The sequence below is a fragment of the Oxyura jamaicensis genome, chromosome 23 (assembly GCF_011077185.1).
Source record: "Oxyura jamaicensis isolate SHBP4307 breed ruddy duck chromosome 23, BPBGC_Ojam_1.0, whole genome shotgun sequence".
NCBI classification, from domain to species: Eukaryota; Metazoa; Chordata; class Aves; order Anseriformes; family Anatidae; genus Oxyura; species Oxyura jamaicensis.
This window is the reverse complement of record NC_048915.1, coordinates 6612531-6682939: the sequence shown is the minus strand read 5'-3', so window position 1 is coordinate 6682939 and position 70409 is coordinate 6612531. Positions and strand designations below refer to the sequence as shown.

Sequence of the window (70409 nt, the reverse complement as noted above, 5' to 3'; positions counted from 1 at the left end):
CCTTCTGCTCTTTTGAGCACTAGGCAGAAGCCTGCATAGTAAGTTTCCCATTTAAAGATCTAACACACACAATCCTGACCTATTCTGAACTAACTTCTTGGCTATGACAATAAATCAGCTTAGATGAGCTTTCTGACAGTACAATCAGTACATTTCACAAACTACATTTGATAAGAAAAATTTAACCAGAAGTGGTTAAATTCAAAAGTGGTTCCAATGTGATATCTAATTATCTTAGTATTGTTAGAGCAAAAGAGCTAGCACATCTCCCTAGATGCACCTCATATGCCCCGACATACTGAGAGAGTACCTCCACAGAAAGAGCAAATGTGCATATGAAAATGACAAATCACTGGTAGACGTCAAAAATAATTTATCAGGGCAACACTTCTACACCAAACACACAGTGAGTTATGGGACACCACTGTTTCACAAGTGTGAAACACTTCACAAGTATTTCTGTAAACTGAAAAAGCTGCAAAACAAAGCTTTCGTATTGGCCCCTACTATTTTTCCTCCACAGCTCACATACTCCTCATAATTACTCCTGATGCTCTTGGAAGCAAAGGGCAAGTACAGATTTGACTGAATACAGATGTTAGCAGGCCTGAGATGATTTAGTTTATTATAAGGTCTTAAGCCACTTTTAAGGTGTTTTTTGTTTTTTTTTCTTTTTTTAAAAAAAACTCAAATCAGACCATGTATCCTAAAAATGTGTAATGCCTTTTTTTTTTTTTTTTTTTTTAAACAGCATCTTTGCCTTAAAAGAATTAATAACTTAAGTTTACCTTCAAATTTTATTTATTTCCTCCCTTAGACTTGGTACCATGGTTAAATAGAAAAAACAGAACAGTTTGTTTTTTGTGGAAGAAGCACAGCATATCTATTAGCAACTTCAACTACCGTAAAACTGTAGCATTACCTGCTCCTTGGCAACTGCTCTCATTCTGATCTGAGCTTACTGGTAAATAATTCATGTGGTTTGTTCTTCCACCTCTCCCACACAAAATATGCAACAATACAGTGGAAATCCAGACAAAAGCTTTCTCTAGCTGTATCCATACTTACAATACTGTACCCCAAATACACCCCTCTCCACCTTACCTTTTCTTCCTGTACCTCAAACACAGCTTCATGAACACTGCAAGCAAACAGGGAGGTAGGCAAGTCACTTAAATCCATCATTTCTTCCAAATCATCTTCATTTTCTCCAAAAATCATCTGTTCTTCCTCTTCTTGGTCGCTGCTGTAGAGGTCTGACTGGCTGTCGCTCCAAGACTTCATAGTATCTCTGAGCATCATCCACCCAAAGCAACTCTTTTATGTTCCACAGTTTCTAGTAAGGGCCTGTCGTTTAAAATGAAACAAAAAAACAGTGTCAAGGTGCCACATCTTGTTTTTTCTGATCCCTAAAGGAAATCATTTTACAAAAGAGAACAAAAATCAACATGAAACTCGCTCTCTCATCCACACAAGAGAAGATTGTATCCCCTTTCTGTAAAGCTGTGAAAAGGACATAAAGTCAATCCGTCAGGTAAATGACATTTCTCCTCTTTTTACTCTGACATAAAACAAGAACTAGTGTACTGTTCTACAAACTTTTCTCTGTGACATTTTTCAGTCAATAGCAATTTCTTAAAGCACTTTCCAAATAATCAGAATAGTCTTCTGACACTTGAAGAAACATCAGAATTTCATCAGTGGGAACAGATGTACAGAAGAGCTGAATCATCTGTCCAAAGCTTCTCCATGCAAGTGGCAGATACAGGAACAAAACCAGGCATCACCCAGAGTGAGGACGCTGCCTTGTCCCAAGCACTGGGAACACCTTCCCCATGCGCAGGAGACTTAAGGCTGTAAATACTGTATGTATGTCAGGGGAGAACAGTGAAAACAAGCAAGAGGCTAAACAAAAGATTTTAGGTAAAAATAAAAAAATAAAAAAAAAATAGTTTGTACTGTTACAAAACAAAAGCACGGAACACTTGAAAATACCTTGCCACCTCCCACTGCAAAAATCACTGGTTTATTGAACTACCAGATATTCTAATGTAAATGACAGAAAACACGCAAGTATGTACCATATTTACGTTCAGCAGGAGGGGTGTTTGTTTGTGATAAAGCACTGAAACAAAAGGGTAAACAAATGTATTATGTTTCATTGACAACCTCATTGGAGTGTTTGCCTAACTAGTTTATTCCTTCGAAGCAGGATCATGACAAACACCATCAACTGAGACCAATATGCACAAAAAAATCCATAAACAATCCATGCTCACACAAGGGAAAAGGTATAAGACCAGTATTTTAATTAGCAACAGCCAAACACTCTCAGCACTTCACATTTAAAGAAAAATAACACGTGAAAATGGGAAAAAATAATTTGGTACCTGTTTTAGGTATTTACAAACTGCTTAGTCACAGTATCAGGCAGGGTGCATGGCTACATCTGTAGACACACAGATTTTTTCAAGGCAAACTCATTGGTCATTGAGCAGAAAGAGCAGTGGTGGGAAGGAGATTGCCCCCCCAAGGTATGATTTGGTCAAATCAATGTGACCTTTGGGACACCAAGCAGTCTGAAGCAGCACGTGCACGTAACGGCACGTGTTTGGCATCTCGCCTTCGCCAAGCTGTGACCAAGGCACAGCAAACTCCCAGGGCGCACCAGAAGCGCTCTGCAGCATCGCACAATGGATGTAAATGCGAGGCAATACGGAGCTGCTGAAACACTCGTTTTTGTGCTTGCTGATTCATTCAAAAAGGAAAGAGAAAAGAAAACACGCCAACCCGGTGAAAACAAAAGGCACCATCTGGCCTGGAGGCACAGGCCCGGCCCTGCATGGCACCCAGCACAGAGCGGGGAGACCTGCACCCAGGGCAAGGGAGAGCTTGGCAATGCCACCATCAAAACTCAAAGATCCAAATTAACAATGAGTAAGACGGGAAATAAGGTAAACTACAGACCAATGTTAAACACAGCCGAGTTGGCCAAACTGTGAAGAGCTGTAAGAAGTCCGAGCTGGGCCTCGCAGGCTATGAGGTGATACCAACACAGCACGCTGGAGCGAGGTGAAGGCATCACAGAAACAGGATTAACTGAGTGCCCTGCAGCACTCCTCCTGCTCTGTGCTGTTAGTGCTGCGGAGCCTGAAATTGCAGTTGAAATGAGTGAGAATTTAATCCACTGATTATTAGCTGAATCCATTGCCCTTCTCTGAAGTCATTATCAGCTTTCACATTCTTTAAGGAGCTTCCATCTGCAGGTTGCTAGCACCAAATACGGCAGTCAGGGCCCATGGAGATGCTCCCTTGGTCGGTATGGAAGCACAAGAGAATGCACCTCAGAAAAAAAAGAGCAAAGAGATGGACAAAATGACCTGGGGCACATAAAATGCCCAAACTCTGTACCAAGTATTAGCCAGAGATGCAATGAGGCTTTGTACAGACTCCTTGAACAGATGCAATCTTTTACCCAGCAGTGAGGCAAGTGTGCAAATATCTACTTGAAAACAAAACAAGATGTATATTTTTAAGAAGAACAATGTAAGGGACTAAAACACTAAGCTAAAGCCATAAGGAATGTGTTGTGGGAAAAAAATGCCAGTTTTTACTTCTTTTACCAAATTTGGTTAAAATAACTTAGAGAATTCAAATTGCGTTCAAAGCTCCAGCATGAGGAGGGTCTAAAACTCTGAAAATTATTTGGTATTTTGAAAAAAAGACATGCATGTTTTTTCCATGTCTGCTTGGCATCACAGAATAAGCCAATTTTGTAAATGAAATGGTGACAACACATCCAGTAAGGAGCAGTAAAAGGCAAGAATGAAAGCTATGTGAACAATACACCTAAAGAAAAAAACTTTGCCAAATCAACTTAGGAATTTGAGAAGGATCAATTACAAACTGAAATGTTTGCAAACAAATGCCAGGACCTTGGAGGTCTCAGAACCACACAGACCATTAGAAAGCAAGGAAAAAAATAAAGAAAAGCAAGAAAAAGGTCCCAAGATCTAACTTCTTTCAATTTTACATATCATTAAACAATTGAACTAGCCAATGAAGCAGACAGAGATAAAGTGATGGCCACAAGATTTTTACCAAAGACAGATTGGCCAGACTTGAGCAAAACAGCCCAGCTAGCATTATGGAAGTTAACTTGGAGACCTGCAGACACCGTTAGTCTGCTGTGTGCTGACACGTTTCATCCACAGTCCCATTACACAGGCAATCAGCGACTACTGCTACCTACCCGTGTATTCCCACCTTCAGAACACACAGATTAAGACAAATGACCACGGCGTGGTTGCTCAGACACAGCTGAGCTGATGGCACTGCAGGCCTGCTCTCTGCTCAGCAGGAAAGATGACTCCAGAAAACCTACAGCACAAATACCCTTGTTACTAGGTAAGCACTGCTTTTGCTCAAGAACAATTTGTGGTATTATGACCCATGTCAAATACCACATAGGCATGCGTTACAGTCCGTGAGAGATGCTCTGCAGCTTTGCAAAGAAGTTTCAGACCCTCGAGATGACACACACCTGCTGGGCACGCTACATCCAGCTTTTACATACTGTGAATATCCTCACTGCCTTCAAGTTTCATCATATATGAATTTGTCGTGCTGCACCATTTAATTACAGCAACAAAACACATTACTGCGAGATGTTTTCTGCTCTGTAAAATGACAGCAAGCCTCCAATAACAGTAAGCCTCTAATAACCTGTCTGAATAATACTGGACAGCTGGGGCAGCTTAACCATCCCCACTGTCATGAAGCAGAGTATTGCTTTTCTATAGCAAAAATTGAATTACCAGAGAAATCACCGTGTTCCTTTAGAAAACCAGAGTAGAAACTTGCACACTATTAAGCCATGAGAATGCAGTTATTCCCTTGAACTCCTACAAGCAGCCTGCAGGGAACGGCATTCAACAGAAACAATCTTCATCAAAGGTGATTAAACATTTCAGCAACAAGTTCAACAGTTCTGCTGAATTTACAGTACAGCGTTTCTTGCATGTATAAAAGCAAAACCTGAAAAGTTTCTATAGAGACCACAGACCTATAAAAAGAACTACTTCAATTATATATATACACATACATATATATTTATTTAAATGAGAATGCACCAGTGTTTTTTTTTTTTGTTTTGTTTTGTTTGTTTGTTTTTAAATCAGAATCCTACAAAGCTAATGCTAGTTTTTCCTCAGATTACCTATTTTTCTTGACTTCACTCACATCAGTATTAAAACACAATGGTTACTGAGCACTGGAGGAATACTGCATCGCTTCCCTGAAAAAGGGATAGGGAAGATTTATGAACGCTAATTAAGAAGTACTGTCAAAAGCAATAGCTCGAGAGGCTGTGCTTTAACAGATTAGGTGGAATTATTTTACCGTGCAATTATCAGAAAGGAAGAAGATCAGGAGAAACGCTCCAAGCCTGGCAGACGCACTGACGCGGCGGTCAGCGTTAATACCCGAGCAGCCCCACTCCGGCTTCCCCTACACCCACGGGGAACGGCTTCGCTCCCCTTCCCGCACACGAGCGCTGTCCGTGTGCTACAGCCCGATAAACTTCGCGGCAGCAGCGGCTGCGACCGATGACTCCGAAGGGCGAGCACACCGACACCCGGCCTCTCGCCCCGTCCCAGCCCCACGAGCGGGGGCTTCCGAAACTTACAGGGAAAATTCGGCGATCGCCGCCGGTGCCCCGCCGCCCGCCGCCGCTGCCCTTCCGCGGCGCCGCCCTTGTCAGACCCTCAGCTCCCCCCCGGGTCGCAGGCAGCGGCGGCTTTCGGCCAGGCGGCTCCGGGCTGCGAGGCGGCGGTGGCGGCGGCTCGGGGCCCCACGGGGAGCGGCACCGGGGTTGCCCCACGGCCCCCGCCTCGCAGAGCCGGGCAGCGGCGTGCGGCCCCGCCCGCGCTCAGCACGGGGCTCCCCGCGGTGCGGCGCTCACCGTCTCCACGGCGCGGATCCCCTCAGAGGCACCGGGGAAGGGAGGAGCGGGCGGAGGGATGGCGCCGCGAGGCGCGGTGTCGGCAGCGCGCGCTGCCCGCCGGCGCCGAGGAAAGCCTGCGGCCGCGGGAGGGCAGCGGCGCAGGGCGGGAGCTCGCCTGCGTGCGCATCCCCGCGTCTCCTCAGGGAGCTGCGGGGGGGGGGGGGGGGGGCGGTGACCCGGAGGGGGGCGGATCTGCGCATGCGGCAGGCGCCGAGGGGCAGCGGCCACCGCCTCAGCGCGCTTCCGGGGACGGGGGGGCGCGCTCGCTCCCCGGCCCGCGCCGGGGGCGGCCGGGCGGGAGCTCGCATCTCCATCGGAAATAAGCAAAAGCGCCATCCTGGTGTGGTTGTGCGCACCTGTTGAATTCCCCTGACACGCTTAGGGAATAGCTTTGTCCGCCCTTGTGGAGCCAGGAGACAGCTAGAATTTTGACATTAAAGCTGAAATTTCTGTGGTTAAACGCTCTCTCCTAGTTTCGATACACAAAAAGGCAGCAAGTAATGATTGTCATGAACCTGACAGCCGGGCTGATTGCCACCTCTTTACGTTGGCACTTAACACGGTTGTCTCTGTTGTAACACAGTCACTCTTAAACAAGGCGTGTTAAAGTATTGCCGTGTTTGTCAGGATCTGTGTCAGCTGCTGCTTCCACCAGCACTCAGGGAAGCAGGAGCCAGCGTTACAACGCTGATACCCAGGGACTGCATTGTGGTGCAGCTTTAACACCAAAGTGGACGAGGCTTTGGTGTTAAACCACACGTGTGGTTTGGGACCCTAGGAGATAGATTTAATTAGAAGTATGCTGAGGGTTAGCTTCTGCATATGCCCCTGGACTAAAACCCATATGGTGAGTGTTAATTAGGTTGGCAAGCATTCAATTAAGCTACAATGCCAGTATTCTAAATTTATGACCATCTATTTCACTTAATGGCATTGTTAGGAAACAGCCTTGTGCGTCTAGTACTGCAATCAAAGACACGATATCCTGTACTTGAGGGACGGCATCTCCTGCAGCATGGCATTCCCAACAAGCATCAGAGGTCCTTGCTGTCTCAGAGAAATACGCTCTTGTCTCAGTTTCAGTATTGAGTTGACAGGCATGCAAAAATCCTGAGTCAGGCCAATAATGATGATTTTGTTATTGTGATTTGTCTCATCTTGTCTCCTCAATCCCCAAACTCCTTTAGGTTATGAACAGTAAGATTTCTAGAAAGCCCTCTAAAACCAAAATTTCTAAGTAAATACTTGGAGAGTCATGTAAATTTGCAAGCCTTAGTAGTGCCACAGCCCCAAAAAATCAGTTGCAGTAGTCTGCTTTTCATTTACAGTTTGCTTTTTAAAAATAATTATTTGGATGAACATAGTACCTAGGGTTATAAGTTATTACTGTCTTAACCTTCCTTAAGATACTTACAGCTCATGAAAGCTATAGCAAGAATACCTAGCAGGCCAGAATTCTATACATTGTATCAGGCTCTTTTATTAATTTTAATTTCCAAAGTTCTCACCAAAAAGACAAAATAAAATAGACATGCAACATCGCTTATGAAAAATTAAGCGGTCATCCTAGCTTTACAGTGTTGGACCATAAGGTTTATATGCACATTTTAATGTGAACAAGAGAACATTGTAAGCAGATCATTTTGTACATTCAGCCAACATTGGAGTCGTATTCCATAGCATAAAGTTATATGCAAGATATACAGTGAGAACAAAGTAAGTGCTCTGATGCATTCAAAAGCCACACAGTGTAAAGGCAATAGATGTCAGTTCACATTTGATAAGGAAAGTAGGATATATTCTCTTCCAGATTAGTAAAGGAGATAGTAATCTGATTTCTGTGCTCACTTTTTCAGCTTTTGATTTTGAAAAAATTGCTGCATATTTGGAAATCCCTCCACTGTTCACAGTGCCATGCCTTTCTCAGGATGAGTTCTTGATAAACTGAAGCTTTGACATACACATGTTCAAGCATGCTTTACACCAACTGATCACTTTTCATGCTGCAAGAAAAATTAGCATGTGGCATGGGGCTCCTCTCCTTTAAATCTTCACACGTAGTTTTGCTGTGTTTGCTGCAATCCTGGGCACCTTTTTCACCTCAGCCCTACAAATGTTTTGTTAGAAGTATAGATCTGGGGGTATAAATGGCATCCTATTTTCAGCATGCAGACTCTTTATTAAAAGAGAGGTAAGGAGTTTATCATAATCCTGAGCTATCCCCCCAGTGTTAGACTGGAGAAGACCAACACTCAGTTTAAACAGATGTTTAGTTTCTAGGAGCCCCTACTCATGCCTTCTCAGCAGAGATGGCAGCTGTAAAACTGTGCTGGAGAGCAGAAAGTAAATTATTCTGAAAGCCTGGGAGAGTGAGCAAGAAAGGGGGAAAAATACATAAACAATAAAAACCACAAAATCTAAAATTCAAGTATTAAACATAGGCAGCAAGCAGGGCCAAGGTACGCCCTGGCAGTCCTAGCACCACAATTACAGTGGCTAACAGACTGGCAAGAACACAACTCTTGCAACATCAGTGCACCACTTGAGGCCTATAACCCAAGGAACACCTCAGGCTCTGCTGATGTGGCACAACTGAATAATCTAAAATTATGACTTATGTGCTCTAGAAATAAACATCACCTCCTTTGAAATCCTTTGTCAGAAAGCTTCCAAAAACAAGTCTCACTGAATGTAAAGGTAACTGTCACTATCAGGTAGAACTACCGAAATATGCACAGACTAAGCAAATGAGATGTGACTATGTAAAACGCAGTAGCAGGACTCTTGCCTGTAAAGACTGTGAAAGAAAAAAAACAAAATACCGCAACAGTGTAAAAGTTAAGGTTCTGCTCTGTCACCCAGAGCAGACAACAGCCATATGCTAACAACTAAGGACTCTGTGGAAGAGAAGAACATCAGGCCAGTCAGCCAGTGCCTAGGCTGCAGTGCTGCGGGTAATCAGGTAGCTTCCTTTTTTTAAATAAAATAAAATAAAATCATTGAATCAGGCCAGAGAAAGGCCCACACAAGAGAAGTATAAGTGGATGCTCAGCATCACTCATTCTCTCCCTCCCCCAGCAAAGCACTGTCCGTCTCTCATGAAAAGATAACCCTATAATAAGGAGAATCTCCCATCAGCTCACCAGAAAAGACAACTGGCCACAAAGTCTGTGCATCAGTCAGCTGCGGTTTTGAAATACTTCTGAGAAACTAACAACTGGGAAAGCTGTGTTCAGTTATGCATAGGATCATCCTATGGATAAGAGTCAACAGCAGTGATTAACGGTTTTACAGTATAAATATTTTATACCTCTGTAGTAATTAAACAAAGAATATTACTATGTAAAATGTAGAGTGTATAGGTACGCATGATTTAGCACAGCTTGTTTTAAATGCAGAAAAAAATGTAGAAAGCCACTGTTGCAAGCCCAAGATCCTTCCAAGCCCCTTCGAACCAGAGTAAGCACTTAAAAATGCACAAAACACGTTCACTATTCATTTCAAATTAAGCCTTTTAAGGTATTTTGGAGACGCTCTTATATGCGTACAGTCCAGGATACACCAAGCAGACTTAAAATTCTGTTTCCAAGTAAAGCAACTGCTTCAGAGAAATGAGGATATCAAAACAAAGTAACTTGCATATGCCAGTAAACCTATGTACTTTGTCCCCTTCACTTGACATGATTCTATGATTCTAAGTTTCCTCTACCTTGTGTCTATTCTCCCTTTGTATCAGCTTACAGCCTTCTCTTGGCAGTTGGAAAGTTAAATATTATGAGTACACAATGCGTCATTATTCTTCCAGGACTGAGTGTTGGACTGTGTATGCTTCTTCCTTCCTCCTAGGTAACTCACAGTATTAGGCCAGTACCTTTTTTAATTTTTAGAAAAAAAGGGGTACAAAAGGGCAACCCAACCTACAACACCTAAACTTAGCTTTTTAACACTGCCAAAGGAATGTTGGCTCTTTTAAGCATTTAAGATCACTAAAAACTGTAAATCCTGCCTCAACCACAGAAAAAAATAAAAATAAAGAATTAGGACCTCTTCAAGAACTACAAAAACATCCCCTTTAGTCATGCAACTATTCTCATTTCCTCCTTGTACTTCACAATGTTCCCTCTGTACCATTTGATTCAACTTGAAGCTTTTGTTATGAAACCAGAAAACTGGCAAACAATCTTTGTTCTAAACTGCCATATAATCCAGTGGTGCTATAAAAATAATTCATGTGCTCAGTGCATACGTTTAATGCTAGCTGGAGAACAGTTATACCAGAAGTGCCCAAGAAGACACAGTAAGTTCAACTATTCATGCTTGAAAATGATTACATTTTATTGCCATGTTAAGGTAGCTTGGTGGTTATGTTAGAGACATGAGGATTTACAACTTTTCCAGAAAACCATCAGTTTCTGTAAGAGATTAAATCCTTCCCTCCTCTCACTGTGAGCAACCCCTGAAAACTTTTATTTGGAGATAAACTCACTGCCAGCAGGGCTAAAAATTGCATGATCACTTCTCTTCCCACAGCTCTGCATTTCTACAGTGTCTGTCATCCCGTAGGTTTCATAAAGCCACGACACTGCATTCTGCATTTCACACTCCCAGATAGCAGCCTTCAATGGAGAACTGTCACTTGCTTCTTGCTAAGATGAACACTTTCAAATTCACAACTATAGAGAGCTGTTTATTTTAATAAGCAGCCTTGAAAGTTAAGTTTGAGACAAGCTTTAAACTATATCAAGGTTGGTTTTACACTTGCTTATATTTTAACAGGTAAATAAATAAAGGTCATACTTCTGAAGATTCAAATCAGTTCCTTAAAGATCAGTCACTCACTCCTTTTTGCTGTGCTCCAGCACCCGGTAGGGTGGAGCAGAAACTCCTCTGGAACCATGTTGCTCCTGCACTATTGGCAATGTAGCTGGAGTATAAATTTCTGGCATGTTGTCATTGTTCTCTAGGGCGCCATAGGAAAAGGAAGCTTTGAGGTCAGGCTGAACTGCAATCCCTTTATCGTGCATGTTTTGCATGCCTGAAAAGTACAAAGTCAGAGATTAAATGCTTAGGAACAGAAGTGCATTCAATTTACACTCTATTAAATCAGCAAATCATATGGTCTTGGAGTTAGCAATGTGTGGCTCATCAGTTCCTTGAGTGTTAAATGAAAGACAATGTTTTTCTGCTTAGCTCTAAAGCAACTAATGGAGAAATAATGCTCAAGTGAATGAGAGATGGCAATCATTTATCAAATGATGCATGTATCTTCTACACAGATCACCAGAAAGACATTTAGACATTTAGCTGTACTTCCTAAAATACGTTTCTGATCCTTCTGGCCTCTACCTCTTGCCATGTACCTCAGTCATCCCCAGTAATTGGTTCCTCCTACTTGATGATCAATCCCAAGAAAATGCTCAAAATCAGTTATCTTCCCGGACAGCAGCCACCTAGACGAGGCTGTTCTGACACTACCCCTGGTGACAGAGGACCCAGAATAAGAGTACTGAAGTGGAACATCATCTTTTCTCTGCTTCATGCAAAACATGGATGTATCCCTCACATGGCACAACCAAAGAGAATGAAAAAAAAGAAAACAATGTATCAGGCAGCTCTTTTGAGATGCTTAAGAGAGACTGAATCTTGAATTTCCATTGTGAAGCCCAAGACTTAAGAAACAATGCAATAAACCACTGTTACCTGGCATAGCATCCATTGATATGTAAGGTTCAAAGGGAATAGATTTCTTCCTATTTCTTGTGATCAGGAAGACACCTAGAAATGCTATGAGGCACCTGAGAAAGAAGACAAGTTCTAGTGAGACAACTATGAAAAGGGAGAGGAGATAATGTTGCATGTTGATTTTTTTCTAAGGGCCGATCATATAGCACAATAACGAATTCAGAACTGGAAGAGAAAGGTTTATGAAGTCAGAATTACAGGGAACTCCCAGCAGAGTAACTTTTCTGACAGTATTGAAATTCACCTAGCAATCACAATTTTACCTCTATCAAAATGCTGAAAAAAGTTCATATTAATTAATTGATCTTGACTAACTAAAAGCAGAAAGCAAGCACATAAAATTTGATTTGCTTTCATGAAATTCCAGGATTTAACAGCCTGAACTTTCCAAGATTTCCCATCGGTAAGCACATGAACAACTGCTGATCTTGATTTTTACTGTACGTTGACAGAGAATGGTACAGTTCATAATACTAAACTCCCAGATATTGTTTTCTTCCTGCATTAAATGGAAAGGCATTTCAGAATGCCCCCTGCTTATGGAAAGTTAATCACATCAAATGCTGTATACTAGGACTAAATGCTGAGTTACATAGTGAGTTTTACTGATATCTGCATTGTGTGAATGGCCACACCCTAAGAAACAGGACTCCTGAAGTCCCATAATAATTCAGTGAAGGCTCAGTGCAAAACCTGAAATAGATCCCTTACAGATGGCTGCTCCTAGTTATTTTGCAGTTCTTCTAGATTCATAAGCTGCTTGACAGCATTCCAGCTCACCATTGACGGAATGGCTACATTTGGAGAAACAACCCATATGCCTCAACATCCAGGCTGATCACCATTCAGTCAGTAAAAAGATTTAATGTGGGGCACAAACATTTTACAATTATGTATAACGTAGCATGACAAAATTCTTCCATGGCATCCACCATTACTTAGACAAGGCACTGACTCTATGGGCCACTGTCTGCTCTTAACAGAGAAAATGTATTCAGTTCATCCTCCTCTCCAGCAGGATATGCATCTCATACACAATTACATAAACATGTATGTAACTTTACATATAGTTTTGGAATTTATACATATGAAGAAATACTTTTCAGTTTTCCATCAAGGAACCTTAAAACTTACCCAAGTGCAAACATGCATATATGGAGAACATCTTCGCCAGTGAAGTCCAAGTAGAAAGTTGCCCCTTGAAAAAGAAGTAATTAATGATGCCTTTCTTCCCAGCTAACATGAGTTAGTGCTGCATCACAAGCACTGATCCCTCCAGAAATCAAGTCATTAAGATTACTACTTCTATTATCAGCACCTTATTTGTTTATAGTCTTAATATAGATTAATATGGCCTATTAATATTTCCACTTTAACAGAAACTGTGTATTTACAAATCTTCGCACAGCAACTAGTACAAGTTTTTTGATATTGGGGTAGGAAATAGCACTAGAACTACTGCAGGTCACTGTGCAAATCAGCCTCAGTTCTCACCATCTAGCAGTGGTTACCATATAAACATATTTCTGAAGTCTGAACAACAGTCTGGATCTCTAACTACAACAGGATCCCTTGGCCCCAGTCAAGTATGCACAGCTTAAAATCATAAGATGGCAAGCATCCTTGGCACCCTGGATGTCAACAGGACAAGAAGCCCAGTACACGCATTCTAGCTCCTACTCTTTACAATTCTAATTGACGTGAAGTAAATAAGCTGATGAATCTGAGAGCAGCATATGGCTTGGAACACACCAGGAAATAAACATTAGCTGAAGAGCAGGCCACAGTCTCTCATGACATTGAAGAAGAGCATTAAAAGGCAATGTGTAACTTAAGGGGGGATCTATTGCCCCTATATACCTGGAAGAGAATTACTAGTTTACATGGATGGTCCATCTGCTTGACTGCAATTAATAATTTCTACGGTGTTTTTTTTTTTTTTCTTTCTAGCTTTGCTCATACGTCTAGCTACTGAGACCAAGATATTTAAAAGGGTATCTTCAGGTTTGAAGCCTAGGGAGGTTTAAAATGCTTATCTTTGTTCATATAGATGATTTTTTTCCTGTGTGGGCAAGGGCTGAAATTGGAGTAATCTGTACAGAAAGAAAAGTACCAACACAACTGTGAGCAGTTGTATCCTAGATACAATACAAACAAGAAAAATCAGGAAGAGAACTGAACACCTTTTTTCCAGAGAAAACAAATACATTAAACAAAAAGACAGAACTTAACACAATCTAAATGGGTAATTCACATCTTGGGAGAGAAAAGAGAAATAAAGCCAGCTCCAGAAGAGAGATGACAAGAAAATACAAGTCATCTTCTTGTGAGTATTCACCTTCCTCAGCTGTGAGAATTATTTTCATAAAATCTCTTGCCCATCTTGTAGCAAGGACCAACACACTGTTTTGTGCAGTTACCTGCTGTGATAGCTATTGTTGTGGACAGGATATAGCCGATGCTAGCAATCTGAGACGAGTCATACAGCTGTGAGGCTTGAGCTAAAAATCTGCAATACAATGACAGGTTGACTTGGGACAGATACTCAAACTGTATAGCAGTTATCACAGACTCGTATAGTTCTCCTTTCTGGAGGCACCTTTCAAATCAATGGTAAATGCCACCCAAATTTTGAATAGCTCCTTATCCTTGCTACTACTGGTGTTTTTAATGTTATCACTAGAACAGAGAGGAAAAAAAACACCAGAGCACTGATTTTGGCCAGTGCAAAGACACTATATTTGATTTGCCACCGTTTCAATCATACCATTGTTTTGCAAATACTTTTCTGATGTATAAATTCAGGATCAAAACTACTTGGCAATGTCACTACAAGGAAAAGCAAAGAAAAATGCTATCCCAGGCTCTTGTGGAATGGGTTTGAGTACAGGTCATAGAAGAGACCAGGAATTCTTCCTGCTAAAACTTGATCAGCATTTTTTAAAGGGATAACAAACATTTCATTAATTACTGACCCACTAAATCCAGCATTTATAGACAAAGAGAGGGTGAGCATCTTACGTTGCTTGAAAGACTGCTGTAGCAATCATGCACACCAACATAATATAAAATATTGGGTAGTCGAGTTGTAGGTTTCCTTGTATTGAGACAACAATCATGCCTGCCACAGCTTTCACTGTCACAACAGTCATGGAACCTGTGGATGTTTACAAAGAGAGCAGTGACAATTCAACGATCATTTACAAAGATCCTAATAAAATATCTTTACCTAATTTGTAGTCAAATTTCTGGAATAGAGTGATATATTTTATGACATTAATTAGGCCAATAAAATTCCCTATATGCTACAGATGCATCACTTTACTGTAGTTTGCTGTTTTAAGCCACAGCTGGAAGATAATGTAAGTCCATATCAACTTACCCAGCAAAGCCACCAGCAGGAGAATAACTACAATGTAGTTTGCATTTTTCTCCTTGTAAAAATACAGTAGCAGGCAGAATACGATGATCTCCAAAAGCTACAAAAAACAGAAGAGAACATTAGATGTTGAGTACATGGCATTGTCGGTAGATGGGATTCTGAGCCAGTCAAAAATCAGAATCATACAACAGGACATATCAAAGGAAAATGAAAACCCAACACAGTTACATATCAAATTTAACATGATCATAAAATCTAATTAGACAAGATATTCAATAGGTTTTTGCAATATAGGAAACATGGGACATCTTTGACATTACATTCTAGGTAAAGAAGCAGATCAAATAATCCCAACTAAATATTCACATCACAGATGTCAGCCTACTTTCTATTTTCCTACTTTCTTTAAATGACCCCTGCAGCACTTGTTTTATTTAACGGCCAAACTTCTCTTTATCAAGGAGCAACAGATTGCACAATATTATCAATGAGACAATGACGACTCCAGAGAAAGTCAGCAGGAAAAGAACAGATGCAAGCACAATATTTGGGCACCTCTAGAATAACTGTTCTCAGCTGCCCCCAACACTACTGCCACAGGCTGAGGCTGAGAGGTCAGGGAAAGAGCAGGCAATTTAAAAATTTTAAGTTAAAGATATTTAAATTCTAAGTTGTGCATGCAGGTGTCCACATGCACTGTAGAACCAACACTAGCAAAAGCTGAAAAAGGTCCATTAGCAAATAAGAAATGTTGCTAGTACCCATAAATAAAAAAAAAACAAAAACACACACTTGAAACAAAACTCCCGCATCAGGCATACAGCAGAAAACTTTCCCACGTTTTATGGGCCATCTTACCATATACAACAGAAATGGCCAGCTCACTAAATGCCTAGTGATATTTTCTCCCGTCATCTTCTCGTGACTATTAGGTCCAAATGTTATCAGTAGATAAGTTCCAATAATTGCCAAACCACAGCCTACAAAGGATAAAACATAACGCCCTTTGGCAACCAAAGGACCGAAAAAAAAGGACAGTTAGTGGGTTAGTATGGATGCATGGAATTAATATTGCACATGCGCAGCGGCCATGACATCATGCATATTCCTCCAAATGACTCATTCGTCTGCAATTCATGCCCCACTTTCAAAACATTAGAAGTAAAAATAACCCTAAGCAGTATATGTGTGGTGTGAGTTGAGAAAAGAACTCATACCAGGTAGCATCTGTTAAACCAACATAAGTCGTAAGATCTATATCTGGGGCTTGTCATGCCTGCCTACAGCCCATTTTTCAGGAAATGGAAGAACGAATGCCCCAGTTCTGCAAACACCTGCACACATGAAATTCATCTGATTCAGTTGTGCATAAGCTATTACAGAGTTGAAGCCCCTGGCTCCGGCTTCAGCTCGGAACTGTGATTCTCAAATCTGCAAACAAACATGATTTCTGTGTATTCCAAAAAACTATGAAACAGTAAGGTGAGATTCTGATAACTTGGCACCAGACAGAGAAACAAAACACAAAAAATCCATTTTTAACAAACAGTGGATGAGATGACTTTTTTTTGAAGAGGTACTATAGTTAATGCAGACTTCTCCATCTCTCTACCTGTGACTCTTAGGAGGCCATGTTGTGTGCAGGATAGCTCATAAACGGAAGGGAAAAATGAAAAGGAACTGTGGAACTTACTCAAGAAATCCTTGGGCTTCCATTTTTCTTTAATAAATATAATTCCTATGATCGCACTAGCTATAGGAAAAAAAAGAAATGGGATGATGTACGTATTGACCCGGTCACCAGCAGTATCACAGTGCAACGCACTCAGACATCAGTCATCTTTCTTCCTTACCTATAACAGACACTGCACTGAGAGGCACGATCAGTGAAAGAGGAGCAAAAGCATAAGAGGAAAACACTCCCAGCTCTCCCAGCACCAGCAGAAACAGTCCACACCACCATGTCTTGGTTTTGAAGTAAGCTCGAGGGTCTTTGGAACCTGCCAACCGGATGTGGCTGTATTTCTAGAAAAGAGAATAAAGGTACAGAAGCTTTGATGCTTTTTAATGCAGGATGCTTGAGGCAGGATCAATATTTGTTTCATGATACCCACCTGAAGGTTGAGTGCAATACTGATAACAAGATGCCCAAAAATAGCTAGTAATGCACCAATCAAGTTCTCCTGTAAAAACAAAGTAAATACACAGACATTAAATTTACCCACTGGACCTTGAAGAGAGTTCAGGCTTTTTACACAATCTGGAAGAGAAAACACCTTTAAAACTGTTCCTAGATCACCTGTCAATAAAATCATTGTTTATCTTCTCTACGTGATCTAAGATAATTCAAGTAACTTCCTTATGGCTTCGTTCCAAATCTGTGAAACTCAAGTGAAAAATAACCCTTCCTTAATTAATACTTTGTATGAGAGACTTACATTAGTGTGCATGTATTCACATTTTTGCGGTTTCTTAGAGGGAAAGGTCAGAGTGCTAAACACAACCTCTTCATTCCTTCTTCCCTTCCAAAAATCTGTTTTTAATATCTTTAACAATACCCTTATGAAATCTGTTTTCATAAGGTTGGCCTGGCATTCAGCAGCATATGGATCAGGAACCTCTGCATTCTGTGGGTCACCTTTTAATAACTATTTTGCTCTTCTCCACCTATACCATCTGCTGGTTCAGTGAGCAATTTGGCTCATTTAATGGAGCAGCCAATTATCACAGATTTTATGCTGCTTTTTATATGAACCAGACACTCCAAATTAAAAGGTAACTAGTAGCAACTCCTAACAAGTTCTTAGCACATTCATTCCACATAAGTGTTACTAGCTCAGCAATAATTCTCATGGTCCCGAGACAGATCTCGAAATAAAAAAAAAAAATGCAAGCTGAGTCACAAAGGAAATGTACATTAGTAGCAAACAGAAGAGCCTGAAGTCAAGACAGGCCGTTTAGCACTTGTGCTCCTCCAACAACTGTCATGACATCTAATCTCATTAGATGTCAATAGCACTTTTCATCTCAGTGCAGGTCACCAAGATACAGTGAAGTACTACCTTTGATTGATTTGGGATAATTGAGCTCACATTTGTATTCCTCCCTTAACTGTAAATTTATAGTTCTTGATTTTAACAATGACTTTAGAGTTTCAAGTTTATATCAGTGAAACAAAAATCTTTGTCAGGTGGTGAGAAAGTAAGATTTAGCCAAGCAGTTTCATTCAAAAACATGAGATGCTTTCCCCACAAGACAGTAAAGTTGGCACAAAAACATCACTGTGTGATCACAGAGAAAGCCAGAGAAAATTCAGCATGGTTTCCGGGTTCAGCACCGGGTTCAGTTTGGAAGACCGGGAGGAAGAAGCCCTTTCAGCTGAGGCAATGTAAGTAGAGTAGAGTGACTGGCTTCTGGACTGAGAGCTTGCAAGCCTGCGAAAGGCTTGTTCCAGTCTGACCAATTTTTACAACGCATCTTGGACTGAGTTCTCAAAGTACTTTTTATAATGGAAGGGAAAAAAAAAAAGAAGGGGAGGGAGGGAAAGCCCTTCTTGCAGGGATTTTCCAAGCACCTTCAGAATGATGGATTCGTAGGAAAGTGATTTGGGAACAGTTCAATTTCCAGTTGGAAAATAAGAAGGAATTATCGCAACAAGTCCTATCTTGGCTACAGGCTCTGAGTGATCATGGGCTGAAATGTAAGCACTTGAAGATACTGCAGATGAGAACATCTGGTCTCAATCACTGATGTACAGAATAGTCTGAAAAGTTACCTAGCAAAATTTATTGCTCCTAGCCTGCTTTAGACAGCTATGTGATCTTTTATCTGCCAATCATTCTTTCTTCACTTTGTCTTGCTCTTTGAGACACAGAATTTCTCTTTCTCTCACTGCTTATATACACATCATATAATACACTCAAGCCTACAGGCATGGCTAAATACAAAGACAGTGCACTTTCTGCAAAAAAAAAATAGAAATCAAAATAAGTGGCATTATCAGCTTACTTGAATAGTTAAGGCCTTCTAGGGGTAGTCTGGGGTAGAAACCTGACCTTGTAAGAAAAGGAGTCTGTGTGTGGCTGCACAGAAACCGCTGCTGTGGCCAGTGGGAGTTGCTGAAGTTGCAGATTTGGACTGTTGCCTCCTTCCATTTTTGTTTACTCAAGTGTTTGGTTTTCAGCCTCCGAGATGCCAGAACTTCTCTTTAAAGAAAAGACTTGGACTCTGCTAGAACCATGTTATCTGGAACTTAGTACCAGTTCTTCCCATCCATCCTGTTTAGCTTGGACAAACAATTACATCCATGAAGCACAAACAAGTTCTCTGTAATCTATCTGCTGCTCTTCTTCCTCCACTGGGCTACACTGAGATCGGATAGGCACTGCAGGCAGAGACGAACCAATATTTCCAGTGAGTTAGTGGGGCAGTAAAAATGTTACATTCCTCCAACATGACACTAATAAAAAAAAGAAGAAAAAAAAGAATCAGGTCAAATGAATTTAATTGTCCAAAAGCTGCAATGACATGATGCTGAAGGTTAGCCCACAGAAAACTCACTGGAATCAAACTAACAGCTGCACGTATCAGCAGAGAAAGAGTTTAAATGCCTTCTCAGAAAGTCTCAAGCACAGAAACTTGAAGAGAATTTTGCTTAGTAGAGCTCACAAACTGCCTCTGCCCCAGAGGTGACATACTCCTCTGGCATTTTAAAACGAGCCTTGCCATTTGGAAAGCTGTTATCAGAAAGCCCCTGAAATACTCCGAGCCCTGTTTTTCATTTCTCCACTCCCTGTAGACCTCTGTTATTTGTTCAGCATTTCGTTAGCAGCGTGCCGGGGCTGACAGCGCTCCTCCTCAGTGAGGAGAGATCCCCCCAGGTCGGGCGGCTGGACACCGGGCCGAGGGCCCTGCCCGCCGCCGCAGCCCCTCTCCTCGAAGGCCCCGAGAGGCACCGGCAGCCCCGAGGAACGGGCGGCGGGGAGGAGGCCACCCCTCGCGCGGGGCGAGGCGCCGAGGCAGGGCCGCGGCAGGGCGGCAGCACGCACGGCTCAGGACCCCGGCCGGCGGGAGCGGAGCGGGCCGCGCACCCCGCGGCCACCTGCCCGGGCCCCTTGATCAGCGCCGGGTGCCGGGACCGCGCCGGGCCCTGACAGGGAGGCGCCCGCACTCCGCGGAGCCCCGGAACGGGCCGGGCCCGCCCGCGCACTCACCTGCTGCCTCAGCGGCCCCATGGCCCAGTCGCCTCGCCCCCGCCTCCTGCCCGCGGCCGAGCGCAACGCTCGGCCCCGCTCAGGCCCCGGGGCAGCGGCGGGGGGGGGGGGGCGGGGGGGGGGGAGGGGGGGGGGGCACTCCCGGTCCCCGCGGCGCTCCCGGCCCCAACGCCGGCCCCGCACCCCCAGTGGCCGCCAAAGCCACCTTAATGCGCGTGCGCGAGGAGCCAGCCCCGAGCCACATTAAGCAGCCGCGCGGAGGGCGGTTCTGAGAACTCGCCTGCGATTGGGTGCCTGCCGGAGGGCTCGGAGAAACATGCTCGACGATTGGAGGAGAGCTGGGCGGGCCGTTGTACGGGCGAGGAGGCGGGGGCTTCCCCTGCACGGTGCCGGTTGCCGCGGGGCGGGGCGGGGCGGGGCGGGGCGGGCCCGGCCCGGCCCGGCCCGGCCCAGCCCTGTGGGGCCTGGCGGCGCGGAGTCGCGACGGGTGCGCGGCAGCCCTGTGCCATGGGCGGCCGCGCCGGCGGAGCTCGAGGTACAGTGAGGAAGGGGCCCGCCCACGGGCACGGGGTTCTCCCTAAGCACTGCGGGGGGCTGCTGACGGAACCGACCGACGCGAGGGGAGCTACGGGAGCGCGGAGGGCCCAGCCGCCGGGAGGCTTCAGGCCCCCGTTTGCCCTCCTGGGGACGTCCGGCCCGGCACAAGGGCACGGAGCGCGGCCGAGCCCCGGCCCTCCGGCGCTGCGTGCTTTCCGGGCCGCGGGAGGTCCGCGCTTGGCTCCCTTGTCACCGTAACCGCCTCCCGTCCCCTCACGAGCCGCCTCCTGTCCCGCACCAACAGACTTGTCACGCCAACCGCCTCCTGTCCCCACTCCACCTGCCTCCAAGCCCAGAGCTCGTCCTGCGGCCTCGCCTCCCCTGCTCAGAAGCACACGCACATTTTCACCGAGGTTGAAGTTCAGTATTGCACACACATATTTTCACGGAGCTCACGGTACTGTTCAGCACTGCAGCGCTGTTGCAGTGCAGCTCTGCGTCTGGCAGTAACCACACCGATCCCAACTCGATGAAGTATCGGTGGTTTTGTCACCATAAGGTGGTGACACTGTGCAGTTGGAGAACCTGCCTGCCTTCACTCCCTGCCTCGTGGCAGCTGCAGCACGGCCAGGACAAGGCCTGTGAGCGCAGGCCTGCAGAACGTGGCACGTTTCAGGTGGCACTAGGCCTGAGTTTGGCTGGACCCAGCGTCCTTGGCCTCTGCCTTCAGGTTCTGATTTTGGAGACGGTCAGTGCCCTGAGGGGAGATGTTGAGTTGCTTAACTCAGTAAATAAGGAAAATCTGCAAAAGTGATTAAACAGCACTGAGTCACCCATCAAGCCAATTTATTAACACTAGTGCTTCAGTGTTTGTTTTTCCCTTTGCTTTTTAAATAAATGCAGAAATGACTGCTGGTTTCTTGTATAAACCATTAATGTTAGATGTGCCCTTAACTTGTACATCCTATTTCTTTTTAAACTTTTAAACTAAACTTTTGTTGTAGTTACATTCTTCCTGTATCTTCATATTCAGAATTTTGTTATTATTGGCTCTTCCTTCTAGGTTTCCAGATTTCCTCCAGTCCTTATAAGCACCATTGTAAGGTAATCTCAAACTCAGAAAAAAAAAGGGATTTAATTCTCAATCAAAGCGATTTCAGTATAACCAGGTGAATAATAAAAATGTTTGAAGTTCATGTCCTCATAATAAAAAACTAAAACCTAAACACTAAACCGCAACTAAAAATATATTATGGCAAATAAGCAACTAAGTCTAGATTACAGTTGTTAAATTTGCTTTGTAATCACAACTCTTAGCAGTATGAAGTAAATGGTAAAGCAGTGTTACTAATTTAAACCTTGAAATTACTCCACATATATTACCCTTGTCTTTACTGTCTCCCTACCTCTCACCCACCCAGCTTTGTCCCTGGTCCCTTTTCCAATCTTGAACCTTCATAGACACAAACATATACCTTGCATGTATTATAGCAAATTCAAAGAAATCAGTAGAGTTAACACTTGTATAATGATAGGAGAATATGACCCCTTCTACCTTTTGATACTCTTCACCCTGATCCTTCCCTGATTTGTAGGAATTACATTGGTATACGTTATCTGGCCAGCAGAGGGAAGCAGAAAGATATGTTAAAACCATATTGTTTTCGCAGCCTGTACTATGAAGGGTTTCTTTTCAAATCCAGCCAACACTCAGAGAGGTGCCATGGGCCTCCTGGGCTTTCTGGATGCAGCTTTCAAGCTACAACTTCTGCTGGTGGAAAGAGGATGCCCATGGCCCCCGCTGACTGTTTCCTGTGGTCTGGTGACTATTTGGTAACATCAGAACTAAAAAAACTGAAGAGAATTTAAAACTAAGTATATTCAGAATTTATAAAGCTTTGGGTCCCAGGTATGTAAAGTAGGTAAATCTCGGAAGTATTTGGCTTCTTCCCTCTTTCTTCTTTTGCCTTTGGCATCCTCTCTTTCTTCTCCTTCCTTTGATCTCTTCCTTCTTGCTTGTCTCTCCCATCTTAGTGATATCAGGAGCATATTATCTCGGGACTAGATAACAACAATCAAGGACGTAAAGGACAAAAGATGAGGGAAAATGATCAAGGTAGAGAAGTTGCTTAAAAGCCTTCTGTAGGCGCCATCAGTCTGTCTGGTCAGCTTCCAGGAGTTCCAGATGACCTGATGCTAAGTTCTGAGTAAAAGAGAAGAGGCAGAGTCTTAAGGTAGCTTCACAAAGCACTCCCTTCCCTTTGAGAATTTCCTGCTTGAAGGGCAGAGCAGGCAGGAAGCCAAACCACAAGCTGTACAAGGGCTTGGTTGATTTTTTCTTAAGCTTTACCCTAGAGAAAAGTTACTGTGCTAGGTAGGGGAGGGGAAGCATTAGGTCGCTTAATACTAGACCTTTTTGCAGCTACTGACTTATTTTCCTCCATCAGTGCTTGTGTTCTCTTCAGCACAAGCCATTTTGGGGCACATTCCTTTAGCAGGGTAGTCAGGGATAAATGAAGTTTACCAGTACACGAAGTTTACCCACCTGTAATGTAGGCAATGTAGAGAGCTTATTTGCTTCTTACTAACTGACCTGGAATAATTAACAAGTGAGTTGACCCACTTTTGTAACTGTGCCAGTTTACCACTGTATTCACACAGCCGCACAGGTACCTGAACACTGGAGTTTGGAAGGCATTTCTGGTGGATCTACCACACAGCTAAATCCTCCCTTATATTTACCAGAATATAGTTTAAAGTATCCAAAGGACACAGAGGTGTGCAGTCACTGTAGCAGGAGGTAAATTTCCAAGGGTGTGTAGATGTCTAATCTCCAACTACATTCAACAACACTGACGTGATGATGTGCATGCCAAACCAGAGCTAGATGCAGTGGATGGGAGAAGGGCTCTGTAGTTGTTTCCCTGACACGTGCTGTCCTGGAAGGTACTAATCAAGAATGTGCTGTCAGAGTAGTAACTCCCCTTTATGGGACAGGGTTGAGCATGGGATTCCATCCAAGCCACAGCAGGCTGGTCAGCAGGAGCAGCCAAGCCTGGGCAACACCAGGTAATTGAGCTTGCAGATGCAGGTTTTTTTTGTTTTTTTTTTGTGTGTGTGTGTGTGTGTGTGTGTGTGTGTGTGTGTGTGTTGTTTTTGTTGTTGTTTTTGTTTTTTCATCTGCTCTGGAAACCCTCTGGAAACCCATTTAATAGCTGGTTTTAGCAAATTGGACCAAACTTGCTTAGCTCAGCACAACCATCTTGTCCATGGAGCACATGTTGGAGAGCCTCAAGTATGTGGCAGAACTTCCACACAGCAGGGCCACGTGGAGATGCAAGCCAAAGACCAGAGCAGTGCAGTGACTGTTCTGCTTCTACTTTTGGGGTTGATAAAAAACAGGTAGCTCAGGATCTCTGCCTCCTCCATGTGGACAAGCCCTCAGATCACATCTTCAGAAATCTCCTCATGTAAGTTTGATATTGTAGAAGTACCACATGGGCTAATCTGAAACACAGCATAAATCAGAGCATAAGGTTGTAATTTTGAAATGATAAAGACATCTCAATGCACAATTATGATCTAAGCATAAAATTAAGGGGTGCAAGAGATAGCTTGGAAAATGGCAAAGGAAATATGATACTACCATCATCTATCCTGCTAGAATGTTATGTTCAGTTCTGGATATTCTAACTCTAAAAAAGGCTATGGCAGAAATAGACTCAGTTTACAAATAAGAGATAAAACCATTAAGGTCCCAGCAAAGACTGACTTAGAGAGAAGGTAAATGAGATGGCTTGAAATGTATGAGATTATTAAGAAAAAAAAAGTAGCTCTCTCATATCATATGAAACATTATATCGGCATAAAATAAAAATAGAACCTGAAAGAAGAAAGTAAATATAAAAACAGTGTTCATTTTCCATTTGTAGACCGGGATGGTAGTTTACGATTGAAGCTGTTTGGAGCAACAGATACACAAACTTAAAAAAAAAGAATAGTAGTTCATTTATAGAAGTCATAACCATATGGGCCAGTAAGACCAATTGTAAGCAAGGTTTAAAAGTTGTTAGATACATACAGATATATATGGACTGTATGGACTATTGCCCTGTTCCAGCATCACTGTTCTCAGAGTGATTTCTAAAATAATTGGTGTGTTTTGGTCTGTGTTTAGAAAGATTAAGAGCATTGAGGTACTGGGGAAAGGAGCTGTCCCATTAGCATCAGTATGAGCCTATGCCTGTATTTCATTGCCTTTGCCCCAAGAGAGAGGTGATCAATACAGCTTGCTCAACATGTGTGATACTTCTCTTGCTAGAGTGAAAGTCCAGGTCCAGGTATAATGTCACTCATCAGTCTCCAGAGATCAACAGCACGCCTTCTTTGCCTCAGTCTATAGGAACAAAACCAGTTGTTCTCTGGACTCCCAGTACCCTGAGTTGGTGGAAGGGGATGGGGAGCAGAATGTGGCCCCCACAATCCAAGAGGAAATGGTTGGTGACCTGCTACAGCATTTGGATGTACTCAAGTCGATGGGGCCGGATGGGATCCACCCGAGGGTATTGAGAGAACTGGCGAAAGAGCTGGCCAAGCCGCTTTCCATCATTTATCAGCAGTCCTGGCTATCAGGGGAGGTCCCACTTGACTGGTGGCTAGCAAACATGACGCCCATCTACAAGGGCCAGAGGGTAGACCCGGGGAACTATAGGCCTGTTAGTTTAACATCAGTGCCAGGGAAGCTCATGGAGCAGATTATCTTGGGTGTCATCGTGCGGCAGTTGCAGGGCAAGCAGGCGATCAGGCCCAGTCAGCATGGGTTTATGAAGGGCAGGTCCTGCTTGACGAACCTGATCTCCTTCTATGACGAGGTGACACGCTTAGTGGATGAGGGAAAGGCTGTGGACGTGGTCTACCTTGACTTCAGTAAGGCATTTGACACCGTTCCCCACAGCATTCTCCTCAGGAAACTGGCTGCTCATGGCTTGGACTGGCGCACGCTTCGTTGGGTTAAGAGCTGGCTGGATGCCTGGGCCCAGAGAGTTGTGGTGAATGGAGTCAAATCCAGTTGGAGGCTGGTCACTAGTGAAGTCCCCCAGGGCTCGGTACTGGGACCAGTCCTCTTCAACATCTTCATCGATGATCTGGATAAGGGGATCGAGTGCACCCTCAATAAGTTTGCAGATGACACCAAGTTAGGTGCGTGTGTCGATCTGCTCAAGGGTAGGAAGGCTCTGCAGGAGGATCTGGATAGGCTGGACCGATGGGCCGAGGCCAACTGTATGAAGTTCAACAAGGCCAAGTGCTGGGTCCTGCACCTGGGGCCCAACAACCCCAAACAGAGCTACAGGCTGGGAGATGTGTGGTTAGAAAGCTGCCTGGCAGAGAAGGACCTGGGAGTATTGGTTGACAGTCGGCTGAATATGAGCCAGCAGTGTGCTCAGGCAGCCAAGAAGGCCAGCAGCATCCTGGCTTGCATAAGAAACAGCGTAGCCAGCAGGTCCAGGGAAGTGATTGTCCCCCTGTGCTCGGCTCTGGTGAGGCCGCACCTCGAGTACTGTGTTCAGTTTTGGGCCCCTCGCTACAAGAAGGATAAGGAGGTGCTCGAGCGAGTCCAGAGAAGGGCTACGAAGCTGGTGAAGGGTCTGGAGAACAAGTCTTACGAGGAGCGGCTGAGGGAGCTGGGACTATTTAGCCTGGAGAAGAGGAGGCTCAGGTGTGACCTTATTGCACTCTACAGGTACCTTAAAGGAGGCTGTAGTGAGGTGAGGGTTGGTCTGTTCTCCCACGTGCCTGGTGACAGGACGAGGGGGAATGGGCTCAAGCTGTGCCAGGGGAGGTTTAGGTTGGATATTAGGAAGAACTTCTTTACTGAACGGGTTGTTAGTCACTGGAATAGGCTGCCAAGGAAGTGGTTGAGTCACCATCCCTGGAGGTCTTTAAAAGACGTTTAGATGTAGAGCTTAGTGATATGGTTTGGTGGAGGACTTGTTAGCATTAGGTCAGAGGTTGGACTCGGTGATCTTGGAGGTCTCTTCCAACCTAGACTATTCTGTGATTCTGTGATTCTGTTGTCAAAGAAAGGAACTGGATACTTTCCTTCACTGGTAAGAGGAAGCATTTTATTTCAGACTGATTTCCAAAGCTGCTAAAATCACATAGTCCCTTTGTAATGACTTCAGGTGAGCGCGGATCTGGTCTTTAACCTACTCTGTTGCCTGTCTGCAGTGTCTGTTTAGGGTTGTACTGGGGATGTTTCTAAAATCCAGCCAAGAAGGAAAATCATTTTTCACTGTCATCGGACAGTTATAATTAAAGTGGAAGTCCCACAGCTATTCTAAGCTGCTTTTTCATCTTTTGTTCTCTTTTGAATTCAGGTTCCAATGGGGCTGATTTTTTTTCTGCTCAGTCTCACCCAGAGGTGGTCCTTTTTCCTCTTGCATGAATCTTTGCAAACCAAATTGGCAGAGCTGTTGTTAACTTACAGAAGTGTAAAGGAGGATACATACACACATGCTTTGTGGACTCATTGAGAGCACTGTACTAGGCTATCTGAAATTTATAGCTAAAGTGCATAATTTCTGGATCTGTTCTCTGTAACACAAGACTTTTTAAAAATAAAAAAATAAAAAAAAATCTTTTACCAGCTGATGAGCATCCGCCCCCCCCAAAAGAAGAAATCAGCAAAGCTTTTTACTTGAAAAAGTCATTCTCATCCCCATTTAATCTCACAGAACTTGCAACTGTGAGTGCTGCATACCAAAGTTTCTGCTATTTTAAAATGCTAGAGGTGATTTGTCCTTAAAAATTACATTTGGTAAATACCAAGGCCTCAGTCATTTCACAATTTCTTTTCAGCTCAGCTGCTGACAATTTCTATTCTCCCTCTTTTTCCAGGTTCCACGCACTGCACTCAAGAAAATCTCCAGTTACCCAGCTGTGAATGCCTACAACATCCTATCATATTTTCAGTCCAGATGAGACTTTAGAGTGGGAAACTCTAGTGTGTTTCAACAACCTATTTCTAGGAAGAATGAGAAAATCCCTCCTCCAGCCCCCAATCAATACCATGTAAGGAGATTTGGAAGGGAAGACAAGGCAGGCAGCAGGGCACTGCTAACATGTAATGCTGGTGAAGTCATATTTGATGTTGCAGGTGATGCTATGAAGTTCCAGAAAATACTGGAACTAGCTGTAACTGAGCTAGTTTGGCTACAGCTCTCAAGGTAGCTGTAACAGCCCAGCGCTTTGCACTAAATACTTACCCTGTTCCTGATGGTTCTGAGGTCTGTTCCACTGCACTCAGTATCTAAATGAATGAGCATGAACCTAGCTCAGGTATTTCTGCATGATCTGCCATCTCACTTCTGACCATGCCGCAGGTGTACCCCAAGGTGTTGTGAAACGCCAGGCAGTAACTTTTCAATACGAAGGGAGGAAAAATACATCCCTAACCCTGTGATGGTGGCAACCTCTGCCCTTCTTGCCACATCACTGGCTTTGATACTGGAAGACCCCACCACATCTTGTGAGTTTTCATTCTAGAAATCTAGTCTGTGTTGGTTGGCTACAGGGAACTTCTGCCAAGAAGCTCAAGGCAGGTGAATTTTACATCTTTAACAGGTACTGGTTTTGAGTTTCAGCCTCAGAGCTGGGAATCAGGTCTGAGTATGTTCAACTAATGTAATTGGCTGGGCCCTTCCACTTGCTGTGGAAGGTCCTCAGCTGAGGACCTAGCCCTTAGGTTCAGTTCCTGAACCTCCTCCTGATTCACCCTTATATAAGTCACTTAACTTTCCATGCCTGATGCTCCTGACCCCTGCCACGGTGACCAGGCTTCACTGGGGTGTTGCAAGCCTTAGTCCACAGGAATTCAGAGTGTGTTTTGAGATATGGAAGATGATAACAAAACACAAAGTGTTATTAACAACTATCAGATAGTTTATAATAATATGCACACAGCTAATGGACTTCTTTGTCCTTTCAGTGTTGTCTTGCATTAGCCACATTTACTTTCAGATTTTATTATTCTTTAGAGAGATTTTTTTTCTGCACAGAATGTCTACATTGCAGCCATTTCCTACTGAACTTTTCCCTTTCAAATCATATTTTGGTGCACGATACATCCACTGTGATTGAGGCAGAACATGTTGACTCTTCATAACATTTGATGACATTGCATAGCTGTTTATGGCAGAATGAATACGACACAATTTAATAAGCTTAATAAATTGCTACTCATCAGCTGAGACATCTTAACTGGCTGCATGCATGTTCTTGAAGCAATTCATGCTTTTATAAAGTAATTTGATACAGTTTAAACATCAGCAAAGGTATCTTAAACAAACTTGTCTTGCCTCACAATTTGGGTGTGCAAAGAGCACACATACAGAGTTACTGAGACTCAGCTGACATGGAGTAATTGTGTTCTCCCGTACAACCTATACACTAAGACTGTGAACTTTCTTATGATGACTCACTTCAGCTGAGTATCTGCCCCAGCATGTTCTAAGTTGATTAAACTAGTTTGCAGGCCATAATTATTTTCTATATCATTGTATAATGGATTCACATCATATTATTTTTAACATTGTAAGAATTTGCTTCTGGGAATGGCCTTCTTGAATTAATCACTGACTCATGATTTACTGTAGGAGATACTATCTAACCTACAAGAAGCAGAACAGGAAACTATCTATTTAAAAGATGGCAGTGTCTGATAATTTATGACTATACACAAAGAGACATCTGAGAAGAAAAAGAAGGCCAGATCCTGCACTCTTTATGCAGCCACTGCTCTTAGGCAAAAAGGAACTTTTGTCTAGGAACTGTAGCATCTGTTTTTAAGGCAGTGACAGATGAAAATTGACAAATATTCTGGGGAAAATGAGTGAGCAACAAGAAAACAATATCCTAAGTTGTCCTCAAAGCTATCTTCAGCTTTGGGACCAATTTTCTCTTTGAGTGTGAGCTCCTTAGGAGCTGTGAATTAAATGTGTTCCTATGTATATTCTGTACAAGAGCTGCAGCATGTATCTGGGCAGTGAGTGTGGCAAATAGCTGAGTACTCCACGAGAGCAGCATGACCTTCTTCCCCAGGGACTTTTGGCACCTCTGTCCAAGTTAAGTAGCTTGGGGACTGCTAGCAGTAGAACTGCAGTGCTGCACACCAAGCTTGGTGCAAGCTGCAGGAGGGCACAACCACTCCAGCATTATTTGCAGGCTTGAATGAACTGAAGTGTAGATTCTTCAAGTCGTGCTTAGTTCAAGGCCACTAGCCCACACTGCAGTCCCAGCAGTGATAGCCACTGAGACAGCCCCTTTTCAATGCAGCACTTTCCAGGGGCTGTCTTGCAGATGGCCTTTAGTGTCTTGGCAGCGCCACCTCAAATTCTGGGCTCAGTCAGCAGTTTGATCCAAACAAGACACAAAGCTGACATTGGAGAAGTCTGGAGATAGCAATTAAAGCCAAAAGCCACATTTTCTTAATGAGTTTCATGTCCTCAGTGTGTGTGTAAATGCAACCTTTACATGCTGGGCTATCACAAAGAGACCTACCTACAATTGGTAAGTACTCCAATATTTTGGTCCTAATACCACCTACAGTTGCATCATTAGAATAATTCATGATGGAGACAACTGGATTTTAAATGTGGGTTTTCCTTTGTTGGTAATTACCCACATGTTAGGTCAATTAAAGAAATTCACAAGCCCTTTTTCTTTTTTTCTGAAACAGACATCTATGGATTTCTGCAAGCAAAGCAACAATGTTTCTGTCCATGCAGTGTTTGTGTCCCAAACAAGAGGATTAAATTTGGAAGAAATTGGAAAATAGCCTTCTCCATATACATGAGCCTTGAGCTGGAAGAAATATGTTGCTGGTGATTTTGGTTCTGTTCCGTCAAGGTGCAGAGCACCATTGCACACAAATTCAGGTCACTCAGAGCTTCTCAAGGCATATGAGATTCAAGCAGGTGTCAGAACGCCAGTGTGCCTCTCTTCCAAGTGCTATGGGTTGACCCCATTGAGTCTCTGCTGAGACAACATTCCAGAAGCTATCCTGACAGTTTTGAGTAGCCTTAAGTAATCACTAAAAAAAATGTGCAACTCTTGTGTAAATGCCAGAGGCTTCTGGAGAATCCACTTTAGTGTATAATGTACCAAGCTCCACAGTACTCTAGCTGCAAAAGAAGCCTACTCCTGGCCCATAGCCTGTTGAGGTTTAAGATCCAGAGCATGAAGGCACATATTATCATGCAAAGTTATATCACATGCGAGTTCTCCTCCTGTCTGATTCTTTAAAATTGCTAATGTCTCCATTTGTGCCTATGCTCAAGACAAAGTTTGGTGTTGCCTTATCAGTGTCCCTCGAAATAAGCTATGCCCAGGACAGCACTTCTTAAATCCAGAACTGATTTCCCCACTCAGTCCTGTTATACCGGTTCTTTTTCCTTCTGTTACATTCACTGACTGTTGCACTCTCATTTCTCAGCATCAGTGTTGCAGCCATGTTTGGTATTTACATCCCTTTCCTGTATGTTTTGTAGGTCACTACAACTTCAACGATTCCCTCACCAAGGTGTCTACCAAGGGTATAACATCTTGCTTCAAGTCAAAGACCTCCCACCTGACAAGGACAGACAGAATTACTGCAGAGCCCACAGTCTATCAGCCACATAAACCCACCAGGGAAGCAAAGAAAATTCCTTTCAAGTAAGTCCAGCTCTGGAAGACATGCCACTTTCATGCAACATCTGAAATAAGGTCAGACAGCGGAGTGATCCCACAGTATCCCACTCTATTGCCTGGTCCAATTTGGCCAGTTATTGCCACAGATTTACAGGAACTAGCTCACAGATTGAAGTGTTACAGGGCATTGCCTTGAAGGGGAGTGTGGGCTGATAATATCCTGGAGCAGTGTATCAGAGGTACCTTTATCATATGATCTCTCAGTCATTTACAAACAGTAATTAAATACTGCACCACCCTTATGATGTAGGGGTAGTATCTTACCCCCATTTTACAGAGTAAGAAGCCAGAGCACACATAACCTGGAAAAAGATCATTCAGCTTTTGTAGCCCAGGCAGGGATTTTAAGCATGAGGCTTTGCTTCTTTTGCATTGCCAGTGCCTAAACTCACCCCCAGAGTAACACTGGGCATAAAGGGTCAAATCCAGGAACCAATGAGCAGGACAGTGAGGGTTGCTCACAGCAGTACAACCTAGGGGATAAATTGTGTACATTTTGCTAGCCCCTGCTATGGTGGGAAGTAGAGCTGGAAGGAGGCTTAATAAAACTCTCAAGTACTTCTTCAAGCCAGAATTGCTATTCCCACGTATCCTATCCTACCACTTGTTTCAAAGGGATTAAAGGCATGAAAGGAAACTCCTTCCCCTTCATATCCTTATGAGAAGGCAAATAAATCTGCCTATCAGCAAATTGTTCAAGTAAATGTATTGTCACCATGCAGTGACTTTGCCTGGCCTAAGATTAAGATCAACAATAAATTCCTGACCACGGAAAAGAATGAGAACATGAGAAGGCCCACAGTGCTCCTTACTCAACAGGTGTATCTACTACATCTCTCAGCAGTTGTATCTTTTAGCAGGGGTTTTGTACAAAGAGTGGGAAGCTGTAGGCTGGGAGGGAAGCAATGCCAAGTGGCATTTGATAAGGACAGAGGGCTAGAGGGAAGGGCAAATTAAATATGAGGAGAGAAGATTGCCAGTGTGTACCATCAGAAGACACAAAAACACTTCACACCCAGCTGCTGGGGTTAGAGCCTGCACCTTCTCCTGTTTCAATCAGTGGAAGAGAATGGGAGGAACTCCCAGCTGGAGTTATTTGGCATTGTTGCTTTGGCTTCAGTGCTGTCTTACTCTGGAGCAGCTGAGCAGCCAGGTCTCTGCAGAAGCTGGACCACTGACAAGTCTGCACAGACCTCTCCCTGGCACCTGACAGAAACAACAGCTTTTATTTCCTGACAAAAGTCCACCACTATGGGACAAGCTCCTTAAGCCTCTTCTCTCCTGACAGAAGAAATTCTGCTTGACACTGCTCCAGCAATCCCACCTTGTAAAGATTCACCTGGGCCTGGGCAGTACAACCTCGTGGATTACAGAGGATGTCCAAAGCAAAACTGCTCAAGTGCTGTGTTTGTCTCAAACACAGAGCGATGGATGGGGAGTGGATCACAGGAAGGGTTCCCTGGACCAGGTAAAAATAAGAATTATTCTGAAGTACTTCTCACTGCTAGAGATGTGAGGCCTAGAGATGTGACTAAACAGCACTATTGCCCATTCAACAGGAAGGAAACAAAGCACAGAAATTGGAGAGCCCACCTTCAAAGGCATGTAGACACACCATTTCTAAAAGGCACCTTGCTCAGTAGTACGTGTCATATAGGATCTTTTGGAAATTGTGACAGTAGGTTTATGATGAGCACCAAACAGCTAAATCCTTTTTAGATCAGAGCATAGTGTCCCCTGCTACCTTTCACTGGTCTAGTATTGAAAATCTGGGCTAAATTGATCTCTATTGCACAACAGCAACATGGCTGAAGCAGACTAGAGTCCTGACTACCAGCGCTATAACCAACCCGCTGTTCCATATTTTACAGTATTATTTTTTAAAGGCAAGATAGAAAAACACATGTTTTCAAAGTAAAGGCCATTAAAATATCACCAGCTGTCAGTGCCTTTGACAAACAGGTTCTTAGAGTTACAGTGCGTGTGTAAAACTACCACATAATTCTGGCTGTTGGTGCAACAGACATTTAATCTGCAATACTTTTCTGATCAATTGGGAGAGAAGAGCACTTGGAACAAGAGAACAGGAAAGGAACAACATCCTCTTAAGCTAGAGAAAGCCTCCATGTCCCAGCTGGAGAGCAATATTACACAGCACCTCAGCACAGTCTCTTTGGTTTTATAACCCTCTGGCTGTTCTGTCCTCAGCAGGCTTTGCCAGATTTTTCCTGATCTAAACTTGAGTAAAACAAGAAAAGAAACATGCCCAGTAGCTTGCAATCAGGAAGCATATGGTGAAGAGGTAGGAGGGACACACCGCTATTGAGGAATGGGTTAAACACACCAGGCTGACTTCCAGTGACATGCATGGGTACAATTGCCATCAGTCTGTCCAGCCAGTACCGGTGGACCCTGCCTCACCCCTGCCAGCAGTGCTTTTGCAGTGGGAGTTGTTCCTCAATGGCAAAGGGACAACATGCACCAGGAATCATGCCCGCATTTTTACCCTCTGACATTAGCGCTGATAAGAGAGGCAGATACAGGTACAAATCCTGCTGAAGTGTCCTTGTGCAGAGCAGTTCTTTCATATACAGGTAGGGAGCTAGTCATGGGGCAAAGGTAGAGCTCAGCTCAGACTGGGTGGAATGTATCATAGAATCATAGAATATCCTGAGTTGGAAGGGACCCATAAGGATCATCAAGTCCAACTCCTGGCACCACACAGGTCTACCCGAAAGTTTAGACCATGTGACTTAGTGCACAGTCCAATAGCTTCTTAAATTCAGACAGGCTCGGTGAAGTGACTACTTCACTGGGGAGCCTCTTCCAGTGTGCAACCACCCTCTCTGTGAAGAACCTCCTCCTGATATCCAGCCTAAACTTCCCCTGCCTCAGCTTAACAGTGTTCCCGCAGGTCCTATCACTGGTGTTTATGGAGAATAGGTCACCTGCCTCTCCACTCCCCTCGCAAGGAAGTTGTAGACTGCGATGAGGTCCCCCCTCAGCCTCCTCTTCTCCAGCCTGAACAGGCCCAGTGACCTCAGCCGCTCCTCATACGTCTTCCCGTCTAGGCCCTTCACCATCTTCATCGCCCTCCTCTGGACACTCTCCAACAGTTTAATGTCCATTTTGTACTGTGGTGCCCAGAACTGCATACAGTACTCGAGGTGAGGCTGCACCAGCGCAGAGTAGAGCGGGACGATCACTTCGCTCGACTGACTAGCAGTTCTGTGCCTGAAGCATCCCAGGATATGGCTGGCCCTCCTGGCTGCCAGGGCACACTGCTGGCTCATATTCAACTTGCTGTCAACCACAACACCCAGATCCCTCTCTGTGGGGCTGCTCTCCAGCGTCTCGTTGCCCAGTCTGTATGTATCCCATTGGCTGATTGCTTCTAGGCATAAGTAACATTATTTTTTTCAGTTAATACTCATAGTTCTTGTCCTGTTTATTTCTTCTAACATTCTAAAGTTCTTCTAGGTGGTTACCAAAGGACTGGAAAAGCAGTCAATAGCAATACTGCTATTATTTCTAACGTATGAACTTTCCCAGATACAGAATTCTTACCAGCCACAGCGAGCAAGAGAACATGCTGGTTGCATTAGTCTCTCCAGGGCCCTTGAGGCAGCACAAACTGGGGTAATGGGCTTTACTGGAGCTCCATCCAGATCATATCCCAGACTTGCAAGGTGCTGTGTCAACATGCCAGCTCCCTGAGAGCCGTTCTGCTGACTAAGCTAGGACAAGATCCCCAGCCAGGGTAAATTAGTCTGTCTCAGTTAAAGGTACAGAGCTAGGCCAGTTTATTTATGCTGAAAATCTGGCCCAAAATTACTAAGGATGGTTACCAAGTTAATTAAAGAGGAAGGGAATGGGCTACAAATACCTTTTGCAGATGGTGAAGAAATGCCATCTGTCATTTTCATCAGTCCTTCATGCCAAATTGATTAGAAACCTATGAAATACCATGGTACTGCATGAAAAGGACAAGGATACACCATCATCACATAAGCATGCATGCAGTCTTCTCTCTGTTGTTAGGAAAAAAACAACAACAAACACATACAGATCTCCTTTCAAGCCCAGTCTGAAAAGTGGGGAAGAAAATTCCATAGAATTGAAACTCCAAGTCATGAGATTAGAGGTGACTTAAGCCCTTGCCCACAAGAACACACAATATGTACAGAAATACTCAGCACTAGACTAAAACGAATAGAACTAGAGGAAGGTAAAATACTTCAGAACTAAATCAGCTGGTAGCTGATAAAAAGCAACAACTTTAATAAAGGCTGGTTATTCACCAGTTGTTGATGCCTGGGCTCCTTTGGAGCCAGTGTCTCAGTGTTTCAGGAAATCTGGGCAATCCCTTACATAGGTGTCACAGTTAAATTTACAGTCAAGACAACCTTCAACATACTAAAGCTACCCCAAAGTCTGTGTACACCAAATGTTAGCACAAAACTAATTCTATGGCCAGAGACACTTTACAGAAGATACCAGGACATTCACACAGGCTGAGGATTTTAGTACCTTTCTCATAAATAAGAAATTTTATACAAATCCAAAGATTTTTTCAGGAAAAATGTGAAAAAGCAGAGTGGAGGGGACCTCTCAGTGCCTTCGTTAAAGCTTTCTACATTGTGAAACAGATGCAAACAGTTTCAGTTTCCTGTGTCTTTGATCCTTTCCGATATCCAACATGGTGCCAGGGAATCTCCAAACATGATGTGTGGGTGTTTTAACAAAACACAGGATGCTGTTTTTCCCTTCATAGTGATGGAGAATCACACCACACACCAAGATCCTCAGCTGTTTGGTTGATGATGCAAGGAATGAATAAACATGAATAAAGACATAGAAACTGGGTGTTATTTGTACAGCTGAACAGCAGAGCCCTCCACCCAGCACTGTGGATACCAGAGCTCTTGCAAAATTCAACTCACACACTGCTGTGTTTCTCTCTCTCTCTCTCTCTTTTTTTTTTTTTTTTCTTTTCCTTAATGCATGTCTGTCTTTGCAGGTGCTTATTCACCCAGAGCACTTGGGAAGTATTCCTTCATCTACAACTATGATCAGAAGTGGGTCCCAGTGCTGTGAGCAGCAGAACCCAGACACCAGAGCAAAGTTCCTCAAACAGGACTTCTTTCAAACTCTGCAAAGTACAGGCTAACTCACAGTGAATGGTACTGCCCTCAGCCTGCTGTGTTTGGCTGGCTGATAGTTCAGTAGCTAATTGGTAGTATTTGGTGCTGTATAATGGAAGATATTAGCTAAAGTTGATGTAAAAGCTTCCAATTTCCTTTGTGTTGAATAATTACTGCAGTTATTGGGAGTTGCAGAAAAACTCCTCTTGGTGCTATCATCTGATAAACCAAAAAATCGGTGGTGGAAGCTGACTGTGCCCATAGGAGACATTGCCCTGGCTGGAGAGTCCTTTCTTATCAGGGTTGAAATTTGTGAAAAGGGCAGTGAGGGCAAATCCTACACCTCTGCTGTGTGCTTGCTCAGGGGATGGACACTTGGGTTTGCCAGCACCAGGCCTTGGTGCAGCTGAAGCACAGTGCCTGCACAGAACACAGAGCCCAGTGTGGGTGTGCATGCATGTGTGCACAGACACTCTCTGCTGCACACCTGCCAGGTACATTTTACAGCCAGTCAAGAGTCAGCACAAACCAGCTGCTGACTGTCCAGAGCAGATACTACTCCAGAGGAAGCTTCTCTCATTTGTCAGTGTAAGGCCTTTGCAAAACACAAGTGGGTTCATACTTTCACACGACCTTTGTTCACTCAGAGGTGAATCGCCTTCATCTCTCGTATCTTAATCTTCAAAAGGAACTGGTGGGCTCCAGGCAAAGAGTCAAGAATGCTTTCACATATTTGGGAGTTCTGCTTTACGCAACCCCTACAGCAACTCGCCTTTGCTGGAAGGGATGAACGATACTAAGCCAGTCAGCAAAACACCCACCCCCAGCTGTGGTGGCAGGGGGCGGTGACTGTACCTGCGCTGACGTTGGCATGAATCAACCAGCATTTCCCTGCACACGGTGGAGTTACTGTGATTTAAAACCCAACAAATTCAGGCTAACCCAGAACCTACACAGGAAGAATTACCCGGTTCTTTGCTTCCTTCTCATGAACAGAAAGGGAAGTCATTTAAATGGTGCAGACAAGCTTAGTGTCAGCCAGGGCGGTTCTCACACTGCAGATCTTAGGATTTGTCTCAGGGGGTGTTGTATGCTCTCTCTCCCACAAGCAGCAGTAAACCTGTGTTCTTCCCTCAGCAGCCAGCACTTGCCCACTGGTCAGGCAGGGCCCATCCACCCTCCCCAGGACTGGCCCTGCACAGACAGCAGCGGCAGGGTGCCCAGCACCTGGAGTCCTGCTGCAGAGATCTCCCTGAGAAGAGTGGAGCTGAGTCCCCAGGCCTGCCTGATGTGTCAGGATGATGAGGCACCTGTCGGTTTCACAGCCATCTTTTCTAAGCACTGGGGAGCTCTTGGTGTGCCTGTTTTTAATTTGAACTGAAATTCTGCTATAGCAAGACTGTAGGCCCAAACCTTCAGAACTAATACTGAATCAGAGAAATCCTGTTAAAGAAGGAACTTATGATAAAGATGAAGGAGTGTAGAGTGCCAGGAGAGATCATCAAAGGTTGATAAGCCTTCAAACTTATCTGAGTCTCATCTAAGAGGCCCTCCTCATAATGATAATAACAATTAAGTAATCAAAAATTCACCAACCTGACATATTTCAACATTTCAAAACCCCCTTCCCAGTGGGAGTAGAGCTTCTCTCTCTTCTCTGGTTATAGGACTCCCATTCATTTCACTTTGATATAGACAGAAAAGCAGAGGACTGAAGCACATAAAGAAAGAGGAAAGTCCACAGATTTCAGTCATCAGAGGATTAATGGAAAAACAGAGGACTCCCCCTTGATATATATCTATAATATATATGTATAAAACCAAAAAGCAGCTGCAAACAATTTTTAGCACAGGAGACACAGGGGTGGAAGCTTGGTGTTTGAGAGGTAGCAGGTGAGAGGAGTTTGGGCAGCCAGTGTAGTACAGGTGGAGGAAGGTACACAACCGGCTATCTGATAACACTGCCTTGCCCAAAAGATGGAGGCTGTGCTGCTCCTCCTATGAGCAGAATTAAAAAGGGCCTTTCTTTTTGACTTGCTTAAAATTTCAGCAGATCTGTGGAAGGTAACCCCTCTGAGCGTTTATCCCTCCATCATGGATGTGCCCAGAACTGCTCAGTCACCTCTACCCACCCACAGCACCGTGACAGTATGCCTGCAGCAGCCGGCACAGAGCTGGGAGGAAAGCCCAGCTGCAGGTCCGTGTGCCTGACGGGAGCCGTTGCTGCAGACATACACAGACAGGCAACATTTGCTGTCTCACAACCATTTATGAAGAGGCAGTTTAGACTGACAAACTTCTTGAGCTGTTAAACAGCATTTGATGCAAAACAACCTCAAGTCCTTTCTGTGCCTCCAAGGTCACCTCTCTGCCCTGGCTCCTGCCCAGCCCTTCCTGAAGGCCTTCCCAACTCAGACTTCAGGAGCTGGGTGAAAACAGTTCACTTTCTGTCTTTGAACCTTTATTATTATGGAATATCCAAAACAACAAAACCAACAACACAGTTACAAAAGGAGTTCACGGAGAAATGTGAAGCAGCCTGTGTTTGAAATGCTCTGTGTCAACGTACTGAGTCAAATATAAAACAATGCATATTTATACATATATAAAATATAAAAGGAACAGTACATCAGAAATGTATAAACAAGGGCTATGGAGGCCTTTGTGGTATTTACAATAAGAGACACAGCAGGGTGGGGGGCTTGGGAGCAGGCAGTGTCCGTTCAACAGTGAGTTTTAAATGCATCTGTGAAAGTCTCTGTGGACAGAGAAGGTCAGAGCTGGGCTCAGCCCTACTGGAAATGGTTTGAAGGTTCTGCATGACTGATGGTTTGGGAGAAAGCCAAAGCCTATGGTTGAATCAGTCATGGGCTAAGGCAAACAGTGAGCAGAGGCAGTCCCTTGCCGCTGCCTGGGTTCTGACAGCCATGTTAGTGTAGCTGCACATTCCCAGCTGTAAAACAGAAGGTCAGGCCCATTGCCAGAAGGGAATAAAATAAAATAATAATAATATTGTCAGTAGACAGAAGTTCCATGTTCACATCAGTAACAGATCTTCCAAGCAGTCTCTTGCCAGGCACCATGAGGCTGAGTCCCTCCCCAGAGGCAGTGTATTCAAGTAAAGGCAACAAATTGAGGCACTAGGCTGAGCTCTGTTGGGTCAAACTTGCCATCTTTGAGAGAAGTCCCAGTAAGTGCTGCCTGTGGCTCTTTATAGCTCCTTGAGGATGACCTGGATCTTGTCTTCTGCTTCCACCATGTCCAAGAGAAAAGCCATATGGTTGCTATAGTGCTGGATGATGTTGTTGTCCATGTTCACCAGGATCCTACAGGAGAGTGAGGATGTCTGGGTCAGATACGGCATGTTGAAAAGCCTTGTTGGAATTTGAGTACTGCGTGCTCAGGGTCCCCACAAAGCCTTGTGGCATGGGGTGGCCCTCCCTGAAATATCTCCACAAAAAGTTTGCGTTAAAAAATTAGCCCCGCCACCCCTGTCACTGATCAGTCAGTGCTGCGTTTCCGCAGCTGCGCTCCTCGCCACCCGCCGGCCAGGAGGCTCAGCCGCCGCAGGGCCGCTCCCGGCATCACGGCCCCACAGCATCCGCCTTTCCTGGTCTGGCAAGCTCAGGGCATTGAAGCTCTGATACAACACAAAGAAACATCCTGCAGTGCTTCTTGCAATTCTACCCTCAACATGCCTAGGCCCAGTGTTTGCTACACAGGCAAATTAATCTGGATTACAGGAGGGTGTGAATTTGGAGCAGAACTGCTCAATCCTCACTTCTTGCCTGGGTGTTTTTAGGGATGCATTATTCTGAACAAGCTGAGACTGCTTTGGAAACAGATGTAAGTGGTTTGGAATAGGATGCCCTTCTGTTCCAGAACAACCTCCCATGCAGACATGCCCTCAGCATTGCCTGGGAGCCCTTTCCGCGAGGAACACACACAGAGAGCATGTGGAGCCAGCTGGGCCAGCCGCTGGCAAGTTCTTCCCTGTGCTCTGGGGCACACCTCCAACCCTGCTGCAGATCATGCAGCTTCTCCGACCCAGACTCAATTACACGGAGAGATGGGAAGGAGAAAACATTTCAACAGCTGATTTAAACCCGAGGCTGCAGTTCTGTGCCAGGCAAGAGCCCCTCATTATTGTAATGGAAGTAACGGGGCAGTTTTGCATCACCCAACTGTTTTCCCATAAATCAGATGTGAAAATTGTGATTGTTTGGGAGAAACAAAGAGAACAAATTATCTTTCTTTGTAGAAAGCACATCCCCTCCAGGGTCCTGCTGGGGTCATTAATGGAGCAATAGCATTAATTGTGTAATGCTCCAGAAGCCAAGATTAAAAACAAGAAAAATGAAAGACCCAGCATCTAACAGTTTAACCAGCACAAACGTGGGGCCCTGGTGACCCTCTCGGGTTGCAGCAGCTGGCTGCTCCCCTTCAACCACTGCACGCAGTGAGAGGCTCAGAGCCCTGGCATGGCACACCTCATGTGTGCAGAGGTGTGGGTGGGAGCTCTGCCCTCGCACCACATGTCAGCCTGGGTGATGTCTCTCACCCATGAAGGCAGTTGGCTGAGACAAGGGGGAGGCAACTGCATGTTGCTGCCACTGTACCTGATGCTGCACTGCCGAACCCCAAGCACACAACGTGCCAATGATGGGGTCCTGCTCCTCCACCCCCACAGGAGCCTCTCTTTTCTCCTGGGCCCCAGGAGTCTGGCCTCTGATGGGTGCCTGCAGAGAGGGACAGTGTGGATACCCAAGGGTGGCTCATCACTAAACGTCTTGCAACAGAGCAGCTCCCGCCATCCCTGGCTTAGTGCAGGAAGCCAGAGAAGTCACCTGTGCCTCTTGCTACTGTGCTTCCATCAGATTTCCAAACCACAGAAGATTCAAGAGAGTATTGATTACAAATCTGAGCCCTGTACTGTTTTTTCAATTCCAAACCTCGACAAGATACTAAATCACTCATTATTGCTCTTGAGTAACCCTGAGATTAAGTTCATCTGAATGAGGACATCACACTAAGAAAGCCCAGGCTGATAGTAGGTCTTCACCTACTGTCAACCCAGGTAGTACCACCGAGATTCACTAGTTTAAATCAGATGAAGATCTGTCCCTCAAGCTGTAATTACCAAGAGAAGACTGTTTAGGGTGGAGCAACAGGATAAAATCATTCAAGGGAAAATTAAATCTGGGGGAGCAGGAAGCAGTGTCTGACCCTGTTATCTAGCAGACTGGAGAAAAGTTTCTATTTCTCCCACACTTCAGCAATCCATGGCATCAGGTCCAGCTTTCATTAAACTGTCAAAATATGTTTTGGATCTAATTCCCAGGTGTTGCCTTTTCTTTTCATGAGCTACTTCTTTGCTTCTTTATTCTGTAGAAGAGATGGAAAAGACACCTGCCTGTTTTCCCTCCCAGTCATTATTAAACCACATTCACTACTTATCAGATCAAATAATGACCAAAACCAAAGCAAAACAAAGTAAGGGTGGCCTCTCCCCTGAAGCAGTGCCATTTCCTGGTCCACCTGCAAACTCATCAGTGCTTGGATCTCTCTTGCAGTGCTGAGGCTCACAGTCAGCTGGTTCAGAAACCTGATGACAGTCTGATGACCTGTAATGGTCATCATTAATCACAAGCCACCACCACATCAGTAATCACAAGCCACCACCCACAGCTGACACACCTGAGCTTTGGCTCAGTCCTGAAGTTGGAGACTGTAATAACAAACTGACCACCTTGTCACTCGCAGTGTTCTTTGAAACCAGACTCGAGGCACAATCTGTGGGGAGGTGTATGGGACAACCCCTCTCCTGGGGCTGTCAGTGCTGATCTTTGTCTTTTCCATTTCTAGGGATATCAGATGAGCAGCATCTGACAGTACAAAGGGACCTGAGTTCAGGAGCAGGTGCAAGAGGGTTAAAATTCAGACCATATTTAAGAACCCTCCTGAACTCAGAAAGGTTGTTTGATGGTGGATTGACAGGTTAGGGGACTGTAATGGTTTCCCACTTCAGTGACACCACATCACAGCATGGAGGATAAACTCTGGGGGGCCATGCTAGTGAGAACATAGGACTGCACAATGCAGGACCTGTCATCAGCCTTGCTTTTCTGCTCATCTCTTCCCATGCTCAGAATTTGGACCAAGGCCAGCAACAACGAGTTCATCACCCAGGCTGTCACTGGTGCTTGCAAAGCCTGATTGTATCACACTCGTTCTGCAAGAACTCTGGATTTAGCTTTACGAAAATAAGCTTGGGAATTTATGAGTCTTTCCCTTTCCATCAGCTGAAGGGAGAATTTTCTGCCAGAGATAGGGAGGACCCAGAATGAGTTCATCAGTCCAGAAAACATTTGTGAAAGTAGCACTTTCCTCCACATCAAGACTGCTGTCCTCCACAGAAGACTCAACAACTGGTCCTCAACTCATGCAAACCAGCACCGTTCCCTCTCAGCCATCCCCAGCAAACAAAAGCCTTCCCTCCTCAGAGGAGATCCACATGGATCAGTCAATAATAAAGACCACATTGGAATCACTTGAGAAGCCATTTCACATTTACTGCAAACCTCATTTGTCCACTCCCTGCAGCTACACCTGTCTCCTAGCAGCACATGGCAAGTCTCTCAAGCAGGACCTGCATTTCTGTACTTGGGCTGCACAAGAGCCACCTGTGCCCAGGAGGGTCTGATCCACCTCCCAAAGTCAATGTGAAGTTTCCTACTGACCCCCCCCCCCCAGAATGTGGATGGGATGGTGAATCTAGGAACAGACAATCCTTTCAGATTGCCCCTTGTCTGTACTGGGGCTGCCTATGCTTTTGTTTAGCTCTAAGATTTCTTTCTGAGCCAGGGACACTTAGGCATTTGGTTTGGAGAAGCAAAGATTTATACCTCTCTGATGGCAGTAAGATAAGTTCTCTGAAATCTCAGGCTTTCAGAATGAGACATAAGGGATCACCCATTAAACTACCCAAACAATTCCTCCTTCATCCAACTTCCTTTCCTTGGAAGACTTTACACTCCAGACAAATATAATACAAACAAGCACTATCCCAAATCTTTAAAGCCCTGAAAGATCTGAGTTTTACATGCTCCAAATAGCACAGACCCCACATGGCTTTACTTTTTATTATCTTGTTAAAATGCTATTTCAGCCTATGGTAGGGTACCAAAGAGAATGAGGTTTTAGAGGCACAGTATAAAAGCAGATGAGAGATTAGCTTACCCTCTTTTGCATTTTTTGTAGACTTTATAAATGCTTTCTTCAAGCAGCCCATATTTTTCTGAAATCTGTGAGAGAAAACAGGGCAATTCTTTGTACTTGTAAACTGAAATTCCTATGATAAAAATCAAAGATAACACTGGGGCTATTCAGCAGCAAAGGATTCCCCCTCATTTCCACTCAAGAAAAAAGTCTGAAGCAATGATCTGAACAAGACAATTTGAACATGTTCGTGTCTTGTAATGAGCAGATAAGCAGGCTTCAGTTTGGTCTTGGTTCTCTTTCTGATGGCTACTGACAGGCCATGAACCTTGGGGAATAATCTCTATTTTCGTTCTTTCATTCCCTGGCCTATTTGGGACTGTTGGGCATAGAGAACACTAAGCTTTTTGTTATATGATGCATCTGAAGGTGAAAGAAAATGCTACAGAAAGCGTTCATGTCTGCTGTGGATGCATCTGACTGCAGCTACTGCTTTGTTTTATCTGATCTTCAATGCTTTCCTGCAGAGCTCTCCTAGGGAAGTACAGTTACAGTCTTAGGAAGTTTGGGTGGAAGGGGAGTTTTGTAGCCTTTTCACAAGCATTTTCTGTAGAGTTTTTTGACTCTCTGTGGTGAGGGATGGGGGAGGGAGAAGATGGCAAAGAATCTTCTGAATCTTCTGTGCGGACATTTTTCAAACTCTATTTTTAAAAGTTTGCAAAACCAACAGAGTCTAAAGTGCAGTCATAAAGCCAACTGAAATCTGGGAGATTTATTGTTTGTTTCCTTCCCAGTAATCCCCAAAGAGAGGTAGGTTATCAGGGATGCTGCTGATAATCATCACACAAATATGCCTGTGTGCTCCTCAAACACAACACAGGGAACTCCTGCACAAAGCCAGAACTGGCTTCAGACTGCACAGATACAGCTAGAGAATGGAAATGGTGTTTTACAGTGGAAAATATGAATGTGCTGTTACAAGAGGAGACTTATATTATGATCTGAACAAAATATCTCCCCATAAGATGTGTTCTTTCCCTCTGCAGCACTAACGACACATAGCCCAAGCCAGGAGCTGTGTGTAGAATTCACCTGTACTCACAATTTCCATTTCCATTCTCAGAAGAAAGCAGGTACCAGATATAAGTGGCCTTATATCCAGTTTCCTATATGTCAAGTACCAGCACCCTACTATCTGCAGTGTGTTCATGTGCCACAATTTTTGGAAAATACTTACAGCTGTTCTGAGGCCCTGGAGGTCTGGTGTCTTCAACATGAGAGCATCAAACACTTCCTCTGACTCCCTCCGCACATACAACAACACTGAAACAGATAAAGCATAGCATTGAATCTGTACTCTTTACAGCATGTTTTCAGAGTTGTGTGGCCTCATATAATCCAAGATCAAGAGTTACTTTAATCAAATGAAACACAACATTCAAGAACAGTTCCCATCCCAAGGGTTACCTCTCTGAGGATCTTCTTCCTTGGTTTGCTTTGGAGGTATCGGGTCAAACTCATCTGTGAATGAGGTACCACTCCGTTTCAAGGGCAGCCTAAGCAAAAGGAACACAATACTCTCAGGGGAACAGAACAATAGTAACAAACAAAACAGTTCCAGGATTCTATGTTTGATTGAACAACTGATTATTCCAGCAAACATCCCACAATTAAATATTGGTTCTGTAATTATGGCAGCAGAGTATCAACCACAGTTGCAACTTCCTGCCTAATGCATAGAGGGAGGTCAGTGAATGTAGGCAGTGGTTTTTGGTATCACATCGTTAAAAAAAAAGCCTTTTTCACCTTCATGGTTTCGTTCTCTATTCATATAACTTAACAGTGGATCAAGACTAGAGTAAATATCTGGTTCTCCCTACTCTAAACACATTAGAAGCATGATATCTACTTCATTCCAGTTTCTTTTACAGCAGTAACTGCTTCTGGTTATGTGAACCCTTCAGCAATAGTTCTGTTGTGACCTTTTTTTTTTTTTTTTTGGTCTTTCAAACTTAAACTTTGTCTTTACAAGAACAGCAGGAGTCAGAGACCAGACTCATGTTGGAGTGTGACACTGACAGGGGAGGAAGTGTATCTGTGTTTCTGCATCCCTTTAGTCCATTCCAAGCCAAGGTTTGACACTCAAGGGCTTCAGGGAGATACTCTGTTATTTTGCGCCTATAGATATTGTGCTGCCTATAGATAATAAACCACCATAACATGCCCAAAGAAAGAGAGCAGCTGATGGACAGGAAAGGCAAATTGCTGCAAAATTACCTGTTTGCAGAGCTGGGAACAGCAGGAGGGAGCACCTTGAAATGGAAAGGAAACATTGATCATTTAGCATACACAGTATCACTGGTGAGGGACAACATGGTGACGTTTTAATGAGATTCCCTTCCTCCCAATCCATCAATTTTTCCTTGAGAAGGCAATTAAACATCTATATGTGTTTCTTAGACTAAATAAAAATTGATATAAAGACCTATCTAGGTTCTCCTCCTCTGTCTAGAACACATCTGAACATGTATCTAGCTACACCAAAAAGCAGATCAAATCTCATCATCTTATTGGGATCAAGGACCAGCCATTCCTTGGCCAGTTCTTTTATTGCAAACCAAATTCTTCTGGTCCCTTTTTTTGATGTGATACATCAGTATAGCAGCCACTGCAATGGGGTGATAAAGTATTGTCACAAATGGCTTTTCCCCCAGTTTTGACAAACTGAGACATTGTTTCTTGAGGAAATATTGATGAAGAAGGCTAGGTCTAGGATTTCTCAGGCTCAAGGGCAGATAGATGGGCAGAGGAGAAGTGAGAGATGTCCCACACATGCAGGGACTGATATGGTTGCATTTTTCAATAGTTTATTTTCTGCCAATATTTTTCCCACTACTCCAGTCTCCTGTGGAAGTTCCAGATAATATGTGTCACAGAATAAAATCTGGCTGGAAGGTACTTGGAAAGGTTATCTTGCCTATCACTGTTGTATGACTATCCAGACCATTCTTGACAGCTATGTCTTCAAGTTCACCACATTTCCAATGAAGAGCTGTGGTTTGATTTTTTTTTTGATTTTTTTTTTTTTTTTTTACATAACATAAGTCATGTCTGGGGGACTGATCAGTTTGGAAATGATGGGAGTGACTGGCTGATGAGGGCAACAGGTTGGTTGTTTTTTGAAGTGACTTACCGTGCCACACCTCTGCTGGTTTGAAAAGTGGACATTGGGGATAAACAGGACGGGCTGGGTTTCGAGGTCAGTCTCTGGCCTCAGGAATGTGATTTCATTCCCTCTGAAGCCGGAGAGCAAACAGCCTTTCAGACCTACAAATGGAAAGTCCAGTTCATCTCTGTTCAGATGGCCATTTAAGAGGCAACTATGTGCAGAGTGAGGAAAGTGCCCGCCCAAGGTCTCCCAGTAGAAATATTAGAAATATCTACCATCTGTAGATGGGACACAGCAGACCCAGGCCTTCAGGGTTTGCCCACTGCTGTCTCCCCTAGGAAGGCTCCCTGCCAAGACCCCATGACAATTCAGAAATGTTGGTTAGTATTGATAACAGGCTTTGAGAGGCTTGGTAGGAGGAGACCAGGCAGGGACCTGACTGACAAGTTGTTTCTGAATGGGACTGATTTCATCAGGCCTGGCAATACCCAGGGCTGGATCTCGTGGAAGTTAACGGACAGGCCTACAGGAATTTCAACATGCTTCGGGTAACAAACACTAGCACTGACCATTGTTATTGGAGTCCAGGCATTTTCCTTTCCTTCTAAACTGCTTCCGTTCATCGTCCCGCATCTTCCTCTCTGCTCCCTGTGGGAAGGATGAGACAAAAATTAGGGCATTGAAATTTTTAACATAGCATTGGCAATAGAGGGTTTACTGGCCATCTCTGGGTGGCAAGCATATTGAGGTAAAAGCAGCCTTTATTAAAAATCATCATCTCAGAGACCTGCTACAGGCCATCCAGAAAAAGGAGGTAAGTGTGCACTTTCTGATATTTATACATTAAAAAAATAAAAAAATAAAATAAAATTTACAAATAAAAACTGTGGACAAAAACAGCTGTGCAAGATGTTTCTGTTGGAAGATATCTGAGGCTGGGGAAGAACCTCTAAAAGATATTCTCATCTTTTCTGCTTGTTAAAAACTTGTCACAATTAGAAATTAATTATGATGCACAGTCCTATGTAGGTCTGATACAAAGAAAACTTTCTCAGGACCCTGTTCTGTAAAGGCCTCAGTGGTGCAAACACATCCCAGCTGTCCTGTTTTGCTCATCTGAGGGGGGTGAACAATCTCTGCTGCTATGCTGCTCTAAGCTCCAACAACCTTTCTTTTTATTCTTGTGGAGTCACTGGAGCTTAAAATTCCTCTCAGACAACCTGGTGGAAAAGCAGTGTTCTACCTTATCACAGAATATCTTGATCTGGCAGACAGCACGGTGCACCAGCTGGCTGGTTCCATTGCCGTAGTCATAGGTGTCTATCTGGAGGTTCAGTGGGACACCTTTCACTCCTTTCTGGGAGGAGAAGTCAGTGCTCAGGCAATTCACCCCAATAAATACCTGCAAGTAGGAACAGAATTTGATATAGCTTGTTGGTGCTTAAAATATTAACCTCAAGCAGAAATAAGAACAAGGGATAGGAACAAAAGCAGCTCCTGAGACATGTTTCCACCCCCCCCCCAGCTTTGGCCGTGCACGTGGGCTGTTGGTTTCCCACCTGAATGCAGCTGCAGGTCCTTTCTAGCTACACTCTCCCACATCATCTATGGCAGCTGTCCAGGAGAAAGAGCTTTGTTGTGTGGACAGCTCACCCTTTATCATACTGCACTCTGTTACATCCCTGATTGTCTCTGACTCTTTATTAACACTTTGGCTACCCACTCCCATCAGTTCATGGAAGCTTCAGATGAGATGCAAAGTCTGCCTGGGGATATTCTTGCTGACATTTTTGATCTTTCAGTTGAACAAGCGACCCTCAGACAGCAATGCCCTGGAGGAAGGGAGGAGGGCTAGGCTTCAGCTTGAGGAATTACAAATCATTGCTGTTAGTTAAATAAATATTCATCCTGTGCTGGTCTCCTTTCACTAGAATGGAGTTACCTCCAGTGGGAACTTATGAAGAAAAGCTGAGCACACACATAATTCACACTGTATCTCCACAATGCCAACTCATTTGCGTGACCCTGAAATTTCCCCTGGGCTCTCTGGGGACAGATCTGCAGCTGGTGAAGCTCACACAGCTCCTTCAGCAGGGCTTTGGCTGAAGATTACAGCCCTGAAACCTAGTGTCAAATCTAGTCAATACCTACAGAGAAAAGAAATCACGTCATCTGTGGTGTGAAGTTTAATTGCACAATGAGAGGTAACAGGTGCCACAGACGACCCAAATACCTGATCCACCCCCTAGCCCTTGCAGGTCTCTGAAGTCTCACCTTTACTAGCCCCAGGCCAGTGCATGTACAGAGTTTCTGCTAAGAGTTAAATCCAGTTCTACTGAGGTACCCCTGAGGGCTTGTCACATACCTGACATATTTCCATTTCTGACAACTTTGCCTTGAAGACATTTGTTAACCTCCTGGGTTGTAAAAGACCAAGGTCGCCTTTGGGCTAAATGAATGACTTAATGAGATCCCAAAGCAAACCAGAGTTTTCCCAAGCTACCAGTTTCAGAGAGACAGGATTTATGCTTTTATTTTTTTATATGCTCTTTTCAATCCACACTAGATAGCAAAGCATTAACAAGAGACTCTGAAGAGATGCAGAAGAGACAGCAAAGCTCTTCTTTCGCTACACAGGAAAGATGTCAATATAAGCCTTGCAGATTTTAAGGTCAAAAGGGATCTTATGACCTGCCTGGCTCCCTTCCACATCACACAACTCACAAAAGGGTGGTCAGTCATTTATGCATCAAAATGCTGCCTTGAAAGGAGGGTCTTTGTTCTCTAAGCTGTGGTTTATTTAAATAGATTTCACCCACATGTGAGTAGAGCCCTCATCTAGGCTACCTGCTGCAAAGAGTTTTCTTGAGTTATCCATCAGCACTAAAATAACATCTCTGAGTCAGTCTCAGGTGTAGCTAGAATGTTTATTAGCTAATGGCAATGCTTAAACACACACAGAAGCACGGTGTCCTTCCCTGCTGTCCTGGCAGACAAACACTACCTAGGGCCACTGGAATGGCATTGTTTGGATTTGAAACTGCCTTTCAGCTGAGAAGCAGAGGGAGCATGGCTGGGCTGTCAGAAAGCAGGCTACAGTTTTGCTGTGGACCAAGGCTTCCCATTTCCCTTCCACAAGCAGGTTGTACCTTTGCTTCTTCATGGACGTTCCACACAAAGGACAGTGCATTGTAGGCTAACTCCTCAATGTTCTGAACCGTGTTGAAGTTTTCTTTGCAGTCAGCTGAAATGCAACGAAGAAGCAGCTTATACTCTGGCTACAAAACTGTTTACATTCCCTAGGCTTTCCACTCCCCAAATGCCTGCCTCCCACTGACTGACCACTGGATAAACTTTAGTGTACATAACTAAGGCCAGAAATGACTCAAAGGTCCTGGCTGGTGACTGGTATTTGAGTAGTGATTTTATGCAAAGTCAGCGTACATTGGTTCTAAATTCAAACAAACACGTGTCTTGTTCCGAGCTATGAGGTGCTTGGCATGGTGCTCAGCAAGATGCTGTGCTGGATGGGCAAAACATCTGTTTGGCCCATCATAACTCACTGTAAACCCTGTATGCTGGCAGTGAAGAAGGACAAGCAGTACCAAAGCCTTTTCTAGCTCAGATTCCTAGACTCTAAGAGGACATAGGTCACATCTGTAAGAGCCAAAATAGTTTAGCAGCTTCTGTTCCTCAGACTGAGGCTCTTCTTGATGTATCTTCAGCTCCTTGCACATGTCCTTGCACTTGGCAAACGCCATCTTACATCCCCAAGAGCTCACCAGACAGAAAGGATCTGAAGCTGGCAGAGCAGCCTGCTCCTCCCTGATTTTCCCAAGGCCAGATTTTTGAGCTGCAACAGTGTTATTGTGTATTGGAAATGCAGTAAACTGGCGCTAGAAGTTATCAACCCCACCCAGCCATCACAATCTGACAGCCATGCTCATACCAACATCAATGACTCTCTGCTTGGCTGTGGGCTGGCGGGAGTGCCAGTGCTTCCAGAACTTGAGCTGCTCCGTCGGTATCTTTTCATTGTCAAAAACAATCATCACAACACTCTGTAACACAGTGAGGATATCCCATATCAGTATACACAGCAGGATAATGCTTGGTGCCCTCGCTGCCCTTTCCATCCAGTGCATCCATGAACTGGCCAAGGGCAGCTTAGTGTCATTGCTAATGTTTTATTGCTGGGGAACCTAAGGCAGACAGGGGAAGGGACTTGACTATGATCATACCGACAGGCAGCCACAGAGCCAAGACCAGAACAAAGGAGCCCTGTATGCCCCCTGCTTGCAGTGCCCATGTATTTCCACCAACTCCAAGGCATACAAGCATTCTGAATTGGGAAATTGTTAGTAATTCTGCAGTAGGTATCAAACTGAGACACTCTAGATCTATTCCTTGACATTCTCAGTTTCAGAAATCCTGCAAGTCTTGAGATGTCCACAGTCTAGCCCCTAGATACCCTTCAGGGTTGGAGGATCATGTTTCTTTGGTGGGAGCTTAAGCTCAGCTTAAGGTGGTGAGTCACTTGGGGGTGACTCTGAAGCCTGGACACACATTCCAGGATCAAGACAGGGCACTTGTTTCCAGTACTGAAGTCTCCATAGAATCATAGAATTGATTGGATTGGAAAGAACCTTAAAATTCATCTAATTCCAACGCCTGTGCCATGGGTAGGGAACCTTCCACTAGATGAGGTTGTTCAAAGTCTCATTCAACCTGGCCACTTTTAGGGATGGAGCATCCACAACTTCTCTGGGCAACCTTCCCACCAGGGACCCCAGCCAACCATCAGCTAGGGAGGCATATTGTGCATCCCTGACCTGACTGAAAGGTTTCAATTGTCAGGTAACATGCAAGCTGTTGCTGTGGATCAGAGGATTAGTTTGCTATAAGTGAATCCATCCCATTCATTACTTTAAGCCAATATGAGCCACAAAGCCATTACTCTTCATGTTCAGGTCTGTTCCCAGGCCAGCACAATTGCTGGATGTCTGATTATAGCATGTGTCAGCAAAATTGTCAGCTTGTCTCTTACCTTCACTTTATTTGAGGACAAGTGTAAACATTTGCTGTCTCCAGCTGTCCGCAGTGTGATGGGGTAGAACTGTCCTTTGTTGAGGTAGGCCATGGGAGAGTCCCCAGATTTTATGTGAATTGCTTTGGGCGACCCCAGAGTGTATTCAAAGTCACTTGTATGGAACAAAGAGAGAATGATGAGTATGATGAATAAGCACACACTGCTGTTTCACTTCAAAAGTAAAACAAATGCAAGTCTCCATCTTTACAGGCAACAGACACCACACACATAGAAGTCTGCCCTACTCCCCATCTCACAGCTGTGGTCAAGTACCTTGCAGCACAGCACATAGTGATCCTCCCAACACCCTGGGGAACAGCACTTATCCAATATCCTCATTTTACCTTTTGTTTTTGTTTATGCTTCAAAAAAAAACATACATTATTGTAACCAGTATTTTTCTGTGGATGGCTACAGAACCACTGCACAGTCAAAAGCCTGGACCAAACTAAACCAAAATAGGTACTTGTGATAAGACTTTTAAAATGTCCTGAACTCAGATTACTGTCTCCAAATTCACACCCACAAGTGGCTGACCCAGGAGGAGCGTGTCCTAATGGGTCCTATAGAAACAGGAGGACCAGCAGGACACTGACATCTGCTTGTTTATCCAGGTGCTTAAAAATGATTTAGAAGCCCAGCTTGTAGAACTCTCAGTCTCATGAACAGTAACTTTAGTCTTTACAGAAAAATACAGAAAAGTAGCAGTAGACAGAGGAAGGCATAACTGTTGACAGGCAAATTTAAAAGAGGAGCCTGATTTTTCCAGAAGACCCACTCTTGGACATTCACCAGCACCTATGAGCATTCAAACCATGATGCTACAGCTCAAGTGTTTCTTCTGTGGGGAACCTGTGCAAGCCATCATTTGTACACAAGCTATCAAACAAACCCTTCAGCTGCCTGGGAGTTGAAGATCATCATATTCCTGTTTAGTCACCAACTCTTTTTCCTGCTCCCGCCTCCCCAGTGATGCCATCTCGGAAGACAGACTTGGCAACTCCTCTTATCTAGAGCCAGGAGAGCCAGAAAACTTCAGTACAGGAATAAACAGCAAACAGAAAGCCTCTCGCTCATGAATGTGAGCTGATGTCTGTGTGAAAATCCCCACGTCTAGCAGCTGAGTCACAGAGCCAGGTGACTCAGGAGGCAAATAAAAAGTGGGAGGTGGAATAGTGCTACCTACTTGGAGATTTCATGTGATATCTAGAGCAGGAAAGTTCTGCGTGAGAGAGGGATGGAAAAGAGGATGAAATCTCTCTCATGTTTTAGGAATGACATGCAGTGGCACCTTCTATAATAAATGTTCACTAACAGTGCTAAACCCTAAGTAAGAACCTATACTTTAGATTAGGAGGAGACTGTTTTTCACCCTTATCAGCTGACATCCTCATTTTCTTTGTCATTTACCCCCATTCCAAGTAGCTTGTAGAAAGATGATGCAGCCAACTGGATCTACACAGGAACCACGCAGTGGTCCTGGAAAGGGGGTTGTAGCACCCAAACAACCCTCACACAGGAGACCTCAGTGCCACATCTTAGCTCTGGCTAAGGTGCTAAGGAGATGTGACCACAGCAGTGAAAACAGTTGGCACTGGATTTACACTGGGTTGGCCAACAGAGTACAATCTGAACCACACTAAAAGCATGAGCTGGCACAAATCCATCTAGTAACTTGAATTTAAGACTGGGTTTGATCCCTTTTCAACAAAATATTTCAATTCCTAATCCCTGCTTCAAATTTCACACACTAAAATTCATAAACTGTTCTGTGTCTAAAAAGTCATGGAAGAGCAACTTGCTTCTAAGACACCAGGGACACACATGCAAAACCATGACATCTCTAAGTTTGCTATGGCCCCTGCCAAGGCTGGTACTGGGATGAGGAAAGGGCTGCAGTCTTTCCCCAGGAAAGATACACAGCCAAGTGCCCTGGAAACCCAGAGATCATGGACTGGCAGTTACCTCTTAACATTGTCCGTAGCGTAACTCTCAGGGCAAGGTGGCTCTGGCTGGGGTTTGAGGATATCACTGAAGAGTAGCGACTGTAGAAAAGTGGAAACATAACAGTCAAAACTAGAATCTTTCATTGCTTTGTCTATTCACCTTCTCCAGTCATTACAACAGAGGCCTCTGAAAAAACACGGAGCCTCATTTCAAAGTCTTATCTTTCTTCTAAAATCAATGTAAACCCCCCAATAATTCAATGCTAATGGCATCAAGCTTGTAATGCAAAAGCAAAGCTCCCACTGACTCCAGCATGAGCAAACCCCAAAGTAGACACAGTGTCACTCAGTACCCCTTGGGCTGCACTGACAGCATGCAACCAACAGCTCTGACCTCCTGGGGATCCTCTTTGAAAGTGCTGTCTGGCTGCCACCTCTGCTGTGTTGGGGCCACAGGGATGGTCTCGAAGAGGGAGTTCAGTGAGCTGTTGTCATATACATCCCCTGGAGGGACCATGTAGGTGTCCGGTGTGGCATCCAGCTTGCTAACACCTGGTGGAAGCATGGCTGGTTTGTGAGGAGTAGGGATGCCTTCAAGATTTAAGCCATTCTTCTTCTGCGGCTCACAATATTCTTGGGTCATAGAAGTGTTTTCAGACAAGAGCTTCATGAGATGGGCTGAGCCATCAAAGGATGCGATCTCTGGGTCGTACTCCATTCCATGACAGTGCCTGGTGGAGAAAGGATCCCATCTCAAGCCATAGAAGAGGGTGGACAACCCCAGTAAGTTGTCACAGCAAGATGCAAATGCCTTGATGCACTGCTGCGAAGCAAACTGCACAGTCTAGCTGCCGGCTGACCTTGAGTCAGCAGCGTACATCTCCCGCTTGATACAGGAGATCTGACAGGCCTGTGGGTGATCTCTACTCACTCACACACCTCCCAGTGCAACCAGAAAGAGCCAGAGGTGCTCAGCAGATAAGGTCTGATCACACAGAATCAGGAAATATTGTTTAGATGTTGTTAGGAGCTGCAGATCCAGAGCCTACATCCATAATTTCTTTATTTAGGCTATTAAACACTCAGAGCAACAGGGAAGATACAGAAGATAACTGCTATGTGGTCTTTTCAGGGCTCATTGACAATGAATTTATTTTATTTTATTTAGAAAGCTGACTTGCACTAATTCACACAACTCCAGGAACTTAGGAGGCAAAACTCCCACAGATCATGAGATGAGTGAAAGGTTGCAATATTAGAAATGAGATGTATGGCTCAAGCTTCAAAGCAGAAGAGACCAAGTATAGAAGCTATCAGGTGATAAAGACATGGACTAAATGCATTCCTGTCACACACACTAACCATCCCTTGGTGCAGCATCCCAAGAACTGGTCCCTTCTGCAGCAGTAACTTTTTGACCCTACTGGCTCTGCAGCCCTCGTTCAGCTGGGAAGAGGTGGTTTATTGCCCCTGTTACTATGCTCAGAAAACAAACCAATTCCCATTATCAACCCTCACACCTCTTGGCAGCATGAGCGTTCCCTAAGGGAAATAAAGCTGAATGAGTAGCTCCCACCCACTCTGAGACCTTCACCTTCAGGTATATGGTAAAATCTATGCAGTTAATAAAAAAAACAGTCCACTGCTATAAATATTGTTCAGAATGCAGTGGCCTTTCAGAGAGGAGAAAACAGCTTAACTCAGCCTACTGAAGAAGAAATGAAGTATCATTTAAGAGGCTTATTCTGTCAAATAGTTAAAAACAGACAACCAGAAAAGGTTGCCTAAGTATACAGCATCCAGGAAGAGGAACTGAACTCATAGTGGTGAATGAGCTATTAATTTCATAGTTAATTATCTGAAAACCTCAAAGGACAAATGGGAGTCACTGGAAGAGAATCCTGGGAGATTAGGAGCAATTGGAACAGAAACCCTTATCAGCCCAGTGAACAGAAGAGAACTTTGTCATTCCCTTCTCAATGCCAATGTTTAATCCGTTTCCCCTTTCCAACTGGAACAAAATGGGAAATAAATTCTTTAAATAAATTCTTTACCTACTGCAAATCGGTGCAACTACTGTGAACGCAGCTAGACAGATCCTCAGTTGTGTAAATGGGTGTAGCTCCATTTATACCTGCTTGGGATTTGGCCTAAAGAATTTTAATATATGTCTCAGGGTTAATAACCTCCACTGTTGTTGGTAATAACACCATGCTTTGATGTTTATTTTATGCAAGCTAAGAGACCCATCATGCATGCAAGCAGCTGCAGGAGAATTAGACTGCTATAGAGAGCAAAAATGAAGCTAACCTCTTTCCTAGTTCATTGCGTCCCATCATACCAGACGGAAGAATCCTCTTCTCCTTTGGGACCTAGAACAAGGCAGAACAAAGAGTTTGTTTATTGTTAGATTTTATTCATGGAAAGCAGAGGCAAAATTAGCCTTGTCTGTGTGGCAATTGAAGTCTCATAGATAAAACACTGCGTGAATAATAAACACTTGGCGAGGACACAGGAGACCTGGGCTCTCCTGCTGGTTCTGCCACAGACTCCCCAGGTAACCTTAGGCAAGCCACACCATTTTGTTCTGGGAATGACTTTTGAAAGCAACCAGCTGAATAGGAACATCAGTCTTATTGGTTTCAATTAGGCCTAAATCCTACCCATGTTTCACTAAGCCCCATCCTGCAGCAGCACTGGAAAAAATAAAGCTTCTAGGGTCTGCAAAGCACATTGCTGTTTTAATTTCATCTCTCTCAAAGCATCCCTGTTTCTTACAAGAAAGCTGCTGTGTAAAAAGAACACCAGCCTGAGACGCAAGACACCCAGTTTCAGTTTTCCACCCTGTTCTCATTTCATTCTACAGTATGAGGCTCTTTCATGCCTCAGTTTTCCATCTGTGCACCGGGGATAACAGTGGCACTCTATGCCTGTGGGCGTTATACAGGGATCACTGTATGAACAACAAAGACAGTTCAAGAGGTGGGTACTGTCCTAAGGTGGCTCAGCATGTTTTACCTTCACACTTGTCCTCTGGGACAGACAACCCCAAGACACCCAGCCCCATTAGGAACATACCATGTAGTAGTCATAGAGGAGGCTCAGGGCAGCCACGCTGTCATCATCTCCATTCACCCTCATCATTGCCTTGGTGGCTGCAGTCAGGGGGTTCTCCAGGTAGGTTTTCCAGGCTTCATCTTCATTGGTGTAGGAGAACTTCTGGAAGTTCATGGTGTCATTCTTCATCAGGCGCACAGATCTAAAACTAAGCCAGACAAAGGAAGCAAGGGATGAAGAATACTAATTTTCCACAGAAATTTCCATGCCACCCAGCTGAACACATGAAGGGCTTCCCAAAGGCACTGCTGGAATGGAGAAGGGCTGCTTTCCTGGTGCTTAACTCCCAGCCTCTTTGGGGTTCCTAATCCTGCCTATAGCTATGTACAAAAATAGGCCAGAGTGGGGCTGCACAGAGGCAGATGTACTTCTGCATCCCTCCTCTTGCCCCAAGGATGCAAAACATCACGTCAACATCTGTGACTGCTCCCCCCATACACACATGTACTGGCCAGCCAGAGCATGTGCTGTCAGGGTGGGATGTTGGTCAGTAACCTGGATGCAATGTGACCAAGAAACTTTGTAAAATTATTCTGTGAACTTTGAGCTAAAGGACAGTGCTGGCCACAAAATATCACTCAGCATTCAGAGAAATTGACCTACCCAGAAGAAACCAAAACTTATTTTTCTTTGCTGTTTATGGATTTAAAATTTAGCTCCATTCTAAGTTTTTGTTTGTTTGTTTTGTTTTGAATCATTAGTAAATGATTTCACTTTGAGGGAAGTAGACAGGCAAATCACAACACCCTCTCTTCCAACTTAAAATACATGACAGAGGTGAGGCTCATGGGACTACTTGTGCTGAGAAGCAACATACAAACAAATGTCCTACCTCTTCTCTTTTCTGGCACTTTCTCTGGGTCTTTCCATCTTATGTTAATAAAATGTCAGGTACATAATTACCCAAATATTGGTCATCTTTCTCTTTCCTCCAGCAAATCCTACTAGCAGGCAGCACAGAAGTGCTGCAGGTTCACCCCACTTAGGAGAGGCTGAATCAGGGCTGTGCTCCTGTCACGTCCATCAGCCATGTGTACACGGTGTCACCACCACAGCTCATTGCACTCACCATAAGAAAACAAACAAGCTTTGCAGTCAGAAATGACTTCTTCATCAAATGGAAACTTTCAGGAATGGCAAACAGTATTTCTGTTAGTGGAAGAGGCTTAGAAAAATAAGAAGATGCCTTTAAATCTTCAAAGTTGCCAAGAGCAGAACATTTTCAATTGCTAAATTTTCTACAGGAAGGCAAAGAAAACGCACAGGAATTCAGGTAATGAGTGCTGCACTTCAGTGTCATTTTTATAAGGAATAAGATGTTTCCATTACCTTACTCTCCATACATTTGTAATGAGGCCTGGGCTTGAATTTTAAGTGAACTTGGAGAACAATAATTTATCTTGAAAGGAATTTGGCATCTCTGAAACTCACAATTATTGCCAACCAGGATAGACACTGCCAGCCCATTTAGTGTGAGCCGACAGGGTGAAGAGCCAGGTCCTCGGCAGGTGCTCTTGGGCTGGAAACCGGAGGGGTGCAGACATGACAGACACTCGTCCATCCTCCCTGACAGTCCAGCTAAGGCAGCCTGGCTCCTGTACACTCACTCCTGCAGGCATACCCATAAAAGCCAAGCAGGGGCAGTTTTGGTGGTGCTCGAGTGCTCTCCTTGGTCAAGCACTGTGGCAGCCCTGCAGTGGTACACAGCGTCTCCCAGTGCAGCACATATAAGGCTGCCAACAGCTGCCTCTGCTGCCCTTGTCACCATTTTATTAAGCTATATGCTGCTTCTGCACAGAGTCCCTCCACATACAAGCCATGCAGCAGAAGCCAGTAAGGGCTCTGCCAGTGGTACAGGGCACCCCATTCCCACTGGTTTCAACACTCACTGGAGGCAGGGGCCTGCGCTCAGGCTGGCAGAGAGAACAGCAGCTTCCCAGTAGCAGGTCTGTCCTCTGCCAGCTCCCATCGTGCTCCAGAATAACAGAGATGCTGAGCTCGCTCCTCTTCTCCCTCACACACCGTGATGATGCGCTAGCACCAGTTTCACCTCATGCATGAAACTTCACCAGGTGTTTTGCGAGTTTCGTTGTCTTTAGCATTTCTCACGCAGCCCTCCCTCCCCTTCAGTGCCTCTGCTGTCTCCAAGGCGAGCAATCGGCATGACTCAGATTTCACTGCTGTCGACTTGGCGATGGGCTGTTCAGTCCTGTCTGGACAGGAATCCTCACCCATTCTCAATCCAATCTTCTCAAGGAAGAATAGGCAGCAACAGAGCTTGCTCTCAGGGTGAGACTACACTCCTATCACTTGTAATCAACATAGATAAACGCACCATGGTAGGATGTAGCAACAAAGCATTCAGGAGCTTAAAAAAGCACAGGTATTACCAAGAAAAATGATTTGGAGCTTTCTTCTCCCTCACCTAAGCTCTCAACCAAGGCACTCCTTGTTCTGCAACTCCATGCTGCCTCCCTGCTTTGTCCGTCCGGCGTGGCACAACCACCATAAGCATGAGCTGCTGCTGCTTTAGGATTTTATCACCCGGTCTACACTTTGGAGGCAGAGGAAGATGGGTGTCGGAGCTCAGGATCACAACCACTCGCAGCTGTGTCCATCTTATGAAGAATACAAGTTTGAAAGGTGCCCTAGGATCCTACATCTTATTTCCACATGTGACTTCTGGCTTTGCTGTGTTGCCGTGGCTTGCAGACGTTGATACTTTATCCCTGCCCACCTCATGCCTTTGCTAGGAGAAATTGCCCCTGTAGCAGACGTGGCACAACAGAAAACCCACCCTACCTGAAACCTGTTAAATTAAAGTAAAGGCACTTTCCTAAAGCCCCAATGCATGCACTAAACTGGAGGAGACCTAAAATGTGGGCACGTTGCCTTATGCTACTCCCATTACAGAAGCAGCAAACTCCAGCAAAAAGAAGGGACTGGAAAAGCCCCTGAAAGCCAAGGGGCCAACAGCCCAGCCAACACAGACATGCTCTGGCAACTACATCGGTCCCAGTGAGCTTGCACTGATACACCTAGCTGGGGACCTGGACCAAGCTGACATTATGGGCATCCCATTTATTCCATTTTGTTTCCTTCATATGAGTTCATATGATACCTAATAGTCACTGAAATTAATTTGTGTAGAGCCAACTATTGTCTCAGATAGAACCCTGCAGCTGGGGCAGTTCTGCAGATGAGCCCCAACACAGACTCCATCCCACCTTACTTTTCCAGAGCAGACTGCTCTGACCCTATTCCAAAGGGTCAACAGGGCTAGCCAGTACCTGAAGAGGGTGATGTGAGGAGATCAGCAGATATGATGGCACATTTAGAGGCACCTTTTTGACATTAGATGCACTTCAGTTTATGCAGCTATAGCATACCATCATGTCAGTTTGCTTCTATACCCTACCTCCAACTCAGCATTAGCAATCTCTGTGAAGTAGAGATACAGGAAAGATCTGAATCCAAATCCAGATCCAAACACATGTGAACTTTACTTTCATCACTCCCTGCAATGCTTCTTCCATGTGGTTACACCATGTTTGTTCTCTGCAAACTGTCTGCTCTGTTTGGCAAAACAAACGTTCCTTTGACAGGCAGTTCCCTTGGTACAGCAGCACAGACAAAGCACGGATCGGCTGGTGAAACACAAACACATGGGCCCAGCGGCCTCCCTTCTTGTGTGCACAGACTCCCCTCTGGGGCCTCGGGGTCATGTGCAAAGCAGGGCATGATTTTGGGAAGGGAGCAGTCTATTTGTTTCTAAACAGTTTAGAATTTGACACAAGGTGATACCAGCCTCCTTTCTCCACTCCATCCTGCCCAGTCCATGTTTCCCCAATTTATCTGTCAAGTCTACCATAACAGTGGCCTCCTGATTATGAATAAACACTCAAGGTTATGCTGAAACTGGAGAATATGCCCAAAGGGTCCAGGTGGGGAGATCAGCCAAGCAGGAAAGAAACACTTGTATTCCTTTTGCCTTTTGTTATGTTTCAGTGGGTGGTTTTGCTGGCCTTTAAGCTTTGTGTTGCTTGTCTTTGTTCTCTCCCCATAACTGATTAGGTTGCAACCTAAATATTGGCCATGCCAGATGCTGATGGCTACAGGGAAACATCAAGTTGTCAAAGCAACCAGGAATCCATGGTAACCAGCAGCAGGAATTCCAAGCTGCAGAACAGAGACCCTGGCCCACAGGACTTCAGAGATATCCCAGGCCACGCACACGCACACAGGGGCTATTATTAGCCCTGGTTTTGTGCATTGCATTCACCTCCCTAATGAGATAACCCTAATGCTCCCCAAGAGTCTCTCATCAGTAGATCCCTACTACACCTAGGAGAGCAGGACAAAAGCAGCAGCATTTACCTTGCCTGCTTTCTCAGGTCAGAGATGTTATCCTGTAAATCAGGCTCACTTGCAAAGGAAGAACAACATCCCATAGAATAGCCTAGTTTCAAAATCCAAACTTCTGAGTTATATTCTGATTTTTACTATCTTCACAAAATGCAGCCGTACAACTATCTGCATGTGTACTGTCACAGTCAGGCAAAAATCCAGAGAGAGACAGAGACAGGAAAGAAAAACAGAGAAAGAAACACAGAGACTAATGATGAAAAATGTCACCTAGATGCCAAGTACAGTACAGTGTCAATTCACAGGTGTGAAAGGCCTAGCAGACCTCAAATCTCAGGAAACTCACTGGCAACTCTCACTGGCAACTGGGTGAAAATTTGCCCTGGGCCACTGGATTTCTTCAGAGGTATTTCACCTGCACGATCAGCCTTGGGGCAGTGCAGCAATGAGCCTGGCACCACAGCCAGATGTCTCCTAGCCATCCCTCGGCTCTGTTTCACCCACAGACAGTGGGACAGAGGGAAGGTGCTGTGTCCTGTGGGCAGACACCAGAGGCCAAGAGCCCTGTCCGGCTCTGGGATGCAGCCCCCTCCCCAGCTTGTCCGTGGAGCCAAAGCCACTTGGAACGGTTTGCAGCCTGAGCCCACAGACAAACCTTCAAGGGGCCGGTATGCCTGAGTGACTTTCAGGGAACAAACCATAAGCCCTAGATCCAAGCTCAGAGTTCTTCCATTTTTCACCAGCCTAACTCCATGCTTTTGGAGCTATTTATTATCACAGGAGGAGAACAGAGGAACAGGAATTGACATTAAAAATGACTTGTTCAAGGATGCTCGGTGAAGGTGAAGGAACAGAACTAGACCTGAATCTCTGCTATAAACCTCACAAGCACTGGACTGGTTCCTGCCCTGCTAGCCTGAACGAGCCTGAACACTGACGATTCAGTGTTGAATGATGCTGGGGGGACACCAGCTGGTATTGTTTTACCTGATAACATCATCCTTGAGCTATCCACCCACACAATCATATTTCACCAATGATTCGTGTTTTAGTGCCTTTCCTGCCTAACATAACAAATTACAGCACAGAATCAGTTTGCAGTTCAGGAATTGCAACTACTTTTTTTCAGAAGCTGCTTTGTGATGTCAGATGCATCAGTTTTGAGGCGCCCGAGTTTCAGGGTGATCTGCCTTCAAAGGGAGAACACAACAAACAGGCCCTGAACAAGTGCCTCCGAGTGAACATCTGCTGTCACCTGGCATGTCTGAAATACTGCTCTAAACTTCTACTCTCTTATTTTCCCTGTAGACAGATAAGGAGGCACCTTGTGTGTACATGTATTCATGAACACAAACCTTCCCCTCCACCAACACCTAACACACATGCACACACTGTATTGAAGCTCCCAGTCCTTACCAACGCTGTGAGAAGGCTTACACATGACAAGAAGGGCTTCATAAATTGGAGAATTAGGTGCTTCCAGTTATTGCTTTTGTTTTCAGTGCTTACGGATTTCCTTAAACAACCAAAAACCTAGCTATTGGCTATTTTACTTTTTAATTCTCATCTGTTCACCTCACTCCAAGAGACAGGACTTTTAAGAAATAATAAATAAATACAAATCACAGCTTTACAAGACTTGGATGAAAAAAAAAAAAAAAATGGTAGCAATAAAGTAACATGCAAATTTTTGAGACAAAGTTAGTTTTCTCCTGCTCTACAGGTAATCAGGTTTTAATGTAGTAAACAATTATGGGTTAATTGTACTGTAGCAGGACCTAGGGTCCCTGACAGAGAACAGAGCCCAGTTTTACTCAAGCTTCTGTACTTCCCTCATCACATCCTCTCAGAGGATCCTGCAGTTACACACTAAATAATGGGGCTGTCTTCTGGAGTTACATTTTCCTGTCTGATGCTCAACACTCACTTCAGAATGCAGTAAGATCAGAGGCTAATATTAAGCTCACCAAAAATTTGCTATTTCAGAGTTACATGTTGAGTCTCAGGCCTCCTACATGTTCTGAGAGCCAACAAAACAGTTCAGTCCACCCATTTTAGGCTAGGGTGTGCTGGTCTCTTCCTGCTGACTGCAAACTCAGTCAGCTAACAGACTTGGCACCTGAACTGCAGCTGGCTGAATGTGGGTGAGATGAGTTCTCCAGTGAGTTGCCCAAGAGGATACAGGAAGTGTGTGTCAGGGCAGGAGAAGTGCCACAAACTTCACCTGATGCACCTCACTCCCCTGCTCACTAGAATCTCCTTCCCCGATGTCTGGCAGCAGATGTACCTTCTTCAGCTGCACTGTGGTCTATCTGCAGACCTGGCGAGAGGCAGCCCAGGTCGGCTCTCTCTGTTTGCTTTTCCCTTTCTTACCATCCTGGAGGGACTTTTCAGGCTGGCCAGTTCTCACTCAGATGGCAAGATCTCCTGTAATGTGTTTGGCCACAAGAGTATCCTCTGAACATATGTCCCCAAGGCCAAACCTTTCACTTTGCTATTTAATCAAAAAACTTCATGATGTGTTTTGCACAATGTTTTTGCCAAACAAGGATGATTCATTCCATTCTAGGTATAAGCCCATTAAACAATGCATTTCTTGAAAGCAAGCGTCACAGCTCGGATGCTTGGCAAAGACAGAATAAAGAGAAGAAACAAAAACTGGCTGGCACCTGGGAGCCAAGTATCTTGCTAAATGACCCCTGCCCCTTTCCTCTGAATACTTCTGCTTATGAACACTTTGGGGACAAGGACCACTTTGGAATCAGATGTTTCACGGTGTCTAACACCCTGCTACTCTCACCCATAACCACAGCCACCAGCCAGAAAAACGTAACACCTAGAGGAATAACAACAAACAAGCCATCACATTTTCTTATCTTCTGAGCCTTTGAAACTTGGGTATTAGCAACAGAGTTTCAGCCAGAACATAATCAGATGTTAACTCAGTTCTTGGTTAATGGACTTTTTGGCTGTTGCCTTCACCATCCTTGAACACACTACAGAAAGATCCAAGGCACAGATCAGGAGTGGTCTCTGCCAGTCAGCTGAACCAAAGTGCTTGCAGGTGCAAGGTCCGTGTAAGTGCATTTCCGGAAAAACACCTTGCACTGATCAACAACTCGAACGCCAGACTGGACAAGTGGGAGCAGATCCCCATCACTGTAACTGTCTTTGTTCTACAAATTTCATTGCAATTATACTGGTGTACCAATCAATTGAAAATGTGACCCAAAGCATCAAAGCAGAGATACTATGTAAATGTTGATTTATCTCTGCTTTGAGTCTAGAGTTTATTCAGAAGGCTTTTACTTCTTTGTTTTGAATTGCATAGCAGCTATTTGGTTGTTGTTTCTTTAATTTACAGATCTCTCTTTCTCTTTATATAATTAAAGAAAGAAAGAAAGAAAGAAAGAAAGAAAGAAAGAAAGAAAGAAAGAGAAAAAACACATCTCCCTTGAAAGTGTATATTGCTTCAGCACGGTTATCCCTTGTGTGCTTTACTGCCAGGATTTTATAAAAGGTCTTTAACTTTTCATTCACCAGGAGCATAACTCAACTTTTAATAACACACCTTATGCATGACAAAAATTTGCTTCTGGCAATCATGGTTTCGACCACAAAACCACAACTGGGAGTAACTCCTGGTTAACTCCTTCAAGCCCACGCATTGCAGCATTAGACATAAGTTCAATATAGAAGACTATGGAAATTATCAGTTAGAATATTTTATAATAGGCAAAACATCTCGTTCTCTCATGCCATTATAGTCTCTTCCCAGTCCTTTCTGTGAAATTAAAGTTGCAAAGAGAGAGATGAGAGATGGTTCTCCCTGTCATTTTGGGTGACAGCACTAGTCCACAGGGATACCACAGGTACCTGACAGATGGCTACATCTGGGCACATGCACAGCTCAGCTTGTTGTGGGGGCAGCATAAAAGAGCCTCATCTCTGTGAGATGGACAGACAGGCACTTCTGCCCTTATCAGATCCTCTGAAACTGTCCCTAGAGCCCTTTCCTTCCACTGGTGTACACAAAGCTGCCCCTGTATGACTTTGGCCCAAGTATTGTCCAGAGGTGTACAACAACTGCGCCAGCCCAATGGCCCAGCAGCTCTTTACAGCACTCGTCTTCCCCCTGATGCTTCCTGCCCACCGAGGCACAGCATCCAAAAGCGGCCCAAATTTGGCGGCTGGGACTTTGGCACTGTGAGGCTCCCTGCTCCCTTTTCTCCTGCTGCTGCTCCCCAGTCAGCAGAGCTTTGCAGTGAGGCCCTCCAGGACCTTTGTGCTCCCAATTCCTTTCTGGGAGAGCTCGTACATACCTGCCCCACAGTACAGCACCAGCACACACTGTCTGAAGGGCCCACCTGTCTGCAGGGCCCAGACAAATTTTCCCCATCTGTGGACTAGTGAACTAAAGTGGGGTTTTCAGAGATCTCTGAATGTGTCTGCGGGCTCAATCTCGAATAACATTGCAGAGCCTTTTACCTATGGACTTAACCAAAGCTCCAGGCAGATCTGTGCTAAGGATTGCAAGCAGATAGCAACCTCTGCATCTTTATCAGTCTCTGGCACTGAGATCTGAATCACAAAAGGGATGCTACTCCCATCAGTTCCCCCTTTCCCATGTGAAAGGCACAGGGGTTAAAAGTCCGTTAGAAAGAGAAGAGTCAAGCAACCATGTAATTCATCAGGTAACATAATGCCCCAGTCCGTAATTAGTAATACATCAGTCTAATTCTGCAATGCTCTGTGTACACACAGAAACACTCTTCAGCATTTTGAGAGTAAACCACATGGCCTGACTCTAAGTTTAAAAAACACCAACTATAAATTACCCAAAGAGTTCAAAGGTGAAAATTTAAGTCACTGATTCTTAATCGATCCAAGCATATAGATCCCAGTATTTACATAAAATAATAATCAGTGCTACACCTTTTCAGGGCTCTCAGTTATTAAGAGATTAGCTGTCACAACACCTCCGTCAGGCTTGTAAACACATACAGATATGTGCTTTTCTTTCAAAATAAACCTTCTGAAGCACTGTATCTGTACCCAGATATACCCATATCTGTATGTATATTTTTAATACATTTTATTATGAAATACATCAAGAAATGTCTTAATACAGGGCTACATTTCTAGATAGCTTTCTAAGACTAGATTGACATCAGCATTCACTAATTTTCTATATCATAGTTCAATATACCACCAGCCTTTAGCACATCATGTCATCCTATTACGACATTCCTTTGCTTTTATTCCAGAGGTGCAAGGCATGATAGGCAAATGCATAACCATCGGTATCTAAAGTCCAAAATATTTTGGAGGTCCCAAGAGGGAAGAGTTATACAGGATCAACAAAATGTTAAATGCTTTTCCTTGATTTCAAAATAAATAAATAAATAAATAAAAATGAATATAATCAGTTACAGTTTGTAACAATTCTACCTATTATTTGATAGAATAATGTGAATTCATTTACTTTAACATACTTCCCTCTCTTATGCCCTTACCTCCCCCCAAAAAAAACAAAACAAAACAAAACACTAGAAATTCATCCAAAACTGGTAAATACTTTGGAAGGTATTTTCTACAAAAAACAACAACATAGGATCACTGTAGCATATGTTAGATTTTGTTGGACTGAGGCAGAACTGAGTTGCCTCTAGACAAAAACCAAATGTGTCAAGTTTTAGTCTGGGAAAAATAAAAAATAAAAACAGGATCATGATTTTTTTTTAAAAAAAAAAAAACTCTCTTAAATAATAACAATCTGAAGCAATTTCTCTTAAGAGCAGCAACAGGTTAGTGAGGAAGAGAAAGCCTGAAAAAAGTTTCCATCCATTTTTATACTTCCATTTGCAAAGAGCTGGACAGACAGATTAACCGAAGGAGTCCAATTCATTCAGACCTAAAGTCCTTAACCAAGCCTGAGAAAAAGCACTCAGCCTACACACAGGGGGACCAGGTAAATAAAACAACCTCTACTTACTCAAGTTCGTTAGACATATTTCCCCACGTTTCCAGATCTTTGCAGATGGTAAATTCTGATGACTTCTCTCTGCTAGTACCTGCTAAATACAGACATTGTCTGTGAAGCACAGTGTTTGATTTATGTTGAGGTTTCGCGTGCAGGTATTTTGCTGACAGGTAGGCTGGCAGCGCAGTGCGGATTGGCTGCAGGCACAGGTGCCGTGGGACAGGTACACCTAGACAGGTGCAGCCCGTAACCCTCTGCGTGCCGGTCCACAAGGCTGGAGGAGGGCGGGGAAGGAGGGAAAAGCCCCCAAGGGAAAGAAGATGTGATAAAGAAAGGAGTGGATTCAGTTATTCACCTCTGTGATAATTAGTTTCAGTTTGGTGGACATGTTCCATGTGCTGCAGTGCCAAAGAGCTGTTATTTTTAGGAATCTGGGGGCTGATTTGTCCTTTGCTGTTTCTTTATATATAAATATAGAGACAAAAATGCATACATATATATACAGGAATAAATTAAGGAAGAAGAAAAGCCTCTTTGTTTCCTCTCATTCCTAAAGGGTAATTGTACCTACAGACTAAACTTCTCTTTGCTTTTCTCACCTTCTCTTAGCAACTCACTCCAAGAAGTCTATGGAGGTTTGTGTTTTTTTTTCCCTTAAAAAACAATTTTAAGAAAACAGACTGCCAAGACATGCAGGGAAGCCACTGACTCAGGGGATCTTTTCCATTACAGTGGATATGTACAGAGCAGGTTTGTGGGAGAACCCTTTTCCGTAGCACCCACACATAGTCCTGCCTTCACGGCTCGGACAGGAACATCGCAGAGAGGAGCCCGGACACACACCGTTTGTGAACTGTCTGCAGGAATACCACCCAGGCAATAACTCTGGAGCAACTCACCTGAAAAGGGCGAAAATATTTATGCAATAGAACAAAACTCATCATGGATTCAAGCGCTCCTGTTGGACAGTTTCTGTCATCCGTGTTGCAATGAGGAGGCAAAGGATGGGCCCAGCGGGTGACTCACGTTGACTCGATTTGGAAGGCAGGAGAAGATTTTACGAGACAAGTTGATACAAGCCTTAAAACAAAGGGAAAAGGAAAGGCTTCCACCACTCATTCTCATCCCCCATCACTCTGTCTCACTGAATCTGTCCCACATAGTGCCCAGCACCATCAGATGAATAGAGGAGAGGAGAAAGCTTGTAAGTCTTCAGCTCCCCCAGCTTGGTGGCAAATGACCTTCCCAGCCCGCTCAGGCAGGCGTAAGGCATGTCTGCACAGGCAGACGTGGAGAGAGCATAATAATTTGGGTACAACACCCTTCAAGCACACCTATATGGCTCCTGGCCTTACACCAGCTCCGCGTGTAACCAGATGGACCCTGGTGCTACTGGGGTGTGCTGTGGGCCCCAGCCCTGCTGCACCACCCAGGCAGACAGGGAACGACCAGAGCCCACTTTCTGGGAATGAAAGCCAAAGGTGTGGAGAGCACTGGTTGCCAAAGCCTTCAACAGGGAGTAGTGCAATACCCAAAGGACAGCTGAATGAGAGCCGACCATCAGAATCAAAGCCAATCAAAGCCAGAATCAAAAACCTTGGCAAGTTCATGACAATTGGAGCTGTAGTCCTGGGTACTTGTCCTTTACCTGGATCCAGACAGAGAGTATTCCACTGGCTCTGGGTAGTGCAAAGAGGAGCAACATCCCCTTAGGAGACCTCCAAGTTTCTTCAAGCCTTTTAGAGAGATTTACCAGATTCCAGCAACAAAAGTGAAGGAGGGGAAAACTCAGGTGAGCCAGACCAGGCAGGGGATGGCAGGGCATGGGATTCTGACCTTGCTAAGAAAAAAACTGTGTCAAAGAAGAAAGGGAGAAATGTGTCTGACAAAGCTGACATGCTTTGCCTTAGTTAAAGGTGACCTGTGGGCCTCAGCACCACCATGACTAGGTCAAATCCATGTCCAGATGGAAATTTTCAGGCGTTCAGATTCTGCTTTTTGAATAACAGCACAGATGATGCAGTCTGCTGCTCTGTGACAGGGGGACAGGAGGAGAATGAAATCACCAGATGTCTGCAGGATCCTGAAGCTAAGCCCTATAACCAGCTGATGAAAGAGCTGGGGAGTCCTGCTCCTGCCTTGGGGGCTGTAAGCCCACCCCTGCTGCACTTGCAGCTCTCTTGCCATGGCTCAGATGGAAGCGGTGGCAAGCAGGAGCAGTCTGGGCGTACTGAGGCTACTTGCCCTATCTGACATTGCTGGAGTCTGCTGGAGAAGCCACAAGGTTCCTTGGGAAGCTGGGATGGACTGGCAGAAGGGACAGAAGCACAGATTCTCCTTTGAACAAATTCACCAGGGCTCCAAAAGGACAGCTGCAACTGTCTCTCTTAGTTTTCCTGCCTCTGTTTTTAAGTGTTAAGTTTCTCCTTTCCTTTGCTGCCACTAACCCAGAATCTCATCTTTTTCCTGCCAGGAGCGTACTGCAATGGTAGACAGGGAAACTTTGCCAGCTAGGCACATGCGTGCTCATTATCGTATGCAGTCTTATTTTTTATGCAATTAGCTATGCACCTACCCACAGCACCAAGGCGCTCTCCCAGCCTCCAGGAGTTACGGCGCCTTGTTAAAATGGCTCACACCAAAAATGTCCCCTTTGCATCAGCACTGTGCGGCCCCACACATCTGTCTGTGCAGCAACACTGGCTGGGCTTTATCATCAGGTACTTCCCTGAGGCCAGGTGAAATGTTATC

The 70409-nt window shown here is 44.4% G+C and overlaps 4 protein-coding genes across 10 annotated transcripts in view; 1 reads left to right on the top strand and 3 right to left on the bottom strand.

The window, feature by feature from the left end:
* RCAN3 (RCAN family member 3) overlaps positions 1-6031 on the bottom strand; it is a 10118-nt gene extending 4087 nt beyond the window's left edge. The window contains exons 1-2 of one of the 3 annotated variants that reach the window (XM_035345563.1): positions 5963-6031; positions 1105-1347 (exon numbers count right to left, since the gene is read on the bottom strand). In XM_035345563.1, the coding sequence (XP_035201454.1) occupies positions 1105-1302 (198 nt within the window). In that variant the 5' untranslated portion in view covers positions 1303-1347; positions 5963-6031. Of the gene's footprint in view, positions 1-1104; positions 1348-1995; positions 2142-3230; positions 3353-5962 lie in introns of those variants that run through there. The other 2 variants (XM_035345562.1, XM_035345561.1) reach the window with 2 other exon arrangements.
* A 3971-nt stretch (positions 6032-10002) lies between these two features.
* NIPAL3 (NIPA like domain containing 3) lies at positions 10003-20424 on the bottom strand. Of its 2 annotated transcripts, none has more exons than XM_035345498.1 (12): positions 20342-20424; positions 19184-19587; positions 17243-17311; positions 16982-17153; positions 16822-16881; positions 15987-16132; positions 15129-15225; positions 14768-14903; positions 14167-14255; positions 12881-12944; positions 11705-11799; positions 10003-11039 (listed from the first exon to the last, which is right to left on the bottom strand). In XM_035345498.1, the coding sequence occupies exons 2-12, from the start codon at positions 19280-19282 to the stop codon at positions 10840-10842; spliced, it is 1227 nt and encodes a 408-aa protein (XP_035201389.1). In that variant the 5' UTR covers positions 19283-19587; positions 20342-20424; the 3' UTR covers positions 10003-10839. The 2 variants fall into 2 exon arrangements, with proteins under 2 accessions (XP_035201389.1, XP_035201390.1); XM_035345499.1 differs by having other exon boundaries at positions 15987-16108.
* A 2551-nt stretch (positions 20425-22975) lies between these two features.
* Positions 22976-36783, top strand: STPG1 (sperm tail PG-rich repeat containing 1). Its single transcript, XM_035345877.1, has 6 exons — positions 22976-22994; positions 24281-24307; positions 31426-31591; positions 31766-31806; positions 32916-33095; positions 36648-36783. Exons 1-6 carry the CDS (start codon positions 22976-22978, stop codon positions 36722-36724), a joined length of 510 nt encoding a protein of 169 aa, XP_035201768.1. The 3' UTR covers positions 36725-36783.
* A 1897-nt stretch (positions 36784-38680) lies between these two features.
* On the bottom strand, positions 38681-67864 carry GRHL3 (grainyhead like transcription factor 3). Of its 4 annotated transcripts, none has more exons than XM_035345319.1 (16): positions 67671-67864; positions 57272-57458; positions 56504-56565; positions 54588-54924; positions 54213-54292; positions 52206-52359; positions 51108-51219; positions 50308-50402; positions 48402-48560; positions 47728-47806; positions 47183-47316; positions 46267-46301; positions 45457-45545; positions 45227-45312; positions 44011-44075; positions 38681-40097 (listed from the first exon to the last, which is right to left on the bottom strand). In XM_035345319.1, the coding sequence occupies exons 1-16, from the start codon at positions 67685-67687 to the stop codon at positions 39983-39985; spliced, it is 1806 nt and encodes a 601-aa protein (XP_035201210.1). In that variant the 5' UTR covers positions 67688-67864; the 3' UTR covers positions 38681-39982. The 4 variants fall into 4 exon arrangements, with proteins under 4 accessions (XP_035201210.1, XP_035201211.1, XP_035201212.1 ...); XM_035345320.1 differs by lacking the exon at positions 67671-67864 and adding an exon at positions 59736-59813 and having other exon boundaries at positions 39983-40097; XM_035345321.1 differs by lacking the exon at positions 67671-67864 and adding an exon at positions 59701-59784 and having other exon boundaries at positions 39983-40097.
* Positions 67865-70409: the final 2545 nt, after the last annotated feature.

Excerpts from the sequence above, each read along its gene's own strand:
- STPG1 (XM_035345877.1), top strand. Across the intron at positions 24,308-31,425 it reads AGGATCTCTGCCTCCTCCAT|GTCACTACAACTTCAACGAT; the intron begins GTGGACAAGCCC and ends TATGTTTTGTAG. Across the intron at positions 31,807-32,915 it reads CCTGGAGCAGTGTATCAGAG|AAGAAATTCTGCTTGACACT; the intron begins GTACCTTTATCA and ends CTCTCCTGACAG.
- NIPAL3 (XM_035345498.1), bottom strand. The coding sequence starts at position 19,282 with ATGGAAGGAGGCAACAGTCCAAATCTGCAACTTCAGCAACTCCCACTG. Across the intron at positions 17,312-19,183 it reads CAGACTCCTTTTCTTACAAG|GAGAACTTGATTGGTGCATT; the intron begins GTCAGGTTTCTA and ends TTGTTTTTACAG. Across the intron at positions 14,904-15,128 it reads CCTGCTGGTGGCTTTGCTGG|GTTCCATGACTGTTGTGACA; the intron begins GTAAGTTGATAT and ends AAACATCCACAG.
- GRHL3 (XM_035345319.1), bottom strand. Across the intron at positions 45,313-45,456 it reads GGAAGAAGATCCTCAGAGAG|TGTTGTTGTATGTGCGGAGG; the intron begins GTAACCCTTGGG and ends TATCTGTTTCAG. Across the intron at positions 40,098-44,010 it reads TACAAAAAATGCAAAAGAGG|GATCCTGGTGAACATGGACA; the intron begins GTAAGCTAATCT and ends ACTCTCCTGTAG.